This window comes from Palaemon carinicauda, chromosome 41 (assembly GCF_036898095.1).
Source record: "Palaemon carinicauda isolate YSFRI2023 chromosome 41, ASM3689809v2, whole genome shotgun sequence".
NCBI classification, from domain to species: Eukaryota; Metazoa; Arthropoda; class Malacostraca; order Decapoda; family Palaemonidae; genus Palaemon; species Palaemon carinicauda.
In genome coordinates, this window is record NC_090765.1 from 48,750,731 (window position 1) to 48,822,819 (window position 72,089).

Sequence of the window (72,089 nt, forward strand, 5' to 3'; positions counted from 1 at the left end):
TCAAAATAATTCCATAAAAGGTGAAGATTATCAATGAAATAATATTGTCATAGCGCGAAATATACTATCCCGTCGGTACTGGGGAAGTATAGAATAACATAAAGATACATAAGTATCCCATAGCAGGTCAGTAACCTAAAGAGATCCGGATGCTCCGAATTCTTGAATTAGACCAATATGAAATCGGGACAAAAGACTATGAACAAAATTCAGATCGGTACAGTAACCAGGGAAAAACTTATCATAAATTAACTGACTTTGTTAAAACAATTCCATAATAAGTTAAGGTTATCAATGAAAAAATATTGTCATAGCGAGAAATATACTATCCCGTTGATACTTGGGAAGTATAAAATAAAATAAAGATACGTGAGTGTCCCATAATAGGTTAGTAACCTAAAAGGATCCGGGTGTTCCGGGTTCTTAAAGTAGACCGATTTGAAACCGGGACAAAAGGCTATGAACAACTCTAGGACCGGTTTAGTAACCGGGGAAAAACTTATAAATAAACTGACATTGTTAAAACAATCCCGTAATAAGTTAAGGTTATCAATGAAATAATATTGTCATAGCTTGAAATACACTATCCCGTCGCTACTTGGGAAGTATAGAATAAAATACAGATACGTGAGTATCCCATAATAGGTTAATAACCTAAAAAGATCCGGGTGTTCCGGATTCTTAAAATAGACCGATATGAAATCGGGACAAAAGGCTATGAACAAAATTTCGAACCGGTATAGTAACCGGGGAAAAAATTATAAAAATTAACAGACATTGTTGAAACAATTCCGTAATAAGTTAAGATTATCAATGAAATAATATTGTCATAGCGAGGAATATACCATCCCGTCATTACCAGGGAGGTATAAAATAAAAAGGGATGAAAAAGGATGCAAAAAACAGTGATGAATAAATACAATCAAAACTAGTTCCGGGGCCCCCGGGGCCGGGGAACAGGGTTGGTAAAGTAAACTTAAAGTAAACTTAAAGTAACTTAAAGTAAACTTAAAGTAACCTAAGATACATCCTTAAAATACATAAATAGAAAACTCCAGTTATGATCTAAAACTAATGTCTGTAATTGAATAGGGCTCCCGGAGGGAGGATATTAATCAAAACTGTGTCAGTGTCAACAGATCTTGTATTTAAGAGCCCGGAGGCTCCGATGTCTGATGACGGGAGGAGAGCGCGGGGGGAGCCAATGGAACCCCCACTACCCAACCGGAGGTACCGGGACGAAGGTAATGATTCATGTAGAATATAATATAATGATATGGGATATTAATAAGTCCTATGCGGACGATAATAGCAGGAGGTACCGTAGGTGGGGACACTCCTAATATAAGTGCTCATTCTTACAACCATAGCTAAAAGCAAAAGTTACACCAAGGTGCAGTCATACCGACTAATCACGTGTGATAGTCCCCGGTGGTCCCGGCCCTCCCCCTCCCCCGACCGATGGCCAATCGGGGCGACGGGAGGGGAGGAGACGAAACCGCCCGGTATGAATGAATGAGACTAAGTCACACCCCGTGGGTACACTCAGTCCTCAATATGTCGGAACGTTGAGGGAAGACTGAGGAACAAGCATACTTGACCCGTATGTCATAACCAACAACCATCGAGTGAGAGGAAGGGTGTACACTGGAGGAGGGGGGGATGGAATAGCTTCCCCAACCTGTGGGGGGGGGGGGGGTATGGTACCGGGGAATCACCAGTGCGTAGTGGTAGACAGGGCTACCAACTGGAGATCCCCTCAACATGACATGAAAATCCCAAAAATATGATCATAACGGAGTAAAGCAATAAACATAATATCAATGCACAAATACATAAAAATAATTAATGAATTAAAAGCGAAATCACGTAAGTAAGGTTAGGCATGCAGAAATAATATGGCGAGAGAGGGACTCGGGCGAGTGGTAAGGGAGGAGCATGACGCCATCAGCAGATGGAAAGCATGTGTACCAACCTAGTTACTGAAGCGGTAGATCGAACAGTAAAAACAACAAAATACGCGAGAGTCCCACTCGAACCAAATGTAAAACTAGGTGGAGCGTACGAAATAAAACTAAAAGGTTTAATAATAATAAGTGAGATGGTCGACTTCCTAGAACTAGCGAAACAATCTCAAAGGTGACGCAATCCACCAACATGCACGAATGCAGGCATACCAACATAACCTACTCCTTGATGAAACGCTAACACTGATATCATAGGATAACATAAAGTTAATGCTAGATGAAAGCATAAAGACGGTGTACTATATAAATGTAAGGAAAAAACTCCTAAAAGTTCGAACAAATATTAATGACGGACGAACTAACGAGAAAAAGGGCAGAGCCGAACCATGAACGGTAAGAACGGGGACGCCGTTCATATATAAACACTTCTCAAATAATAAAAACAGAGGTTACACTGCCCAATCTCGCTAAAACTCATGGATAAAGTACTTAACTTCGATGGGGTATCATGGGAATCGGCCATCGATTATAAAATAATGATAAATCCAAGGGTAAACACAAGAAAAAAACATGTTGGACTTAATAACAACAGTGCTATAAAGGAGTGACGTCACTGGCGTGGGTTGGGTTAGTGGTAGTAGTGTTGAACGGCACCTCGCTGTGGCGGGGATTTTGAAGAGGAGATATCTAAATAGTGCGAGACCTCTGGTTGTGAATTATCACGCCCCAGTATTTTATACCGACACCTTATATAGGTGAGCGAGCTGGGTTCAACCTGGCATTCCTATGCTTTTTTTCTCTGGTAATATATAGCAGTTATATTCCTTAGAAATAGTGCTCTAGGAGTATTTCACTGCGCGGCACAGGTCGGAGCCCAGAAAACCACTTTGATTTCAACTGCCTTAGCCCAAATTTTGCCGAATTCCTTTTATTTGCTTTTTCTTTTCAGTCTTGTGGAGTGTATGAGTGATGGAGAGACTGAAAGTAGACGTGGACTTGCTCCGAGTTACCAATTATAGTTGCGGTACCTTCAAGAGTAGGTCATTGGTTACTATTATTATTATTATTACTAGCTGTGCTACAACTCTAGTTGGAAAAGCAAGATGATACAACCCCAAGGGCTTCCACAGGGAAAAATAACCTAGTGAGGAAAGGAAATAAGGCAATAAATGAACAATACAAGAAGTAATGAACAGTTAAAATAAGATATTTTAAAAACATTAACAACTTTAAAACACATATTTCATATATAAACTATAAAAAGACTTACCTGTATGTCTGCCTGTTCAAGATAAAAACATTTGCTGCAACTTTGAACGTTTGTAGTTCTACAGATTTATCTACCCAATTAGGAAGATCATTCCACAACTTGGTCACAGCTGGAATGAAACTTCTAGAATACTGAGTAGTAAAGAGCCTCATGAAGGAGAAGGCCTGACTATTAGAATTAACTGCGTGCTTAGTATTATCAATAGGATGGAACTGACCGGGAAGGTCGGAATGTAAAGGGTAGTCAGAATTATGAAAAATCTCATGTAACATGCATAATGAACTAATTGAACAATGGTGCCAGAGATTAATGTCTAGATCAGGAATGAGAAATTTAATAGACCATAAGTTCCTGTCCAACAAATTAAGATGAGAATCGGCACCTGAAGACCAGACAGAAGAACAATACTTGAAACAAGGTAGAATGAATGAAGTAAAACTTCTTCAGAATAGATTGATCACCAAATATCTTAAAAGACTTTCTCAATAAACCAAGTTTTTGTGCAATTGAAGAAGACACAGACCCAATGTGTTTCTCAAAAGTAAATTTGCTGTAGAGAATCCCACCGTAAAGTTTAGAATAGACCTACCGAGGTAAAGAAACATTATTATTGCTAAGATCCAGATGCTGAGGAGCCACTATCTTTGACCTACTTACAATCATACTTTGAGTTTTGGTAGGATTCAATTTCATGCCCCATAATTTGCATCATACACTAGTTTTAGCTAGATCTCAATTAAGGGATTCAGCAACCCTAGATGATGGAATTGATGCAAAGAGAGTAGCATCATCTACATATGCAACAAGCTTGTTTTTAGGCCAAACCACATGTTATGTGTATATAGAATGAAAAGTGATGGGCCAAGATCACTACCCTGAGGAACACCAGATATCACATTCCTGTACTCACTATGGTGCCCATCAACAACAACTCTTTGAGATCTATTACTTAAAAAATCAATAATAATGCTAAGAAATGACCCACCCACTCCCAACTGTTTCAGTTTGAAAACAAGGGCCTCATGATTAACATGGTCAAAGGCAGCACTAAATTCAAGGCTAATCATACGAACTTCCTGACCACGATCAAGGGATTTCTGTACAGCATTGGAGATTGTAAGAAGGGCATCACATGCTCCAAGGCCTTTACGAAAACCAAATTGCAAACTAGGAAATGGATGATTACCTTCAGCAGTTCTTCTAGGAGAAGGACACTCCAAAATCAAACCATTGTTCTCCAATCTTGGGTAGTGCCATAGCCTCTGTAACATGGTTCTTCCACTGTAATGGGTTAGACTTGTTGCAGTTTATTTATTTTTTTTTTTGGATGAGGAATGTCAAGAAAACACAGATAGCCCCCTGTAAAAAGGGACATTTTGGGCTTAGTGTTTTGAAACCGACTACTTCTGATGACTTGGATTTCTGGAGATATGATTGCAAGGTAGACACTGGACGAAAGTTAACACAATTAGGCTGTAAAGCGTCCACCACACAAACGTTAAACTAACAATCTTCTGCCAATATGAAGGTGTGCAAAAATTATAATAAAAAATCAGATGCATAAAAAATTTGAATTGTGGCTAACTTTTAAATTATGCAGTAACCAGTAGTTTAGTTTACCACACTGGTGCTTGATGGCTCGGCTCGCTGAACATCATCTGAAAACAATCATCGATTAAAGACATCACTAGAAAGTGAGAGAGAGAAATAATCTGGAATTATTTTAGATTATACAATCATGAAATGTTTTATATTTCTAACTATCTAAATTTGTTCCTACACGTCCTAAAAACCTTGATCTTTTTATTAGGGATATCGTTGCAGCTCAAGCTGGATTTAGTCGTTAGAATTGGATAACAAGCGATTATCAAACTGGGTAGGGTGAGGAGCTCTTCCTCCTTTCCAGTCACAGAAACCTCAATTTTGATTCGGCCGTTGTCATGTACGGATATGTAGACAGCTCCTGGAAAATAACCTGTCAAATTTCTGTCTTTATTACAGGAAGTGAATGATTGCTTGTGATGTATTGGAAGCAAGAAATCCGTGTTTGCCATGGGAAGGGATGACACTGCAACTGGTTTATGGTTATACCGGCTGTTGATCTTCACTCACTTTGTGCCTCGTGACGGGGTCTTAACTGTTCGTAGTCATCCTGCCGTGTCTTGAATGTGGTCTATGGGGCAGTAGCAGGTGTAAGCCCTGAAGGGCAAGAAATGTTTGCTTGGGGTCAGACTGGTCAGTGCCCAAGAAGACTTCAGGGAAGTCTTTTTTTTCGCTTCTGTCTCCACAGAGGGTGCTGCTGCTGCTTTTGCGCTTGTGCTTATGCCCTTGGATTGGTCCCTGGGGAGTACACTGCGGGTGTCAGGAGGACTCAAATCTACATTGGTAGAATTTTTAGGTTTCGCTGGTGCGTGGGGTACTCCTGGTGTTCATCATTCCATTTGGATCCTGGAGACTCCTTGACTTAGACTGTTAAGGTTGCTGATGACAAGTTTGACCAAAGGAAGGCTTGGTCTTCCTTTGGTCTTTCAGGTATGCCCTCAATGACTTTTTTGAGGGATTTTATAGTGAAGCATACCTCTCCCTCAGGTCCCGTAATGCATTTTTTGTCTCGAGTATCCCCAGGGATGAAAGTGGTGAAAGGCATGCTGGTTCCTCCTTTGTCAAGGAGCACAGTTGTTTCTGTTGTGGTGAAGGGTAAGTCTGGTAAGGTAGCCCCAGACCACACTGATGAGGTGTCTGGTTAGGGAGCTGTGGCCCCCGTCACCTTGAAAAATAAGTGCAAAGGGAAAGGTAAAAGTAAAAAGCATTCTGATGTCCCTCTCTTTGGTATTACCCCAATCCCTGACCTAGTGCCTGTGATCCCCAACCATTCCCTGGTACCTGTTGCCCCCAATCCTTGTGCTAGAGGGTCCAGGTCATGTTCCACCATCAGTGTCAGTAATTGTGCCCCCTGGCACCATCCTCTCTCCCCATGTGACAGTGCCCCAGTGTTGTGGCCCCTGTTGGAGCACCATATGTAGTTTCTCCATACGGGGGAGCGTCGTCGTCGATGGTCACTCAGACTTCAACCGCTTGGCTTACAGCACCAGAAGTAAGAGGTAGGAAGAGGAAGAAGTGTGTGCATTATCCTTCCTCTTTGTCGTCCTCCTCTTCGACCTCTGACTTTGATTCTGACTACAGTATTCTCCTCAATTGAAGAAGAGATAGAAGAAGAGGAAGAGAACGAAGAAGTCCAGGAAGACCAATTGTAGTCACAGGGATATGGCTCCTTTGCGACATCTCTGCTAGAGAGGCTTTTGTCTACCAAGGGGACTTGCCTACTCAAGGAGCTGACGAATTGAATGCACATGGGGACGGCCTTCCACACCATGTAGTTGTCAACCAAGTACATTTCAGGCAAGAGGAAGGGGCCACCAGACACACTCAATTGCCAGAGGAAAGTTGTAAGGTCAGAGTGGTCCTTACATCCCTGCATAACAGAGAGGCTTCTGGTTCATTGGTTTTTCCAGGGATCAACCTGTTCGCCACACGGCTGAATAGGAAGCTCTCTGTGTTTTCCCCGTGTCGATACCCATGGGATGTGTTTGAAGTCGCCTTTCTAACACCCGTGGGATCACATGGTTAGGCTATTCCTCCCATCAACTCTCATTGGTTTGCTAATCTACCGTTTGGGGATTATGCCGGGACACAGATTTACCTTGGTGGCTCTCAGATGGCCTCATATCAAACGGTATGCCATTCTGCCCTGTCGAGATGTCGAGAGAATACCCTTTTGCCCTCACTCTTCCAGGGAAAGTATGCTATCTTCTGCAATTGATGCCATATAAGGATTTTTCTTTGATCATATAATCTATGTAGCAGCTCTTGAATTTTCTTGTCTTCCTTTGCTTACAGAAGTTCCTCTCAGTCACTGCTGTCAAGGCTGCCACTTAGACTTGAGCTTGGTCTTTCAACAAAAGGGAATAGAGCTCTCTCTCATCCTCATATAAATTGTCTATGCACGTGAGGGACTTTAAATAGTCTCGCTTATCTCGGTACCTCAAGGCCTGGAGGGTGACATGTCCCCTGTTCTCAAAACTCTCACTCACCCATCTGAGCCTTTGAAAAGACCGTCAGTGTAGGTTTGGACTCTCAAGACAGTCTTTGCTCCCTTAGTATTGATGAAGATTTTAGGCAGATTAAGTCTTCCATGCTTTGAGGGGGAGGAACTCCCTAAATTTGGTGCCAGGTCACGTGGCGTAACTCGGAACCTACCAGGGCACAACCTCTCTTCATCCCCTCGGTAACTAAAACATTGGGTGGCAAGGAGAGGAGATGCTTTTGTGTCCTGTGAGGACTCTACAGTTCTATCTGAAGAATACTTGACTCCTCAGATCTGAACATCAATGACTCTTCCATACCACTGGTAGAACCAAGAAAGAGGTTTCTAGAACATGATCTGTTTTGAACCTTGTGAGTTGATCTGTAATGCATACGCCTAGACTGCTGAGAGGGTTAAGGTACCAGCTATGATAGGAACTAGCAAAGTCAAGGGCTTGGCTCCACCCATCTCTTCAAGAGTAATCTTGCAATCGGGCAAGTGTTGAAGGTTAGGTTACTTATACACCAGACTACCTTCACAGCCTTTAATCTACTGTACAAGAGTAACCACAAGTCCCTCGATGCCTTTGCTCTTGGTCGTGTGGTGGCGGCGCAAGTAGTTGTATAGCAAGCCCAGCTCCTTTATGGAACTGTAAGCGTCTTTTCTATGGTAACGTGTAGATGTAAGTCTGAAATGCAGGCAGAATGACTGACTCTTCTCCATTCTTTCTACCCCTCTCTTGGGGATGAAGCGGTCAAACCGCTACTTACTGGATGGGACTTAATGCTGGTAAACTACACTTCTGAGCTCCATCCTTTAGAATCTAGAGAAGCTCTCCCCCATCCTCCCTTGATGAAGGAAAGTATGGTGAATTATATGCAAACCTGTTGATCATTATTCCGGACTACTATCCCTCTTTGGGGGAAGAGCTCTCTCCTTTGACCTCTTACTAATCTTCTTGAACAAGGCAGTCCCCATCAGTCTATTTATCCAATGATATACAGTTAAAGATTACAAGAGTCATCTCCTCCACTACAGTAGATTGGCATTTCCAACAAAGAAAGAGAACCAACCCATTGTAATTTGTATTTTGCTATGTATACAAACCTGAGTTCTGTAAGCTTTTAGGACTCAGATTTTTATAGCTAGGAAAAATACACATTACTTAGAAAATTGTGATTTTAGTAATTCTTTCTATTACTGTATTATTTAGAAACTGTTGGCTAGCTTGCTTAAATTTCCGGTTTATTCATAATCTTACTATGACCGCCTTGAAATTATTTGAAATCAGTCCATAGCTTTCACTTCTTTAAAAAGATTTATTTGTTTAACCTTTCTTAAATCAAACCTCAAGCTATTCCTTTGTACAAAAATGTAAAATTATACCAAGTTTATGGTTTTACATTAATTCTCAAGAGACATTATGATAGAGCAATATACAGTGAGTCAATCAGTATAATAAATATTTATCCGACAGGAAGGTTCACTTTACAACCTTTATTGTACATAAAGATAAATTTTTTTATTGATATATTATCAATATCATCTCCTACGCCTAGTGACGCAAAGGGCCTTGGTTAAATTTTGCCAGTCGTCTCTATCTTGATACATTGATATATACAATAATGTAATGTATTTTGTCGAATTTTCATATGTGAAAATAATGAAGGAAAGTGACTGAAATTTGTAATAACTAGACACAAAAGACATCGAGTAGCACAGAAGGAAGTAGAAATCTCAAATGCTAAATTCTTCCATTGGCACGGGAAGAATTGAAAGAAACACCTTAATGTATTTAGAAGACCTTAGACATTTTTTACACCGTTTGGATTATTATTTGGAAAATTTTAGGAATCCAGTAGTCCCTCTTCATTACAATGTAGGCAACTTTTTCCTATGGGTTTACTTCTGAGTTAAGGTGTCAATATTTTAGTGAAGAGGAATAACATGTACATCTTTATCGTGGTAGAGTTGCATATGTGATGGAAATGGTCACAGTTGATAAAAATCAACCACAAACTTTTATCACATTTTGATTTCGTTGTAATAGCAATTGAGAGAAATAGAAAATTCTTACTTACCATGAATTAATTCAGTATATTGATTAGGAATGCAGCAGTGCTTTAGAATTAAAACTTTTATGACATAAACTGTTTATAGCCTCACCATGTTATTCAAAAATATGCATAATCAATTACCGGTAGAAAAGATGTCTAAGAATAATGAGATATCTACATTCATTTGGCACTGGAAATCTCTTTAGAAAAAATTTGATTTTTATACTGTATTGGTTAAGATGCTTTGAAAAATTAATGTTTTCCTTCCTTTCAATGAAGACTGGTTATTGGTTTAATGCAAAATTTATCAGTTTATAAAAGTGAATAGTTACGAGTTTTAATATAAAAAATGGAAAATTAATACTGTATATAGTTATTTATTAAAAAAAACTGGAAAGTTAATCTATAATTATAGAAGTGTGTATGGAAGTTACATTGAATTTCACTTCTGGGGAAAGTTACTCAATTAAATTTTTAATGTTTACACGTGGGAAATTCAAATTTACTTTTACCCAGTTGCATTGTGTCCGGTGCTTTCTTGAGAATGTGAAGAGTATAAAAATTGCTTTCAATTTTTTATAAGCTATTCAAAACAGTGTAGGGCAAGTCGTCTACTATCCATTGATTCACTTATGGTAATGTTTATTTTCTTTACAATTAATTTCTTTAAAAACAAAATACTGTTTTGTCAAGGTTATGGATCAAACTTTTATTCGTAGTTTATTGAAGTCTTTTCTTTTAGGTCAAAGAATGTTGTTTTCTTACATCCAAGGTTTAGCAGCCGGTTTTATGACATTTTATTGAGTCTTTTGATCTCGGTAAGCTATTTAGTATGGATTTATTCATAAGATGATAGTCTCTGCCTGGCTTGAACAGCAAACATTTTAAGGTTTCACCACTAAGGTGCATATTTAAAATTTGACTCTTAAGAAGGCTTTTAAAGATTATATTTTGTTGTATAGGAGCATGTGGTTGAGCATTACATTCATGCCAATATATTTCTCAATATATTGGGATGTTTATAGTTGTGCAGATGAATATGAATGTTTGCAGACTATGAGAAATCTTTTTATTCTGTCAAAACCTCAGCAGTAATGAAAGCCCTTCAAATACAAGGAATAGATGAATCTTATGGTAGAATACTTGAAGATATCTATACTGCCAGTATGGCAATCCTAAAACTACCTAAAGTTAGTAAGAACATTCCTATCATGAAAGGAGTTAGACAGGGGGACCCCATATCTCCTAAATTATTCAAAGCGTGCCTAGTAGTTTTAAGAATCTAGATTGGAAAAATTTTGGAATCAATCTTAATGGGGAATACCTAAAACATTTAAGATTGGATGACATAGTTGAGTTTAGTGAATCATGGGAGAAATTTCAAAAGATGGTAGATTTGAGTAGAGAAAGCAGACATGTAGGATGGAAAATTAATATGAGTAAAACTTGAGATAATGCTCAATGAAAATGTAGAGACAATAAATAAAGGTCATGGATGAACCACTAGAGATTGTTAATGAACATGCGTACATTTGACGGACAGTAAGTGTTTCCCCAGAATTTGAAACTGAAATTAAGAGGAGAATAAGTATGAAATGTAGAGATTTTAGTAAGCATAGTGAGATTATGAAATGTAAAATGCCACTTTCTCTAGAAACAAAAGTATTTAATCAGATGGTCCTAACAGAATTAACTTGTGCTTCAGAAACTTGGAGTCATATTAAAGCCTTAAAAAAGGCTAGTCAAAACTCAAAGAGCAAAGGAAAGAATAATGATGGGATTAACACTAAAAGACAGAAAAAGTGCAACATGGATACAAGAGTAAACTAAAGTAGAGGATATTCTAACAACATATAGGAAACAGAAATTGACGTGGGCAGGTCATATAATGAGAGTAACGGAAAACAGATGTGCATTAAGAATAATAGAATGGGTCCCTAGAGATTGTAAAAGAAGCACTGGAAGGAATAAAAGTCGATGGATTGACGAACAAAAATTTTGAGGCTTGGACTGTTGTAGAACGAGCATAAACAGACGCAAGTTGAAACACATGTCTGCGACCTTTGTTCTGCAGTTGACTAATAATGGCTGATATATATATATATATATATATATATATATATATATATATATATATATATATATATATATATATATATATATATATATATATATATATATATAAATCAGACTATATATCAGTCTAGTGAGATCAGTGTTACTCTATAGATATGAGTCCTGGTATGACAATGGAACAATCTCCAATAGATTCAGTAGATATGAGAATAAAGCACTTAAAAGGATATTGGGAGTTAAATGGCAGGACAGGAATATAAATTAAATCATGAGAGATTTCCCGAGTGCCATATGTAGATGAGATCATGATGAGAGGTAAATGGAGATGGTTCAGGCATGCTCTTCGCACTCCCCAAGAGAGATTAGTTCACCAACGTTCAGCTGGGGTCCACAAGGCACTAGAAGAGTTGGAAGACCCAGGCCTACGTGGCTGAGGACTATGAAGTGCGAAGTAGATGATGAATGGAGAAGCATTGAATTTAAAGCTCAAGATAGAGAAGACGCAAAATCTAACCGAGGTCCTTTGCATCAATGAGCGTAAGAGGAGAGGATGATGATGTTACACACATGCACCCACAATCTACCCAAGGTAAGACTACTCCCTCTCCCACTCACTCGAGGATAATAAGAGCTGAGCATGGCTGTTAAGATATATATATATATATATATATATATATATATATATATATATATATATATATATATATATATACAGTATATATATATACAGTATATATATATATCTTAACAATCATGCTCAGCTCTTATTATCCCTCAAGTGGGTGGGAGAGGGAGTAGTCTTACCTTGGGTAGATTGTGGGTGCATGTGTGTCACATCATCATCATCTCCTCTTACGCTCATTGATGCAAAGGATCTCGGTTAGATTTTTCCAGTCTTCTCTATCTTGAGCTTTTAATTCAATGCTTCTCCATTCATCATCTACTTTGCACTTCATAGTCCTCAGCCATGTAGGCCTGGGTCTTCCAACTCTTCTAGTGCCTTGTGGAGACCCAGCTGAACGTTGGTGAACTAATCTCTCATGGGGAGTGTGAAGAGTATGCCCAAACCATCTCCATATATCTCTCATCATGATCTCATCTACATATGGCACTCGGGAAATCTCTCATGATTTCATTTCTAATCCTGTCCTGCCATTCAACTCCCAATATCCTTCTTAGTGCTTTGTTCTCATATCTACTGAATCTATTGGAGATTGTTCCATTGTCATACCATAACTCATATCGATAGAGTAACACCAATCTCACTAAACTGATATATAGTCTGATTTTTATATGTAATTTCAGGTGATTTGATTTTCAAATTTTACTTAACTAACCTGGCCATTGTCTGATTTGCTTTTTTCAATCTTTTAATAACTCTAATTCTAAAGACCCTGTATTGGAGATAATAGTTCCTAAATACTTAAATGATTCTAGCTCATTAATCCTTTCTCCTTCCAATGATATTTCATCCATTGCATACCTAGCTCTCATCATCTCTGTCTGTCTTCTGTTTATCTCCAGAAGGTGTGTAACATATGTCTAGATATTTAGCTATTATTTTCACGATTCACATACTTTGTATATATATATATATATATATATATATATATATATATATATATATATATATATATATATATATATATATATGTGTGTGTGTGTGTGTGTGTGTGTGTGTGTGCGTGTGTATATATATGTATATATAATATAAACATATATACATATATACATATATATATATATATATATATATATATATATATATATATATATATATATATATATATATATATGAAAAAGGTAAATGCGTATAAGACTGCGGTTATGGTGTGTAATAAGGAGGTAGACACTGAATAGCTATGCATGCAATTAGTGGCTCGATTATATAACAAGTGGAACAATTTAGAGTTATAGGATCTACAGTACTACAAGTTAGGAGGCAGGATGTGAGGCTAAAGGTGAGAATAGGGTGAAAACAGCCTGTGCAGTGGAGGAAGATACCTTGAGTGGCATGTTATAAGAATATGCTTTATCTTTTTAAAAGCCTTGATTTATAGCACAGTGATATCACTGTAAATATATGGATTGGAAGCATATGCTCCAAGACGAAAAGAAGAAGCATAGCTTAGAAATGAGAATGTGAAGGTGGATATAGGAATATCACTGGTTGAAAGATTGGGAAATAAGGAGACTGACGGGAATACTATAGGTTACATGGGTGATAAGAATGTCATGACTGAGATGGTGTCAGAATGTGTTGAGGGTGGATGGTGGGGCTTTGGAGATCGTAAGAGAAGCAAGGAATTAGATGGTAAGAAAAGGTGAAGGATGGTGGGAGAAGAGGTTTGGATGCCATTAATAGAAGGCATTGGAGAGGACGCATCGGGTAACCATCTCCTTAATTTAGGGATATGGGTGGGAATATATACTGTATATATATATATATATATATATATATATATATATATATATATATATATATATATATATATATATATATATATATATATGGTAAGAGAGTAGTTGACCCTTTACACCTTTGTTTTATTCCCGTAGTTACATTTTTTTTACCAATTTTTTTCCTTATTCGGTTAACTTTTTATTTGTTAATCCGGCCTGTGTCTTTTCTTTCATATTCCTATAACCTAGGGTAGAAGATAGACTGTACCTATAGTAAGCAGCTCTTCTGGGAGGACACTCAAAAATCAAACCATTGTTCTCCAGTCTTTGGTAAGTCATAGCCTGTGTACCATGGCCTTCCACTGTCTTATATTAGAATTAGAGTGCTCTAGCTCTAGGGTACAGTACACGCAGATAGTGTTCTATCCTTTTTCTCTACCACTTGTTTTTTGTTTTGTTTAAGTTTTTATAGTTTACATATAAAATATATAATTCAATGTTCTATTCTTAGAATGTTTTATTTTGATTGTATTTACTTCGCTTGTTGTTTACTTATTTCCTTGTTTCCTAAACTTCGCTGGGCTGTTTTTCCCAGTTGGAGCCCTTGGGCTTATAGCATACTTATGATAATAATAATAATAATAATAATTAATAATGATTAATAATTATTGATAATAATTAATAATAATGTATACTAAGACGTTCTTCTAAATAAACAGTTGAAAATCGTATTTTGTTCGGTACAAATAAGAAAATTGTATCTATATGTATTACCTTTGATTTGGATTTAACATTTTATTTAGATTTTACTTGGAAGTTTTATTACACTTCAAAAATACAGAAACATTTAAATCCTCATGTTTTGTTTAAAAGTCGTCGTGCAAAATTATGACGAATTGACTACAGAAAACGATACCAATAAGTGATTGGTAACTTTGTTTTGTTTACAAGTCTTTACCGTTGCTAGGGCGTTGCTAGGGACGGTTGAACTTTCTTCGTCATGTTTGTATGACCATTTAGCTATCATGGGATGAAGTAAGTCCAATTATCATTTCTGTTGTGTGAATATAAAGCTCGTACAAATAAAAATGCTTTCCTACTATGTATGAGAAAACCGTATGTGATTGTCTAGCTGAGTTAAGGTCAATTTTTCATAACTCTGACCATCCTTTACATTCAGATCTCCCTGGACAATTCTATCCTCTTCGTAATACTAGGCAGGCAGTTAATTCTAATAGCCAGGACTTCTCCATCATGAGGCTCAATACTACACAGTATTCTAGAAGTTTTATTCCAGCTGTTACCAAGTTGTGGAATGATCTTCCTAATCGGGTAGTTGAATCAGTAGAACTTCAAAAGTTCAAAGTTGCAGCAAATGTTTTGTACAACTTTACCAATGGTTTTATGTTGACCAGGCTGACATGACTTTTTATAGTTTATATATGACATATCGGTTTTTGACGTTTAATAGTTTATATATGACATCTATTTTGACGTTATTACTGTTTTTAGAATGATTTACTGTTAATTTGATCTCGTCATTTATTTATTTCCTTATTTCCTTTCCTCACTGGGCTATTTTTCCCTGTTGGAGCCCTTGGGCTTATAGCATCTTGCTTTTCCAACTAGGGTTGTAGCTTGGCTAGTAATAATAATAATAGTAACAATGATAATTGGCCAGACGTTTGAATATAGGTTAGCCTAGATATGATCCAAAGGTTCTATCTTCATTGAAAATACTTTAACCTCATTTAAGTTATAACATTTATTGTGAATATAATGATAATTTCAGGATATTCCATGGGTTTTGTATGGTAAGTTTATTTAGCTCCAACACTGGATTAAAAGATACCAATTATTATTATTATTATTATTTTTATTTTTATTACTTGCTAAGCTACAGCCCTAATTGGAAAAGTGTGATGCTATAAGCCCAGGGGCTCTAACAGGGAAAATAGCCCTTTGAGGAAAGGAAACAAAAATTCTAAGAACAGCAGCAACAACAAAATAAATATTGGTAAAATTTTATTTACGATCGGGGTAACATTTCGAAAATAAAACATATGTTTTCCTGCAGTAAATAACGTGATTTAACCGAATTTGACCTTCATTTCTATTTAATGGTAATAAATTGAAATGCTGTAATAAGGGAGAAAACGGTCGAGAGAGGCATGTAAACAAGGAGAAATATACAAGTGGGTATCGCATCAACGAGTGGGTAACAACGTTATTAGAGGGGTCAAGACTCGTAGTATACTTGAATAACTAGGGTAAAAAATATTTCCATGTGGGTATTGCATAAAATATACGGTATTAGAAGAATGGTTAGGATAAAACAAGATATCCATGTGTGTATTGTATAAAAGAATGGGTACATACGATATTAGAAGGGTCGGATCAAGAAGAATACTTGAATGACGTGGGTATAAGTGAGGAGGGTTTATAAGAAAACGAGTAATTCTTGCATAAAACGTATTATATTCATGTGGGTATTACATAAAAAGAAGGGTACAGTTGTATTAGGTCAAGTAGAATACTGTACTTGAATGACGTGGGGAAAAATGGGGAGGGGTTATAAGAAACAAGTAATCTAATTGGTAAAAATAAATGAGGGCTGGGTTTATGTGCAGGAGGGCGGGGTTTATGTGCAGAAGATCTAAAACTGGTATGTACATACGGACAAACTGGAGCGAATAAAACCGACCCGTAGAATGTCAACAAATAAATGAAAAATATACTGTTAGTATAGGATATACATAATTTGTGCAGTTTTCTATGGATTTATTATACCTCCAAGAACGTAATGACATAATGAATAGAGAAGAAAAGGTTTGTTTTACCATTATTTACCGTTTCCCCAGTATGTTTTCCCCACCCAAAACCCCGAGTTCCCACGGGGTGTCCTCCATTATATATACAGTTCTGCATATATATATATATATATATATATATATATATATATATATATATACATATATATGTTATATATTATATATTATATATATATATATATATATATATATATATATATATATATATACTGTATATATATATATATATATATATATATATATATATATATATATATATATATATAAATATATTACATTAAGTATTTATTTGCGACAAAAATAAGTGTCATTTTCTAAGGAAACGGGCATTTTTCTATAGGGAAAAGGTGGTTTTTACTCGGAAAGGATTTCCCGAGTGTAAGTACAGTAATACCTAAATATTTCCTATATAAACAATAAAAACTTCAACAAAACAAGAGGAAGAGAAATTACATAGAATAGTGTGCCCGAGTGTACCCTCAAGCAAGAGAACTCTAAGCCAAGACAGTGTAAGACTATAGTACAGAGGCTATGGCACTATCCAAGACTAGAGAACAATGTGTTGATTTTGGAGTGTCCTCTGCGAAGAGCTGCTTACCATAGCCAAAGAGTCTCTTCTACCCTTGCCAAAAGGAAATTTGCCACTGAACAATTTAATGCAATAGTTAACCCCATGAGAGAAGAAGAATTTTCAATATTAAACTTACCCGATAATCATGTAGCTGTCAACTCCGTTGCCCGACAGAATTCTATGGAGGGATACGCCAGCTATCACAATACTAGAAGGGGGTGTACTTACCAGCGCCACCTGTGGCCAGGTACTCAAGTACTTCTTGTTGACACCTCCTCAATTATTCCTCTGTCGTGCTTCCGGCAAGACGTTCTGGGATACGCTTATGATCTTCGAGTATTTTCACGGCTAATTGGTGAAGTATTCTCTCAGATTTCGGCTGTCGCTTTACTGGAAACCTTCTTATATTAGCTAGATAGCTTTTATATAGTCCTGAGTAACGGTTAACGATCTTTTGCTTGATTTTGGAACCCCCTTTGGCTAACTCTTTGGATTCAAGATGTCTGACATTTCGCAAGCCCCCTCCCATAGACGATGTAGGTCTTGCAATAGGCGTATTCCGAAGGCCTCGGTAGATCCTCACACCGCTTGTTCTGACTGTAGGGACAGGCCCTGTCAGTTAGAAAATCGATGTGAGGAATGCGCCGGACTTTCGGAACTGGAATTTGTCCGTCTTTTGAAATATTCAACTAAGTTAGAGAGAGGTAGAGTTAGGAGGAGTTCTTCTCACTCTTCACTTTTTTCCTCACCTCATGATCCCCTACCTTTTCCTACCCCTGTAGTGGCTACCCCCGAACCTACTGTTTGCCCTCCGCCTGATATGTCTGTTGTTTTGCGTGCTATTCAGGCCTTAGGCGATAAAGTAGAGTCAGTGGTAAGTGATCATAAGTCTCTGATGGCCGAAGTCAAGGAACTTAAGGTCAAGAGTGCAGTGGGTGGAATTAGTGCCAGTGCTGTGACGAGTGCTAGTGTCAGTGCAGTGCCAAGTGCTAGTGTCAGTGCCAGTGTGGTGCGTGAGGATACTTCTGTGCGAGCCAGTCGTCCTCCCAGTCCGGGACCTCTTGCAAGCTCCCAAGCCCAGGGGAGAAGCAATGTCGAAGGGCATAAGGGTTCGGCAGGCCTTGTTAGGCGCACAGAAGTATCCTCGGTGGTTGCGGGCGTGTCTTCCAAAGACCGTCACTCCCACCTGCAGACGATTGAGCCCGTCTTTTTCTCGTCCGCTGATCAACTGTCAGGGAAGAAACGTTGGTCTCAGGTCTCGAGACCACTTAAACGCAGAGTCCAGTCCGCGAGTGCTCAGCCAGGTTGCAAGAGGACAAGAGGCTAGCATTGCACCAGGAGGTGTCGCTACTTGTGCAGAAGAAGGCAGTGGTTATAGTCCGGGACCATCAATCCCCGGGCTTCTACAACCGTCTCTTTCTTGTGGCCAAGAAGACAGGAGGTTGGAGACCGGTGCTGGACGTCAGCGCGCTCAACGCGTATGTCACCAAGCAGACGTTCACGATGGAGACGACGAAGTCGGTCCTAGCAGCGGTCAGACAGGAGGACTGGATGGTCTCGTTGGACTTGAAAGATGCCTACTTTCACGTTCCTATTCATCCAGACTCCCAACCTTTCCTGAGATTCGTTTTTGGAAAGGTTGTCTACCAATTCCAAGCCCTGTGTTTTGGCCTAAGCACAGCTCCTATGGTGTTCACTCATCTGATGAGGAATATAGCAAAATTCCTACACTTATCGGACATCAGAGCCTCCCTCTACTTAGACGACTGGCTGTTGAGAGCCTCCACGAGTCGTCGCTGTCTGGAGAATCTCAACTGGACTTTGGACTTAATCAGACAACTGGGTCTGTTAGTCAACATAGAAAAGTCTCAGCTCATTCCCTCCCAATCCATTGTGTACCTGGGAATGGAGATTCGGAGTCAGGATTTTCGGGCTTTTCCATCGGCCCCCAGGATAAGCCAAGCCCTAGAGTGCATCATGAGCATGCTGAAGAGGAGCAGTTGCTCGGTGAGACAGTGGATGAGTCTCACAGGGACCCTTTCATCACTGGCCCTGTTCGTCGAGCTAGGGAGACTCCACCTCCGCCCTCTTCAATTCCATCTTGCAGCTCATTGGGACAAGGGTTCGACTCTCGAAGCAGTCTCTATCCCAATCACCCAAGAGATGAAGACCACTCTCCTGTGGTGGAAGAACAATCTCCTTCTCAGGGAGGGCCTATCGTTGGCTATTCAGACCCCCAATCTTCATCTCTTCTCAGATGCATCGGACTCGGGCTGGGGTGCGACCTTGAACGGACGGGAATGCTCGGGAACGTGGAACGAGGAACAGGGATTGCTCCACATCAACTGCAAGGAGCTACTAGCAGTTCATTTAGCCCTGCTGAACTTCAAGTCCCTCCTGCTAGGCAAAGTGGTGGAGGTGAACTCAGACAACACCACAGCCTTGGCTTACATCTCCAAGCAAGGAGGGACCCATTCGAGGAGCCTATTCGAGATCGCAAGGGACCTCCTCATTTGGTCAAGAGGTCTAAACCTCACTCTGGTCACGAGGTTCATTCAGGGCAATATGAACGTCTCAGCAGATCGCCTAAGCAGAAGGAATCAGGTCATTCCCACGGAATGGACCCTCCACAAGAGTGTGTGCAACAGACTTTGGACCTTGTGGGGTCAACCTACCATAGATCTGTTTGCCACCTCCATAACCAAGAGACTTCCGCTGTACTGTTCCCCTGTTCCAGACCCTGCAGCAGTTCATGTGGATGCTTTTCTACTGAACTGGTCCCATCTCGACCTTTACGCATTCCCACCGTTCAAGATAATAAACAAAGTTCTGCAGAAATTCATCTCGCACGAAGGGACACGGCTGACGCTGGTTGCTCCCCTTTGGCCTGCAAGAGAATGGTTCACAGAGGTACTTCAATGGCTAGTCGACATCCCCAGGACTCTACCTCTAAGAGTGGACCTTCTACGTCAACCTCACGTAGACAGGTTGCACCCAAACCTCCACGCTCTTCGGCTGACTGCCTTCAGACTGTCGAAAGATTCGCTAGAGCTAGAGGCTTTTCGAAGGAGGCAGCCAGTGCGATTGCCAGAGCAAGAAGGGTTTCCACTCGTAGAGTCTACCAATCTAAGTGGGAAGTCTTCCGAAGCTGGTGTAGAGCCAATTCAATCTCCTCTACCAATACCTCTGTGACCCAAATAGCTGACTTCCTTCTACATCTTAGGAATGAGAGATCCCTTTCAGCCCCTACGATTAAAGGGTATAGGAGTATGTTGGCTTCAGTTCTCCGCCACAGAGGTTTGGACCTTTCTTCCAACAAGGACCTTCAAGACATTCTTAAGTCTTTTGAGACGTCTAAAGAGCGTCGTCTATCCACTCCAGGCTGGAACCTAGACGTAGTCTTAAGGTTCCTTATGTCATCTAGGTTCGAACCTCTCCAGTCAGCTTCCTTCAAGGACCTTACCCTCAAGACTCTTTTTCTCGTCTGCCTTGCAACAGCTAAGAGAGTCAGTGAGGTTCATGCCTTCAGCAAGAACATTGGTTTCACGACCGAATCTGCAACATGTTCTTTTCAGCTCGGATTCCTAGCAAAGAACGAACTTCCTTCACGTCCTTGGCCTAGATCGTTTGAAATACCTAGCCTCTCCAACATGGTAGGTAACGAACTAGAGAGAGTTCTTTGCCCTGTTAGAGCTCTCAAATATTATCTTAAGAGGTCTAAACCTATTCGAGGACAGTCAGAAGCCTTATGGTGTGCCATCAAGAAACCTTCGAGGCCCATGTCCAAGAACGGGGTTTCGTATTATATAAGGCTTCTGATTAGAGAAGCCCATTCTCACTTAAAGGAGGAAGACCTTGCATTGCTGAAGGTAAGGACCCACGAAGTAAGAGCCGTAGCTACTTCGATGGCCTTTAATAAAAACCGTTCTCTGCAGAGCATAATGGATGCAACCTATTGGAGGAGCAAGTCAGTGTTTGCATCATTTTATCTTAAAGATGTCCAGTCTCTTTACGAGAACTGCTACACCCTGGGACCATTCGTAGCAGCGAGTGCAGTAGTAGGTGAGGGCTCAGCCACTACATTCCCTTAATCCCATAACCTTTTCGAAGGAGGCAGCCAGTGCGATTGCCAGAGCAAGAAGGGTTTCCACTCGTAGAGTCTACCAATCTAAGTGGGAAGTCTTCCGAAGCTGGTGTAGAGCCAATTCAATCTCCTCTACCAATACCTCTGTGACCCAAATAGCTGACTTCCTTCTACATCTTAGGAATGAGAGATCCCTTTCAGCCCCTACGATTAAAGGGTATAGGAGTATGTTGGCTTCAGTTCTCCGCCACAGAGGTTTGGACCTTTCTTCCAACAAGGACCTTCAAGACATTCTTAAGTCTTTTGAGACGTCTAAAGAGCGTCGTCTATCCACTCCAGGCTGGAACCTAGACGTAGTCTTAAGGTTCCTTATGTCATCTAGGTTCGAACCTCTCCAGTCAGCTTCCTTCAAGGACCTTACCCTCAAGACTCTTTTTCTCGTCTGCCTTGCAACAGCTAAGAGAGTCAGTGAGGTTCATGCCTTCAGCAAGAACATTGGTTTCACGACCGAATCTGCAACATGTTCTTTTCAGCTCGGATTCCTAGCAAAGAACGAACTTCCTTCACGTCCTTGGCCTAGATCGTTTGAAATACCTAGCCTCTCCAACATGGTAGGTAACGAACTAGAGAGAGTTCTTTGCCCTGTTAGAGCTCTCAAATATTATCTTAAGAGGTCTAAACCTATTCGAGGACAGTCAGAAGCCTTATGGTGTGCCATCAAGAAACCTTCGAGGCCCATGTCCAAGAACGGGGTTTCGTATTATATAAGGCTTCTGATTAGAGAAGCCCATTCTCACTTAAAGGAGGAAGACCTTGCATTGCTGAAGGTAAGGACCCACGAAGTAAGAGCCGTAGCTACTTCGATGGCCTTTAATAAAAACCGTTCTCTGCAGAGCATAATGGATGCAACCTATTGGAGGAGCAAGTCAGTGTTTGCATCATTTTATCTTAAAGATGTCCAGTCTCTTTACGAGAACTGCTACACCCTGGGACCATTCGTAGCAGCGAGTGCAGTAGTAGGTGAGGGCTCAGCCACTACATTCCCTTAATCCCATAACCTTTTTTAACCTTTCTCTTGAATGCTTTTATTGTTGTTTTTATGGTTGTTACGGTAGGCTAAGAAGCCTTCCGCATCCTTTTGATTTGGCGGGTGGTCTATTCATTCTTGAGAAGCGCCTGGGTTAGAGGTTTTGTAGAGGTCCTTTAGTAGGGGTTGCAACCCTTTATACTTTAGCACCTTTGGGTTGATTCAGCCTCCAAGAGGAACGCTGCGCTCAGTAAGGAAGACGAACTTAAAAAAGAGGCAGAGTAACGGTTCAATTCGACTTCCTTACCAGGTACTTATTATTTCATTGTTATTTGAGATAACTGTTATATGAAATATGGGATACTTAGCTATCCTTTAATCTTGTACACTGGTTTTCACCCACCCCCCTGGGTGTGAATCAGCTACATGATTATCGGGTAAGTTTAATATTGAAAAATGTTATTTTTATTAGTAAAATAAATTTTTGAATATACTTACCCGATAATCATGATTTAATCGACCCTCCCTTCCTCCCCATAGAGAACCAGTGGACCGAGGAATAATTGAGGAGGTGTCAACAAGAAGTACTTGAGTACCTGGCCACAGGTGGCGCTGGTAAGTACACCCCCTTCTAGTATTGTGATAGCTGGCGTATCCCTCCATAGAATTCTGTCGGGCAACGGAGTTGACAGCTACATGATTATCGGGTAAGTATATTCAAAAATTTATTTTACTAATAAAAATAACATTTTTTTGTTACTCTCAGTGTTGTTCAAGTGTATGAGTACAGAGAAGTATATGTAAAGAATAGGCCAGACTATTCGGTGTATGTGTAGGGAAAAGGAGTGAACAGTAACCAGAGAGGATCCAATGTAGTACTATCTGGCCAGTCAAATGACCCCATAACTCTCTAGCAGTAGTATCTCAATGGGTGGCTGGTGCCCTGGCCAACCTCCTACCTACAAATTGTCGAATGATGATGTTTTTGATATTTTTCCTAGTCATAATGTGAAGGAAAACTTCTGGTATTTTTATGTTATTTAGCCGACTTCTTTCATTGCTAAATGTACAGTAGATAAACTGGAATTTCATAATACTGTGATACTTAGTCATTGCGAATATGAAATTTATCCATAGGGAATGTTTCGGAAGTGAATAGCAAGTCTACTTTTTACTGATGAAAATATGAAAATCTGCATCTTATTTTAAACCCATTTTTGATGTATTACAAGATTGTTCCATCACTACTTAGAAAATGGTAATTGTTTAGGAAGCGATTGCATATAGTGCAAAGAGCAAATGTGATATTTTTTTCCATAACTTCCACCTGATTTATTCAGTTTAGCAATGCCTATCTTGTCCACAAAAAGTGCCAATAGCAAACATCATAATTTTAAAGTACTGTATTCATTTCATATATGTAAACCCATGATGTAAAACATCCTTATCCGTCTGGAAGTAATCACTTTCACTCGGAAATGGCCATTTAGATGTGTAGGCTATGTCCCAACCTTGAGGGTTATCATATGTGAAGTCATAAGCGGGTGACCGAAACTGTCCAACTTGTTTGTTAGGACTTGACATCAGAAAGGTGGATTGAGATGGAAATCTGCATCTCATTTGTAAGAGTTCAGCACTCTCAAGGAAGGGAGATCTAGGGTCATGTTCAGTAGTGTTGCCTTAACCTGCTGTTAGGACCCTGCACCTTTGTTTAAGTTAGGTATTGAAGCATTGTAGGTCAAGAAAGGTGCATGTGTTGCAAAGGGGTCAGAATCGTTCACCAGTCATGTAAATTTCTGTGTCTTATGTTGTTCTTGATGTTTTGTAAGTGATAGTTATTATGAACTTTATATTTTTCCAAACACATACTGTATTGTCTATATTGTATTCTTTGCTTATTAAACCATTTTTGTTATCATTCATTTTTTCCCCACCCTGTAAACCCTGTTTCTCCTCTGGGACCCCCACCCCTACCATGATTATGATATATAAGGGGCTGGGGAATCACAGAAACCAATAAAAAATAAAGGCACAAAATAAGTTTTATGAAAAATAATTATAGGCTTACAAAGGGACCTAAACTACACTTCTTAACAAAGTAACCAGCCTTTTACTATCTAGGTTGCCTTGGAAGGCCACCTAACCTGCACTTTTAAGGCTCAGATGAACCCTTGTGTGAAATTGCACCGTAGATTTAGTAATTTTTTTCAAAATTTACCTTTTCACAAAAATTGTCCTGTGACCTTAAGGTCAAGGTCATTCATATTGGACAAATTATGTTGTCACATTAACCTCAACATTTTCTCCAAATTTGGTTCAAATCATCCAAGTAGTTTCTGGTTTAACATTTGTGACCATGTGGCAGCCATTTCTTATTTCATGATATCTCAAAAACTACTCAACAGACTTGCGTCTGCATTAGACCTTAGCCCAAGGTATCTCAAGCAAAAAATTGAAAGCAATTGATGGAACGGTTCTTAAGATCTCGAAGAGCAATCGTTTTAAGTGATTTTTGCTTTTTACCTAGAGAGCGCTGCATGCACCTGCACAATTTTCTTGATTTATACTTCCCTCATATGGGTCATGCCGCTGCTCAAATTTGAAAGCAAACACTTTAAAATTGGCTAAGTTATTAGTGATCAAAGCCTGGAAAAGAATGAGAAGAGTAATAGTAATAATAATAGAACTAATTTTGAATTCTAGAGGGGCACTCAGTAGAGCGCAGTCTTCCGCCGCAGCAGCTTATTTCTTGACCTTTTACCTTAACATGTATTAATTGGCGTGGATTTTTATGCTCTCAAATATGAACAAAGTTTGAGGTCTTTGTGACAACAATGTCCAAACTTAGGGCCGATTACGTGAATTTGACATTTTTGTTGACCTTGACCTTTGACGTTGGCCTTCCAAAATTTGATCATTTCCAGCTTTTTACATAACAGTTAATCCCTGCAAGTTTCATTACTCTACGATTAAAATTGTGGCCAGGAAGCTATTCATAAACAAACACACAAACAGGGGGTAAAACATAACCTCTTTCCAACTTCATTGGCAGAGGTAATAACAGTTTAAAATTCCTGTAAGTTTCATTACTTTACAATTGAAATTGTGGTTATATGGTTGATGACTGGAATTTGACCTTTTGCTTGACCTTAACAGCTCTTTACACAGTTTAAAATCCCTGCAAGTTTCATTACTTTACGATTGAAATTGTGGCCTTATGGTTGATGACGGGAATTTCACCTTTTGCTTAACCTTGATCTTCGACCTTGACATGTATTAATTGGTGTGGATTTTCATACACTCAAATATAAACCAAGTTTGAAGTCTCTGTGACAACAATGTCCAAAATTGGACATTTTGCTTGACGTTTCCTTGCCCTTCAAAAATTTAATAATTTCCAGCGTTTTACATAACAGTTAATCCCTGCAAGTTTCATTACTCTACGATTAAAATTGTGGACAAAAAGCTGTTCACTTAGAAACACACACAAACGGGGGTTAAAACAACCTCCTTCTAACTTTGTTGGCAGAGGTAATAATTGGTGGCTGGTAGGTTGGGTATTTCTCATTAACCTATCGGTAACTTATCATATTTTCTTTTCCCTTGGTTAAGTGAAGACCTCACTGCTTTTGGAAAAGTGAAACTTTACAAAACATTATTCAAATGAATCTTGGTTGGACTTAGGATTTTTATGCGATACCAATAGAAATGTATGTATTAAGTAATTTATACCTGATATATCTTTCTATGGTAGGTATACAGTTTTTGCTCATATTTTTTGTGATAGTAAACTGAGTTTTGAAGCATATCATTGATAGTACTGTACAGTGAACCATTACTGTATAGTTTATTAGAAATTAAAATAAGTTACCAGTAGATGAAATATTGACTATTGTTAATTTGTTAGTGTAGCCATAAATGAACAATTAGCTAGTGGGAATATGACCATGATTTTATAGCTAATTGATTTGTACTGAATTTATGTTAACTGAATAATTTTCCATTACAAAAAATTTGAAAGGTTACGTTCATTTTTGGTGGTGTGGTGTAATAATTTGAGCATATTAAACTTTCAGGTGATAAATGCTGTGGGATGAGTGATTCAGATCCAGACTTCTGGGATCTGGGCCAAGATGAGCCCAAAGCCAACCAGAGAAGGAAAACTAGGGGAAAAAAGAGGTATGGAAATTATGTATTTAAAGACTTTTCTCATTTGTAGATAATTTTTTAAAATTGTTGAGTTGTATTTGATTTTATTTCCTACCAATATTATCCCTTTTATTTTCTTGTATATAAGGATATGTTCATAAAAGCCTATTAATTTTAAAAGGCCTTATCTGCCATGAAACAGCTGTCCAGTTGTGCAAAGTAGATGTAAAAAAAATGCAAGAATGGCCCCACTCTACTCAGCAAATTCTATGACACCTATCCTACACTTGTTGCATTGTGCAACTGAGTAACATCAGTGTATTAGCTTCTCTCTCCAGAACTGTATAGTGTCAACATCATATTGGGCTAATCACTAACTAGGTTTTTTTTTTTTAATCTTAACTATTTAAAGATTTTAAGTGCAATGAATTTTTAAAAGATACCTAATCGAGTCTAATTTGGGGTTGATTGATTCCTGTAATAATTGGAATTATTGTTTCCTAATTCTTAACCACCATTATTTTTTCCTTTTCCACTCTGCTTCATTTAATCTAATCTTAATGTTTTCTTGTTGGATATTTTGATTGTCTTTCTATCTAGTGTGAATAGGTAGTGTCCGTGGAGTGATCCTCTTCTGTGTTATTACCCAAGGTTATAGAATGGCTAATTTTTACCATGACTTGGCTTTCTTGTCAATGACTGCCGTTCAGTAATAGTGATTATGATAATGATAAAAGTCACTTATTCTTTAAAATATAAACTGGATTTACAATATTTACATCACAGTTACTGGGACCATTATTTAATTAGATACATAACAGATATGTATTCTACTGGATAGTACAGTGGTAACGGGTTTGCCTAGCATTCGCTTGGCGGAAGATCGATCCCCGCCCGGGACCGTGAGTTTAAGCTGTTTACTGGGGAGGACACTGCTGTGGCTGGGCACCGCAGTGGGGTGTTGGGCTTGCCCGGCTAACGTTCTGGTGAGCATCTCTTCTGATGAAAATGGAACTGAAACCAGACACCTTTACCTTTTACTTTTAATATCATTACCAGGATTCTTTAAGTTGTGCAGCACATGAAGAATACTACACATATAATTTTCTTCATTTTAAAAAGACAGAGCATAAGGTGTTAGGAATAATTAATGTCCTTCCAAGGCAAAAATCCCTTCTCATGTGATTTTTGGGGGGCAAGAAGTGTGAACAAGGAATGCAGAATAATATATATATATATATATATATATATATATATATATATATATATATATATATATATATATATATATATATATATATATATATATATATATATATATATATATATATATATATATATATATGTAAGTATGTATGTATGTACATACATACATACATATATATATATATATATATATATATATATATATATATATATATATATATATATATATATATATATATATACACAGTATATATATATATATATATATATATATATATATATATAATACATATATATATGTCAGAATTTTTAAAACTAATTACACATACAAAACCTAATACTGTACAGTACTCTATACAATGTAATATTAATATTCACTACATATCTCAACTCATATCAAACATCTAAAGCATATTCTTTTAGGATTTGCTGATAGTATTTCATTAGGGTTGTGATAGGCTGTTGGAAACATCCCTGCCTGACAATGTGTTGGATGAGAGTTCGAGGCCCGCTCAAACTCGATAGCTTCTAGTAGTGTTAGCAACCTCACCATCCTTGTGAGCAAGATGTAGGGTTTGGGGGAGCTTATAGGTCTACCTGCTGAGTCATCAATAGACATTGCCCATGGGTTTGAGTGTTGATCATATGTATATATGGGTAGTCTTTTAGACATTGTTCTGTCCCTTGCCCCTGCCATTCATGAGCAACCTTTGAAATATATGAATGTATGTGAATGATATACTGTACTTTGTTTGTGTGCATCATTGTATAAGGTTTCAACTATCATCATTTATCTCATTTGCTATGATGGCTCTGAATTGCTTTCCTGTCATCAGCATTGATCATATGGCCTGAAATCTATACATTTGTTCCTTTGGCTCTCTGTCCTACCAAACAGTAGCTTTCTCACTTAGACAGTTATCTGTCTCTATGGGAATTGCCTCTTCCCACCCCCCTCTCTCCCTTGCAGCTGATCCAGACAAAACCAACCATATCCAAGTACATGGCAACTTGAGGATTTCTTCCTCTGAAAGTTTGCTCAGGTTCACATAGGCTAATGTTAGTCATGTGTTTGTATTGAACAAATTATCTTTTTTAATAAATTGTATATTTGGTCATTATTTTTATTCAAACACCATTTTAAAATTATGCTCTTTATTTTACAGCAAAGGCTTTCCTGATTTCCCCATAAATGTGCCTGATAATGTAGAGAAGGGTTTTAGCTCAAGTCCACAAAATCGCAATGAAAACAATGTGAATACCATCCCAGGTTATGTAAAAACTGATGGAAATGAAAAGGAAAGTGATGACCAGTTTATTGAAAATGCTGATCACAGTAGGAATGATGATGATGAAACAGAGAGTCAAGAGGAGGAAGAAGAGGGAACAGAGGTGGAATCAGTTGACGAGGAATCTGACAGTAACTCAGATGACGATGAGGAACTTGAGGACGATGACAATGGGAGCAACCGCCATGATATGAAAGATGAAGTGGGAAGTAGAAGCGGTAGTGAGTCGAGTAGTAATCGCACTAGCCTTTTGACTGGATCAGACCTACCTCAAGATTCACCTAAAGAAGCCATCTCAACTGATGAATCTGCCAAGAGTTCCAAAGGTTCTCTGAGTGGTGAGTAACAACTAATTTTTTTTTACATTGCAATATATGTAGATTTTTTAAGAACAAAATTTATTATTTTAATGTATCTTGCCGGAAAATTCATATTGTTATCATCTGGAAAACCAGAGCTTCTCGATCTCAAAAAATGGTAAATAACCAGTTTGCTCTAACTGTCACATCAGTGGATCTCTATGACGGTTCTCCATATAGAAGTACAGCTTAGAGCTTGAGCTCGTTTCTTGAGATTGAAGAGTTTAAGAATATGTGCTCTTGACTGCTCCAACCATTGTGGACTTAAATTAAATCTCCATTGTTAGGAGTGTGGAATGTTTTACTGTATGTACATTAGTGTAGAATAGCACGGGTGTCTCCAAATTTCCTTGAGTTTGCTGAAAAAGCTTGCAGGGTTTATTTTGAACTTCCAGTAAATATGCATTTTAAATATTTAACTTAGCCGGTGAATATATAGCTGCAACTCTGTTGCTCGACAGACAAACTGTACAGAAAAAACTCGCCAGCGATCGCTATACAAGTTGCGGGTGTGCCCAACAGCGCCATCTATCGACCAGATACCAAGCTCAATGTAAACAAAGACTCAATTTTCTCTCTGTCGACGTGTCGACAAGACGTACTTTACTCGCTGTTGCTAAACTGGAGTTTTTCACATCATATTGGTGAAGTACTATATTCTGGTTTTGAGCTTTCGCAATGCAGGTGTTTTATCTTCATCTTAAATCTTGAACTCGTTTTGGATAGATTTAATTATGGTGACAAAGAGAGTATGGACTTTCTTTCACTTTTAAATGGCCGACCCTTCCCTTAGACGGAAGTGTGTTTAGGCTTTTAGTAATTATCTTATCACGTTATAAATTAATTATAGATTTTCCTCTATATATTTTATATCTCTCCGCCTTTAGGCCTCTTCGATTAACTTTCCATTTATTATAAACATATAAAAATAAATTTTAATGTTTTGTTTATATGCGACCTTTCCTGAGAGTAGGCGGTCCTAACTTGGAAACCGAAGTTAAACAACGTTGAGCCCTTTGCAATCGTAAATAGCTTTTAAAGAGCTAATGATTTAAAACCTTTTAAATGAATATTTTTAATAAATATTTTATGAAAGAATTTCTTTGAATAGTCTTCGTACTGTTTTCAAAGATGAACTAACGTTTAGTTTATTTATACTACGCAGTTTGCGCTCTATCGTTACGATAGAGAGAGAGAGTATCACGGTTTCACTTTGCAGAAAGAGTAAATCGATTCTGACGTTTTGTTCATTATTCTTTCAAAGCTTAAAGGAACTTTTTAATTGAAATCCTTTCAGTTTTTTCCTTTGGTCAAATAACATGTTTTTTTGACGAAATGTAATTGGGCTCTTCTCTTAGGTGCGATTTCAAGAGAGAAAGAGAGAGAGAGATAGAGACGGAGGGAGAGAGAGGAGAGAAAACGTTCCGTTCAAGCGGGTAACGTTGTTCTCGAGTTACTCTCGTCCCTAGTCTCTGTACGGGGAGGAAGGATAAAACGTTTTTAGTTTTTTATTCTCGTCCCCAGGCTATGTGCGGTGAGAGATTGAAAACGTAGTTTATATGAACTAGTGTTTAGTCTCTTTCCCAGCCACTGAATTTTTTTTTTTTTTTTTTATCTTAAAATATGTTTTCTGTTTTTTGCTGGTATTAATGAGCTTGCATTATACGACTGATTTCGCAATTACTACCTTTTAATGAAGGGTAGAATTGCGTGTTTCAGGTAGAAATCAGTAAAAGTTTCGATTTCAGTGAAATAAGTGCAAAACAGAAAATCGAAGTGATAAAGTGATATGCGCAAAGTGTTACAGTGTTGCGTCCGAGGGTTCGTCTGTTCGTGCCTGTCGTTCACCTAGTCCGGGACCTCTTGCAAGCTCCCAAACAGGGGAGAAGTAATGTCGAACGACTTATGGGTTCGAGAGGCCTTGATCAACGAACAGACGTTTCCCTCTATTTGTATCGGGTGTATCTTACCAAGATCTCCCCTACCATAAGACGAGAGAGACGTTTTTTCTCCTCGTCATCCGAAGGCTTTTCGCATAAGAAACCTGTCACAAGGTTTCGAAGCCCTTAAGCGAAAGTCAGTCCTTTCAGGACAGGTCCAGCGTCCTGGCTACAGCCATTAGGACAGCTCTGACCCTATGCAGTCATCGGATAACTGCTCGCCGCCTAACAAAAGCGTAACACAGACTCCGAGAGTCTTTTTTGGTTGGCAAAGTGTTGCGGTCACAGACATTACCCTCGTCTCTTACCACAACCATTTCCGTTGATCCTTAATGGGTTGTACGGCAAGACATGCAGAATATGCTTGCCTCCTTTATGGAAGACTATTCTGCCGATTAGTCCGTTGAGTCTAGCCGTTTATCTCATCGATATCCTGGCTTTCAGCCAACCTAACGTTCCTTTGTGCTTCCTGTTGACGTTGGCGTAGCTAAGTCACGTCAGTCAGGTTGTTTAAAACCACACTCGATGCGGTCTCGTGTGGATTTTCAGCCGCATTTGGACGTTAGGCCACTTGCTGATGCTCCTGTTGACGTTCAAGACGTTCGCTAACAATCGGAGTTGACTTGTTTTGACGCTGTGCGTCAACCTCCGCATTCTAGAGTTGTTTTGACTGCTCAGTCTAGGCAGTCAAAGCAGTCTCGAGTGGACGCTGTGCGTCCTCACGCACCTGTTGTGGTTGACAGTTCAGTTGTTGACAGTTCACAGACTGTCAAGCAGTTACATGACGTTGCGTCCTGGTCCGCTACTAATGCACCAGTGAGTGTGGACTCTGCTTGTAAAGCATTGCCACCACAGTAGGTCTCTCCCTTGCTTGAGACTCAGCTTTTATCGGACAAGGTTCCTGTAGATGAGGAAGTTGCTGTTCCCCCTCCTACTGATATTACCTTGAGGACTCTGTCAGATGGAGAGGAGCCTAAAGCTGCTTAGCCCTCTATGGACTTTAATTAAATCATGATGATTTTTTTTAAGGATCTTTGTCCGGATCTTTTTGTAACTGCTGCTCCTCGTTCGCCTAAACGTCAGAGCTTACACTAGGCCTAGCTACTTCGAAGCCGTTGTTTTTAAGCTAGTGCTCTCTCGCTCTCCTAGAGAGCTTTACGTTTGCTAGGCGACTGGTTTATCACCAGGAGGAGTTTGGGGGATACAGCCTTTGCTTTCCCTTCTTTTAAACTGGCTTATAGAGCGAGAGTCTGATACGACACGAGAGAAGTTCTCGGCTTGGGAGTTCATGCCTCTGCCCAGATAGACTTTTCAAATCTCGTACACTCTCCCTGGCGCCTGGCCAGGAGACGCTCCAAGTTTTTTACAGGTCAACTTCACAGCTGTTTTCGAGCCTTTGAAGTTTTGCTGTACAATTATATCATGCATAAACAAGGCTTTCAGGGATGGAAAGCGGTACCGCCTCAGTCGCTAACCCCGTCTGTTGCCGCACCTGCTCCCGTAGACCCTAAATGGGCTTTGCTGCAAGACATGCAGTCCAAGCTTGCGTCCTTGATAGAGGACTTTAATGCGGAGAAGGTTGCTGCCGAACCTTCTGGCCAACAACCTTCCAACCGGTCGGTTGTGCGTCCTGTTGACGCTGAGGTAACCTTCTCGCGTCTGCCAGTTGAGGTGGTTCCTCCCCCGATGCGACCCAGTGTGGGTTGCCAGCCGCACGTTGACGTTAAGCGACGCTCGGAGGTGGTTGTTGACGTTCAGGACGTTCAACAACCAGCAGAGGTGACTTGTTTTGACGCAGTGCGTCAACCTCAGCAACCCAGTATGGTGTTGACTGCACAACCCAGACGGTCTAGACAGTCTCGGGTGGACGCTGTGCTTCCTCGCGCACCCATGGTTGTTGACAGTTCACAGACTGTGCAGCAGTTCCATGATGTTGCGTCCGGCTCCGTCACGCATGCACCAGTGCGACCGGACTCAGCGAGCCAGACGTTGCCCACTCCGTTGCCGTTTCCTCATCAGTTTTCGGATGAGGAACTATCTGATGAGGACGTTGCTGAACAACAAGACGATCAGCCCCCAGAATAGATCAAGCCCTGCTATCCATCCAGAAGATGCTGAAGAAGGAACACTGCTCAGTCAGGCTGTGGATGAGTCTGGTAGGGACGCTGTCATCCGTGGAACATTTTGTGTCACTAGGAAGACTACACCTCCGTCCTCTTCAATACCATCTAGCTTTTCACTGGAAAAAGGACAAGACGCTAGAAGCGGTCTCGATCCCGATTTCCGAAAAGATAAAGTCTTGTCTGACTTGGTGGAAGGACAATATCAACCTAAGAGAGGGTCTTCCCCTGGCTGTTCAGACTCCCAACCACGTTCTCTTCTCGGACGCATCGGACGTGGGCTGGGGCGCGACACTAGACGGTCGGGAATGCTCAGGACTGTGGAACTCGAGTCAGAGGAGCATGCATATCAACTGCAAGGAGCTGTTGGCAGTACATCTGGCCTTGAAAAGCTTCAAGTCTCTCCTTCGAGGCAAAGTGGTGGAAGTAAACTCAGACAACACCGCGGCCTTGGTGTACATCTCCAAACAAGGAGGTACCCACTCACTGACGTTGTACGAGATCGCAAGGGACCTGCTCATCTGGTCAAAAGGTCAAGACATCTCCCTAGTAACGAGGTTCATCCTAGGCAACTTGAATGTAATAGCAGATTGTCTCAGTCGGAAAGGGCAAGTAATTCCAACAGAATGGACCCTCCACAAGGATGTGTGCAAGAGACTTTGGGCCACTTGGGGCCAACCAACCATAGATCTCTTTGCAACCTCGCTGACCAAGAGGCTTCCAATCTATTGCTCCCCAGTCCCGGACCCAGCAGCAATACATATAGATGCCTTCCTCCTAGATTGGTCACATCTGGATCTCTACGCATTCCCACCGTTCAAGATTGTCAACAAGGTACTGCAGAAGTTCGCCTCTCACGAAGGGACAAGGTTGACGTTAGTTGCTCCCCTCTGGCCCGCGAGAGAATGGTTCACCGAGGTACTTCGATGGCTAGTAGACGTTCCCAGAAGTCTTACTCTAAGGGTGGACCTTCTACGTCAGCCTCACGTAAAGAAGGTACACCAAAGCCTCCTCGCTCTTCGTCTGACTGCCTTCAGACTATCGAAAGACTCTCGAAAGCTAGAGGCTTTTCGAAGGAGGCAGCCAGTGCGATTGCTAGAGCAAGGAGAGCATCCACCATTAGAGTCTACCAATCGAAGTGGGAAGTCTTCCGAGACTGGTGCAAGTCAGTTTCTGTATCCTCGACCAGTACCTCTGTAGCTCAAATAGCTGATTTTCTCTTATACCAGAGAAAAGGACGATCCCTTTCAGCTCCCACTATCAAGGGCTACAGAAGCATGTTGGCATCAGTCTTCCGGCATAGAGGCTTAGATCTTTCCAACAGTAAAGATCTTCAAGACCTCCTTAAGTCTTTTGAGACCACCAAGGAGCGTCGTTTGGCTACCCCTGTTGGAATTTAGACGTGGTACTAAGATTCCTCATGTCAGACAGGTTTGAGCCGCTACAATCAGCCTCCCTGAAAGATCTCACTCTAAAAACTCTTTTCCTGGTATGCTTAGCCTCAGCTAAAAGAGTCAGTGAGATTCATGCCTTCAGCAAGAACATCGGATTTTCGTCAGAAAAAGCCACCTGTTCGCTACAACTTGGTTTTCTAGCCAAAAATGTGCTGCCTTCTCGGCCTTGGCCTAAATCTTTCGATATTCCCAGCTTATCGGAGATTGTAGGCAATGAACTAGAAAGAGTCTTATGCCCTGTGAGAGCTCTTAAGTTCTATTTAAAGCGTACCAAACCTTTACGAGGCCAATCTGAAGCTTTATGGTGTTCAGTTAAGAAACCATCTTTGCCTATGTCAAAGAATGCTTTATCATACTTTATCAGACTGTTAATACGAGAAGCTCATTCACATCTGAGTGAGGAAGACCGAGCTTTGCTTAAGGTGAAGACGCACGAAGTTAGAGCTGTCGCAACTTCCGTGGCCTTTAAGCAAAATAGATCTCTGCGAAGTATAATGGACGCAACCTATTGGAGAAGCAAGTCAGTGTTCGCGTCTTTTTATCTAAAGGATGTCCAGTCTCTTTACGAGGACTGCTACACACTGGGACCATTCGTAGCAGCGAGTGCAGTAGTGGGTGAGGGCTCAACCACTACAATTCCCTAATTCCAGATCCTTTTAATCTTTCTCTTGAAATGTTTTAATGTTGTTTTTATGGGTTGTCCGGAAGGCTAAGAAGCCTTTCGCATCCTGGTTGATTTGGCGGGTGGTCAAAGTCATTTCTTGAGAGCGCCTAGATTAGGGGTTTGATGAGGTCCTGTTGTATGGGTTGCAACCCTTGATACTCCAGCTCCTAGGGGTCGATCAGCATCCTAAGAGGATCGCGAGGCTCCGTAAGGAAGACGTACTTATAAGGCAGAGTAATCGTTCAAGTCGACTTCCTTACCAGGTACCTATTTATTTTGTTTTTGTTGTTTTGATAACTTCTAAAATGAAATAAAAAACTCTTAGCTCATAAAATGTAAACATATATTACTGGTCTCTACCCACCATCCTGGGTGTGAATCAGCTATATATTCACCGGCTAAGTTAAATATTTAAAAATGATATTTTAATTATAAAATAAATTTTTGAATATACTTACCCGGTGAATATATAAATTAAATGACCCTCCCTTCCTCCCCAATAGAGACGCAGTGGGACGAGGAGAAAATTGAGTCTTTGTTTACATTGAGCTTGGTATCTGGTCGATAGATGGCGCTGTTGGGCACACCCGCAACTTGTATAGCGATCGCTGGCGAGTTTTTTCTGTACAGTTTGTCTGTCGAGCAACAGAGTTGCAGCTATATATTCACCAGGTAAGTATATTCAAAAATTTATTTTATAATTAAAATATCATTTTGCATGCCTTAAACCTTGGGCAATTTTCAATAAAACTGGTAGACAATCTTTGAGAGACAGATCTATAATTTATTTTTGTATTTCAGTACTACATTCTGTTTCCAATTTATTGTGATAGTCTTCCTCTCAACTCATTTTACATGCTTTTCTCAGAATTATATAATTAAGTCACATGGCTTACCGAAATTTCAAAGGGTTTTTGTCTTAATAGTGTAACATTATTGGGTAGTTTATTGAAGTTTTATTTCTGTAATTTTGTTATCCCAAAGGAGAAGTTTTTTTATTACTCATAGTTAGCAGTGATATCTATTATTGAATTGGGTATTATCTGCTCATTCTGAACCCTTAGTTTACTTTATGAATTAAATTAAGAGCATTTTTTCACTTAGTATCCGAGGGATTACTGTATTGATTATTTCTATACTTACCTGAGGCTCATATGCCACTCCTCCTCACCAAAGACTAGTAATGTCAAGAAGATGATGAACCTGTTTCAATATCAAGACTGAAATAACCGTTATTGTTTGCTGTACCCAAGCACTCCTGTAGCTATTTACCACCATATAAACTAAATTCTTATCTATAAACGCAAAACTATTACAGTGAAAGGAAATGGGATTTTTAAACAAATTTTTGGATTTACATTGAGATTTAACCAGAATTGAGAAGGAAGCAATGAGAACCTCAGGTAAGTGTAGAAATAATTAATTGTATTATTAATTTGTTTTATAGATTTCTAATGTACATTTGGGTGAGAGTTGTAAAGTTTGTAGTACATATTTCAGTGAACGTGATCCCAAAGGAAGTACTTACCTTATACCAAGACGTATACTGTTTCACTGTGAATTTTACACATTTACTTTTTAAGCTATTTATCTGATAGAGTTTTAGAAATGATAGTTAAGTTCTTTTATACATTAATATTGTTTCCTTGTACAACAATTGAGGCCAGTTGAGATATCTAATACATAATAAAAATTCTAAAGTTTTCTGTTAGTTATATTAAGAAATGATGATTCTTTAAAACTATGTGGAAATTACATTTATCATTTTCCCACTATTTGACCAAGCCTATAAAAATGGAATATAACACAAAATCTATTTAATGATAGTTTTAAAGTCATGCTAGGATTTTTTCCAGGACTGTAATGTGAGATTTGGTATCTTAGATTAATTTTTAATGATAAGTTTTAGTGGTCTCATATATACTGTATGTCTACTTTTATGTTCATGGTATTATTGTTGCTAATTATAAATGTGCCTATATTACTCAGGAATTTTTATTTTAGTGTCAAGAAATTTTGTTGCTATATAAATCATTCCCTTTTTCAAATAGAATCTCGTTGGGTAGTAGAAGAGTACCTGTTACCTCCACAGCAGAAGTTGAAGCTTGCTTTGTATCGTGGTAGAAAACTGCTTGCAGCTAAGGAGGCTGATAGTGCTGTCCGAGAATTTGTCCGTGCGCAAGCCCTTGCCAGAATTGTCCATGGAGATCAGCATTGGCGATACTGTCGTTGTAAAATCTTTCTTGCCCAAGCATATTTATATCTCAAGGTATGGAAAGTAGCTTCTATTAAAATCATTTATTTTATATTTATTTCTCACCCTACACAATCCTCTACATCTTTAGAAATTTTATTGGCTGAAATTCTGTTATTATATAGACAGTATTTAAGATTTCATTTTTTTTAAAGAGAAGTAAAGCTAATTCCCTTGCTTTTATTGATACTTTTTACTCATCTTTTTTTTTTAAGCCAGTTGTCTTGATATATGTGCCTTACTACTGTATATTAATTCCTAAAGATGTTCAGAGCAACTGAGGTAATTCCCCTGGTAATACTGTAATGCACTTTTTTTTGTGTATGAAAAGTTATATTTGATATTAATGTAAATACATGTACAGTTCACATAGTATTGAAAGCAAATGCAAATGTATGTTTATATACAGTACATGTACATATTACAGTACAGTGGTACCTCGGTTTAAGAGTTTAATTAATTCTGGGAGTGAGCTTGCAAACCAAAATGCTCATCAACGATAACGAAAGTTTCATCCTCTTGTTCAGTCTTTACTGCTGAGCTGTATGCAATGATTCTCACAGTCCGACATATTTTTAAGAATGGTAATCAAAATAGCTTTTATACAAATTTTACGGATTCCAATAATGTTTTACTCTCAATTAAACAAATTATGCCATCCCATCATCTAGCACAAGCGATGCAGGACTGCATCCATCAGACATGTCATCAATCATTTACCGCAGAGATCATCACCAAAAATGCTACTGTCTCCTTTATTTTGGTCTTATGTTATATGACTGTTAGGAAGGAAATATTCAGTATAGAGACTTTTGTATGTCTGCGAATATATGAGATTACAGTATATAGCTTTTGATAGGTTTTTAACTTGTGTTTGCTGAAGTAGATTTTTATTGTTAACAGCTTTTGTTTTGATAGCACAAGTTTGTTCCATCTAGTCATTGAACCAATATCAATAGATATGAAAGTTAATGAAGTTGTGTCTACTAAGCTAAATACAATTAAAAATTTCCTGCTATTATATCAAATGTTAATATGAAAAATTTGTACATTTTCAAGACTTAGTTTATGTTTAATACCTTTTTATGAATTCAAATTTGATAGCAATGTTAGGATTAGTGTCATACAGTGTATTTAGGTAATGAAAGCATATTTTCATATTTTCCCTGAAAGTTTTGAATTATCAGTGAATTCAAAGAATAATACCCTTTCTGTTTCATACAGGAATTTGCACCTCAAGGAGAAACACAGTCAAGAGAAGCTCTGGAAACTATCAATCTACATTTTTCTACACCATTGGCTCCTTCTAGGAAACCACAGGTTTGAAATTGATTGATTATTGTATCTGTTTATATGTTTATATATATACAGTATATATATCTATATATATTTCCTAGCTATACAAACCGGAAACTTATAAATGGGTTTATTCTGTTGCTGCTTGTCTACAACCAGAATTAAGGAAATTATGGTATTCCGGTAATATTGTATGGTTGCCAGCATCCCACCCATGCAGAATTCAGCAGGGCTTGCATCACTTGCTCATGGCCAAGACTTGAGGGGTGAATGAGGCAGGACGTTTGATTAAATGACTCACAAAATATTTTTTAAAATATGTAGTTTGTTTTACATGGAATACAAACCCTCGTTATATATAGAATAAGACAATGTCAATTGGCTCAAATGATTATACTGTTTGTTTATATATATATATATATATATATATATATATATATATATATATATATATATATATATATATATATATATAGATAGATAGATAGATAGATAGTTAGAGTGTATTTGATATTTCTGTATTTATTTTTTTAGGTTCACCACACTTTATTATGGGGCTATCTTATTTGCGGGGAAGCCCGAACAATATTGGGACAGCTTGTTGGAGCCCAGGAATCCTTAACCCTCGCATTGCATCATACTCAAATATATTCTAAAATGGTCAGTATATGTTAAAGCTTCCTTTGTTTTTTCTATTTTTTCAGTAAATGAAGTTAAGATAAATTTATACTAATAAGTAATATACATTTTTATTTTGGTGCATTAGAATTAGGATAATCTTGGTTTAATGTTTGGCATTGAATTATTTGCTGTCTGTCAAATCTTTTGTTTTATTTTACTTCATTGAAACTTTTGTACAGCAGATTAGCCAAAATGAGTGTATTTAGTAGGAACTGAATCATTGCCATATGTTTTACCTCATCAGATTCTTTTTTTTTTTTTTTTAGTAGCAAGTCAAAATGTTACTGTGTAGTCTATTGCAAATTATTTTTTTCTGTTTTCTCTAGCTTTTATTATTCCTTCATAAAAAAGCGGCAGTATTGTATTCTATCAAAGATAGGGCTTTTAGATTAGCTAGGAGCTCAAGGTGATTGATGAGTAGGATCCTGTTCCACTTTCCAGATAACAGGGGGTTTGGGACTGGAGACTTAAGCCTAACACCTGAGTGGAGTGCTTGGTTGCTCCACCACTCTAGTATGTATTTGATCTAGGTTCACAAACAGAAGAATAAAAACTTTCTTTAGAGCCTAACATGGCTTTAGGTGGAACTGCAGTGTCCCCATCTTTGTTAGGCATGTGACACAAACTTTTCTAGGGTGACAGAAATTCTAGGGGACTCAACCCTGTGTAGCTATTCATGGTTGATTTACTGAAATCCTTTATGATCTTGGAGAAAGAGTCCACTTTCATCTTTGATGGAAAACTGGGGAAAGGAACTAGTACAATCATTTTCCCCAAATAAAAAAAGACAATTTTTTTCAGTAGTGAAGTGAGCATAGCCTTCATTTAAGTACTGGAAAATCCAGTTTTAATGCCTGTAGCTATTTAGAATGTATCTGAAAGATATATTAAGAATATTTAGTCCACATCTTGAACATCCTCCCCAGATAAAGTTGCCATCACAACCTCTTGTTGCTGCTCCTATACCACTCCATTAGCTCCTTAATCATCAGCTGCTCACTATATTCATCAATAATATCATTGATGTCATTCTTGTCCACTTCTAACTCCATTGTTTTATTATTGCTCTTGTTACTAGCCAAGCTGGTAGGAAAAACAGCAAAATGCCACAAGCCCACGATTCAAGATGGAAAGTAGCCTAGTGAGAAAAGTAAATAAGGTAATAGCAAATAAACTATATAGAAGTAATGAATAAAGAATATAAAATATTTGAAGATCAGTAAAAACATAAAAATAGGGCACCCATATATAAACTGATAAACAAGACTTGAGTCAACCTGTTCAACAAAAAAGAATTTACTAAAAGTTTGCACTTCTGATATTTCACCATATCAACTGCCCGGTTAGAAAGATCCTTCCATAATCTGATCATGGATGGAATAAAATTCTAGAATACTGTAGTATTGAGCCTTATGATGGAGAAGGCATGAATATTTACATTTTATCCAGGACAAACCTTTAAGAGATATACTGGGGGAGAAATGTAATGCCCTGAACTTGAAAATATTTATACAGAATATTGGCTTATATCATGAGCTTTAAATAATTTTATTAATTTATTTCTTTAATACTTTTAATCCCTCCTTATTTTGTATTTAGATATTATTATATGAAAGTTGTGTGATTGGTTTTAGAAGTTAAAATGATACCAAATGTAAATGTGAGAGTATGGGTATGGTTGATTTATTTGCATTATACAGCGCTGAATGGCCTTTGATGTCTCAGTGCTTGGTTTAAGGCCTAAATTTTATATTCAATTCAATTCAATTCAGACAATGTTACAGCTGTATTGCACCTAGTATTAGAGGCTCATATGACATGTCACTAAACATTTCACAAAAAGGTTGCTCATTTGTGCTTGGTCCAGAAACGGAAGGAAGGATATATTACTGTCTCCTACGACCGTTCTTCTATCGGAATCCAGTTGCTTAGGTATGAATCAGTTTTGCGGAATGGCGAAGATTTTAGGATTAACAACTTCTTTTTATTTGTTAACACCATAATTGGTAGAATTGCCTTGAATAATCTCGGTTATAAATATGACGGGAAGACCCACATAATAGACAACATATACCTGTATTATTAGTTTTGTCTTGGCTTGAATTAATCATGTAATAATGGTACCAAGACTTAGAGAGTGAGAGTGTAGTATACTACCTAGAATTTGGCCATAGCATGTTTGGTGTATATTATGGATGTACTATAGGAGTGTATGATATACTGTACATAATAGTGTTTTGAGACTGCTTTGTGGAACACTGTGAGCTAATATCTTCTTGCTAGGCACTTGACAGTTGATCATTGTTCATATATTTAAAAAAAATATTGATAACAATTTTAGAAATCCTCAAATTGTTTTATGGTTACAGAATCATAGAAATATGTCTTGAGTACCTGATATTATTATTGACTATTGTTCCTTAATGTGTTGATATCTTGATTATAAAATAAAAATTTGCATGTTTTCTGTGTTATTAAAAAAAACATTACTTTGGTCATCAACTTATACAACTTATTCATATCTTTATTAGGTATCAAAAAGAAAGAAGAGGTTAACACCATCACTGACAATGGATCGGGCTTTGGACTTGCAAGTGAAAGTTCTCTGTGCTCAAGCTATTCTTTACAAGAAGAGGAGAAAATTCACTAAAGCAAAAGTAATGTCTTGGTAATCTTTCCATAACTTGTGACCAAAGTAACAATTAATAAGAAAATTTTTATCATGAAAGAATTATTTTATACAGTCTAGCAGTACCTTAGTTTATGAGTTCAATTAATTCCAGGCACGAGCTAAAAAGGTTTGTATTCTGAAACAATTTTTCCCATAGAAAATCAAAGATTTACTCAATGCATTCCACATACATGAATACACATATATTGTATACTCAAGTGTAAAGGTTTGTAATGGAATTTAAACAAATTATAACCCTAACATCGAATGTGAATGTAAGTTAATAATTCACAATTAAAAAAATGTTCACAAATTAACACACTTTACCATGATGGAGAATCTCCTTTTAGTACCATTTCTGTTAAAATATTTGGAGGTCTCTTTTGAACGATGTTCACTATCACTGCTGTAACCAAATCACTTCATTTATGCTTTATGGACATTTTGACATTTCTTTTTTCATACTTACATTCAATTTTGGTAAGGAACTTATCTAGAGATGACTGCATTTGCCTTTTCTTTAAAATGGCATGAAAATGGAGTAATAATCACATGAACTCTGCGTGTGTGGTATATGGGCACCGTTGGACTGATTTCATGCTGGTCTCATCAGTACTTTTCCATAAAAAATATGCATACGGAGGGAAATTTTTGGTCGCAGGTGAACACAATGCTTGTAAACTGATTTGAATTTTCATGCTCATGTACCAATTTCCTTGCATTCAGTTATTTGTTAACCAAGTACCAAGATGCTACTTGTATTATTTGAATATGTCACTAAGCCAAATATTCTATGCTTAATAGTTTGTTCATAGGGTTTTACTCCTTTGAAGCTCATGATACTTATCATTACGATAAAATATCTAAGGGTTAATTTTTGGTTGCTACTTGTCTCAGAATCATGAGAATCTTGCACATTTGGGTCACTATGGGTTTTAAGATTATTTAGACTTTATCATGACCTACCTAAAAGCCTGCAGACATTGGTAATAACAACTTTTTTCTTTAGTCCACTTAATAAAGGTAGAGCCAAGACTTATGTTAGGAAAATGGTTCTCACAATGTCCTTTTTTCATCTCTAATTTTTATTCATTGAATTGAAGGCAATTCATCTGTCTCTTCTCTCTGTTAACTTAGAGAAAATGTCCCTTCTTACTTGCTTGATTGTTTGCCTAGCCTTATGCTAGGCATGGGCTCCTGCATTGACATCCTCAGTAATGTTGTAACACTTATCAGACTATGCTTTCCAACTTTTATTTTGTAGAAGTTATTAGGCCTTGGATTGCTTGGTTTTATAGCTATTACTCTTAGTTGTCAAGCTTTGTAATCTTTATCTTCTTACATTTACCTTTACACCTATAATGTCCCACTTCACTCTTCCAATGTATAATGATTTCCTCCTTTATATCTTGTTATTACGGTAGTTGTAACATTTTCCTCTTGCATTTTATCCCTTTCAATGTTTTATTTTAGATGTATTTTTTGGATTAAGCTGCAGTATGGTCCCCAAGGATTTTCCTGTTAAGGTTAGAACGTGGAATCTAATACGGCATAATATACCAAAGAAATATTGTCTTCCCTTCCCTAGTGCTTGTGTTATCAACAGGCAAAGCACTGACTCATTGTGTATGAGGGAGATCTGTAGGTTCAACCTGTCAAAGCACCTACAATGCCGGATTCATCTGCCTTTTGGATCATACAAAGCCTGATATCTAGTGTAGAATTTAATCTTGGCAAAGTTCTGAAATGCCTCAAGGAAATGCTTGCTCAGTAGCTTTGAAAGGGCTCTGCCTGTATTTGACAACCCAACAGGGGTAACTCGGGCTATCAGAGAGGACAAGGTAAACTGTGAAAAAAGGTCTGATCTTTAAATTCTTCTGTATTAGTTTTTGGAAATGGGGTAAATCCATCAACTAGATGATACCTTCCCACCGGGAATCAAGCCTCATGAGCGGAAAAACCTTGTGGAACTCTTACAATTTCCTGTAGCCTTCAAGTCTCGTGTGGTAAACTCCCATAAAGGCATTGTATTTTATTCAGTGGTTGGAATCTGTATTCAGCCAGTGTTTCTGAAGAGATTGGACACTCATCTTGACAGTTTTGGCCAGAAAGGATGAAGGATGTTTTCTGACATCAAGAAGGCTGTGGTTGAAAGAAAACCGATCCCCACTGCCACTTGAACTATCTCTAGTTACACTGCCTGCCTCAACCACCTTGTAAGTCTTAAGTTAAAAGTCAAAGTGAGGGTTGCTTCACCTGTCAGGTGTAGGGGGGTTACTCACCACCCAACAATGTTTACCCCATTAAAATTTGAATCAGTCTTTCCAGCTTTGCTCAAGTCATACTCCTATTAAAGGACTCAGGTTTGTATAGTTATGAAAAATACAAAGTACTTTTAGCAAATTTTATACTTTTCTGTCCTGGTTTCCTTGTTAAATGCTGGCATGGCATTATAATTGTCTTAATTTTGTTGAACCAATGTTACAGGAGAGACTGGAGTTAACAGTTAGCACCATAGAAAAAGAAGGGACAGGTCCTGAAGACCCTGGATTGGTGGGTCCCTTACAACAACTTGGCCAGCTTCTTTTAGATGGTGGAGGGCCGACAAGTGAGGATGATACTGAAAAAGGTCTTCATTGTTTGGCCAGAGCAGTTAACATCACTCAAGTCAGGTAAACCTCTAGCTTCTTCATTATATTAGGAGTTGTTTTTGTTTTTTAACATAAATGTTATTCCTTAGCTTGTAATCAGTCATTTTCTCTAAAAGATCTTACTAAATACCTAAAAATTATTAAACTTAACTTAAAATAGGTAATGGGTCCAGTTTTTCAAAATTTCATCCTTGTGTCAATGGCTGATGGACTAGGTTGTGTCTTCCTAACGAATTTCTCATTATAACTCGTCCCTAAAGGCATATTCTTCCCTTATTTTTTATGCTTTGTTTCATACTTTTATACTGAAGCAGGTTACTGCTTGCTATCTTTATGTTTGTAACCCTCACTACAGTTTTTTAGCTCTGGCATGAGCTATTTTTGTGTACCATACCTTCTGTAATTCTTCATAACACTAACTGAACCTTAAGCCTTAATAATATATAAACCAAAAGAATAGAGTGGCATCGATGTGAAACATTAGAAAATATTTTGATGAATCATATCTGTGAGTCTCATTGCTAATATATTCAAAGCAAGAGCTTCTCAACTTGAAAAACAGAAGCTTTCTCTCTCCCCTGTATCCTACATTGCGCCAGGCAGCTGGCTGAATCCTGATCTCTCTCTATCCAGGGGGGTGGGTGATGGGAAACCATCACATTCAATGCTTCATCCTATATTTGTCACGGCCTTGGAATCGGCAACGTGCCGGATAATCCCCATCTCATTTTGATTATTTAGTTGATATTTTTTGTTAGTAACATTTAGAGCAAGAATACCAAGGTATGTCTTCTTCTGGCTCTATAATACATTTACATACCAAATGCTGTTTGTCAGAAGACAAGAACCCAAAATCCCTTTTTACCACGTAGTGGTAGGATTCAATAGAGGAAGGTTCCGATTATTCTGAGTAACTTATGGCAGAGTACAGTATGTCAATTTAGTGACTAAAATAATTGGTGATAGATGTTAGGCAAAGTAAAAGAACTCGTAGTGGGGTTTTAAGCTCAAGAAATAGATTGAGTGTACGACAGGTGAAAATTCAGAGCAGAATTCTATCCCTTTGACTACTCTTGTGGCTGGCAGAAAAAAGATAAAGGTTAATGTTGAAATTGTGAGTTATAAGTCTGTCAGAATTTGATTGCTTAAATCATAATTTGGTACATCTTTATGCAATCTACTGTTTCTGAATCTGCTAGTAATATCTCGTTAACTAGTACTATTTTTTTCTAATCCAGTACCAAGTATGAGACAAACGTATTTTACATCAAACCCAAGCCTACCATATTCAGGTAAAGTTTCTGTAGATGATAACGATTATTTAGGTTTAATTCTTTAGTTGCTCAAAATAAGCTCAATAGAACATTGAATCCTTCCCCACAAGGTTAGAGTCCAACTGTTTTCCTCCCTTTGTCTGCTGACAAAGAGATGGGTCACACAGTGACAATTAGCATAGGAAATGTTGTACCTCGTGGGGCAAACCATGGGACCCTGAGAATTACCCTGTCTGTTTACAATGGATACAGACAGCAAGCTTAAGATGTTCTCTTTCTCCATTCCATGTCGGTTAAAAGATTTGCAAAGATCTTGTGCTCCTTCTAAGGAACTCTGAGATCTCATCTTCCCAAAAGCTCAAGATTCTTTACTTATGGACTAGATCCCTAACGAAGTATAAAAGATTTTGGGTCATATGAGGACCTAGACCCCAATGAGGAAGGTTTACTCCAGGGGCCCTTGGAGGGAAATTCAGTCTCCTCTTTGATGCACCATTTGAGGGCTCTCTTGGGTGTTTGGCTCACTTCCTAGTAATGCTTTAACTCCTCTTACCTTTGGGCATGCTACCATTCCTCCTGGGTTTGTTCAGCTTGCATCTCCTGTGGATGTCTCAAATATCACCAAGATAATTGATGCCCCACTCTCCTCCCTCGATGGCAGTTCTTTCAAAGAAAGAGGGTACACTCGTCCACACTATTCTGTCTTATTTCTCTTACTCTTGTTTTGTTAAAGTTTTCATAGTTTATATAGGAAATATTTATTTTGGTGGTGTTGATTTTCTTAAAATATTTTATTTTTCCTCGTTTCCTTTCCTCACTGACCTACTTTTTCCTGTTGGAGCCCTTGGGCTTACTGCATCTTGCTTTTCCAACTAGGGTTGTAGCTTAGCTAGCAATAATAATAATAATAATAATAATAATTTGCCAGGTCAAAGAGTTCCCTCGTGTCCGAGCCTTCAAGTCTTCAGGCCCAATGGGAAACTCATGTGGATTACCTCCTCAGGCTTTTACCCTTTATGTTCGGTGGTGTAGGAGTCAGTAGGAGCAAGTTCTCCTTAAGTTTATTGGAGAAGGACCAAGTGGCTTCCCACTACCGTGTTTCATTGCAGAGGTTCTAATTCTTTCAGGAAGTAATCATTTGCACTTTAGCATTTCCTTGCTTATTGGGTTTATTCAAGTGTTCTTCGGTATTTAATTTAAAGGTTTCAGCAGTTCAATATTTTTACCCTAGTTTTTCTTGAATGAGTACCACTTTCCTCCAACCAGGGCAACGTGTTATTCAGCACGTGAATTTCATAATATTTCATTGAAATAATCTTAATTTCTAAACTACAGTAATCATTTGCCATCTCATGGTTCCCCTTTTGCTCTCTCAGTTGACTGTGGATTTATAGATATATGTAAATCTATACAATGGACTTCTCTTTACATTTAGAGTTTCTGAGGGCAGATAAGTTAATTTTCTTTTTTTTTTTTTAGCTTTCATATCCAAAGGAATAAGGGATTTTGACGAAGGAAAAATCTATTTCTGGGGAGAGACCTGTGGCGCCCGGTGAACTTAAAGCAATCTGCCGACCTGCGAGGGTCGGGGAAGCAGTGACATGCCCTTAAAATAAATATAAACACCAGCCTTAGCTAAAGGCAAGGCAAATATAAGTGTTAAGTGTATGGGCGACCTCCGGTGAAGCCGGAGCGTAATGAGATGTCCTGAATAATGCCGTCTTAGCCAAAGGCAAGGCAAATATAAGTGTGAAGTGTATGGGCGACCTCCGGTGACGCCGGAGGATAATGAGATACCCTGAATAATTCAATTGTGGCTAATAATTCAATTGTGAAGATATAAAAGCCAAGCCGCAGCTAAAGGCTAAGGCTTAGATCATAGCAAAGCGTATTTACAAACTCCGGTGAGGCCGGAGGGAGAAGAAAGGTCCTGAATAATTATTGTGAATAAAAACACAATTGTAATAACAATGGCTATTGTGGATATGGCCGTGGCCTGAGACCGCAGTAAGGGCCACCGGAGGGTCGTATCTAAACAATATGAAGCCCGTCCCATGTAGTAAACAATATATAAATATAACAATACAGTGAACCCTCGCTACTTCGCGGTTCGACCATCGCGGATTCACCACTTCGCGGATTTTTTCCATAACCCATATATATACAGTAATATATATATATATATATGTATGCATGTATTTATGTATATATGTAGGTATGTATATGTGTATACATATAAATATATATATATATCTATATATCTAAAGTATGGGAAATATGTCTGGGTAATAAGCAAAGCTCTACCTCCAGTTTGTTTCTACATTATGATCAGAGATAAATGTAAACAAAACATTGGTTGCCATTTTTTATCGTGTTTTTTAGCATGTTTAGGAAATGCATGATATAAAATCACCTTTAATATTTGTGCCTGTTTTAGTTTAGGGTACTGTAGTACATGCATTAAGTGTTCTGTACATTAAAGGGTAGTTTGTTAACAGTACTACGTACAAGGGAAGGTTTTAAAAGTCTGAATATACATGTTGAATAAATAGGTAAATATGGTGTCACTACTTCGCGGATTTTCACCTATCGCGGCCGCGACTGGAACCTATCTACCGCGATAAACGAGGGTTCACTGTAGAACGAAAGTCATTGAGAATCCCTCAAGCCGGAGTAGAACTCAAGGCGGAGTGGAAAACGTTCATAAACTACTCCCGAGCCGTAACGGGGAGAGGACGAACACGGACCAAAATAACGCTAACAATTGAAAAGTCACGAAAAATAAATAACTCGTAAGTTATCATCCACCCCGAGGGGGAGAGGTGAGGGAGGGAGAACCCGTTGAACGCACAAAACGGAAAACGGGAAATCCGCTCAACCACCAGAGCAAAGAAAGAAAACGAGAGAAAGGGGTAACTCGTGACTGCGAACAGAAAACGGGGACCCCAATCTCTCGCTCTCTTGGACACAAAAACAGGACTAAAAATCACACAACACTATTATAAACGTATAAAATAAAAATGTACATCCATATAACACTACGATCGAAGAATAGCATCTGCTAAAACTTTAAATAAATAGCACAGTCGAGTGACGAACGCCTCGGAGGGGCGGGCACTAAACAAATACAAAGCTAAATCGCTATCTCGTTCGTAGGCTGGACTTACTAGCAAAAAGTACCATGAGCATAAATACACAAAAAAATAAAAATAAAAATAATAACGGTTCTAAAGGCATAAGGCCAGGGACTTAACCAAGAACCTAAGTGACAGAGTACTAAACGGGCAGACAAAGATGAATTCCCAACAAGTGAACAAACAATGGCCGCCATGAAAGGCCAGACGGGAATAATAAAACAGACTATACTGGATATAAAACAAAAGCCCGGTACAATAAAATACTGTCAAAACAAACTATGGTACTTAACATTGGAATGTGTGAAGATGAAGCTTCGGACATGACAAAATAAATCCACGATAGATAAAAAAGACCGAGAGCACAACAAAACAAATCAACACTTAGTATTCCAAAAAGAAGGATGTTGTTCAGATGGCGCTCGCGTCGTGGCGTGGGTGGTGCGGCGATGGGGGTGTGTCTAGGGCCGTTGTATCGGCCCATCCCTTTGACGAAGGAATTAACTAAATGGAAGACAACCTGTGAATAGTGGATTTCACGCGCCTTTGCTTTATACACGACACCCAAAAGGTGCTCGCGCGAGGGTTGTAACCTCAGCATTCCATGCTTTTATCTTTCTCTGGTATAATTGGAAGGTTTTATCAGAAAAGACATACAAGAAGGACTTGTCACCCGGCGCCACAGATCGACCCAGAAATACAGTATTTAAAAAAAATTATTGAAAATAATTTTTTGTTAGATATATTTTTTGGGTATGGAAGCCTAAATATATAAAGAAAAAAAGAAAAAATAATGAAAAAATATCAAAATAATGAAAATATATATATCTTAGATATATTTTTCAGCTACGAGAGGATTTTCTTGGAAATTAACACCCGCCATAGCCAATATTTTCCTAAATTGATGTAAATTCCCACCTGCCTTCCAACTCAGTGGTTCTGATTTTTCTATACAAAAATCAGAGCTAGGCAGCTGGGGAAAGCATTGTTTACAAAAGCACTGTTTACTCTACTGTCTTTCTCTTGGAAACAAAGGATTTTCAACCTTTTTTATAAAGTTTGTACTTTATAGTTATTACAGCCAAACCATTAATTTAGAAAATGAATACGGTAGTATATGAAGTTAAGGTGAATATTAGAATAATTTATTTTAGATTAGAAATAAGGTTAGTGTTGAATGTAAGATTCAGTCTCCCCACATGCAATAAATTATTGTTTAATTTTAAATACTTTACGTGTAGGCAGACTATTATGGCTATCATTTCTGTACTGTATATATTTATTATAGTAACCGGCCTGGAAGCACTGCAGAATGTGAAGCCAGAGGACTTCTGGTTGAACATCGCTTACGCTTACGCAGGATAGAGACACCAGAAGCTCTGCGAGAACTGCATAAACTTGGCCTTCTTTATGCTAGAATTCATGGTGAACAGAGCCCTAAGACTTTAGCCATGTATAACCTCACTATTCAGGTAGGAATTTTTCCTGTTATTTTTTGCATAACAATCATTTACTCATATCTATTACTGTATATGGTACTTTGTTTCATATTGAAATATTTCCTCTGTTGATTTTTGTATTTATTTAAAGACTTGTACAAGGGAGATCGTATCCCCTTGCTATCTAACTGATAGCTGTAAGTTTGAAATAAGGTTAGCATTAAAGAGCTTAGTAATACATATAAGATGGCATTTTTTTTTTTTCAAATAGGCACACTTTTCTATCTAGTTCCTCTTCCTCTTGTTCTCTTAAAGTTTTTATTGTTTAAATAGGAAATATTTATTTGAATATTGTTACTATTCCTAAAATATTTTATTTTTCCTTATTTCCTTTCCTCACTGGGCTATTTTCCCTGTTGGGGCCCCTGGGCTTATAGCATCCTGCTTTTCCAACTAGTGTTGTAGCTTAGCATTTAATAATAATAATAATAATAATAATAATAGATACTGTATGCAGTTCTGCCATTTATTGGAACCATTGCTACTGGAGAGAATGTGCATTCCAGAGATTGATAAATTGTAAACATTACTGCTATTAAGTATGAATGGTTACCTGTAGAAAGAGCATACTGTAATTGTACTAAGTTGATCTCTTCTCTTAAGAACAGATTTAGAAAAGGTATTAGTTAACTTATGAGATATCTGACAGGGTAATATCTAACATAGTAAAAGGGAAAATTATTCTAAACATTCTCTAACATACCTAAAAGGTCCAGAACACCTTATATAATATTCCAAATAAGAAATTAGCAAGGAAAGAAATCGCCAACATTCCATGAAATATTACAAATCTCTTTAGTAGGTCAGATAACTTCACCACCAGAAATGAAATGCCTTTCGCAGTTATCAGTTAAAGGAGCCATAGCCATTTCCTGTTTAGTGGAAATCGAAAGTAAGAGAACTTTTTGTATTTTTTAAATTGGTAGCCTACTAAATTTCAGAGAAAAAAGCAAAGTAGAGTGGTAGCTTTTAACAAAAAAAGCTCTTAGCATTGCTTTCCATAACCAAATAAAACTTCTTTTAATAATGTGCTGGTAATCAGGCTTTAAGCAAGTCTTGGAATTAGTAAGCACTTGTGACAAAATCAAAGACTTACTTTAATGAATCATATTCTCCGGGAATAAAATAAAAATCTTATCAAGTAAGAAACTAAAGGGATACTATCACTTTGAGAATTCTCTCCTTTATTCACCCCATCTTTAGTTTAACCTGAGGGGGGGGGGGGGGCAGAATGTCTGGATACGTTCCTTGATCTTGAACTCAAGTGACAAGATCCAAGTCAACACTTATTGTCATACATTTTAAGACATGTGGTACAGCAATGTATAGAATATAGAAATCCACTTTTGATGGCATTTGTGGACTGTGAGAAAGCCTTTGATAGTGTGCACCAGCCAATTTTGTGGAGAGTCCAAAGTTTTTATGGAGTTCCTTTTAAATATGTAAATTTGACCAAGTCTGTTCATGAGCATAGCAAATGCAAAGTTAATGTGAGTGGAGTCCTATCAAATGAATTTCAAGTGAACTGTGGAGTACTCCAAAGGAATGTGTTGTCACCTATGTTGTTTATCCTTCTCATGGATTTTGTAATGCATAAAACAGTTGGGGATGGTAGAAAAGGATTGGACAGGATTGATAACAGGAAATAAGCTAACCTAGAGTATGCTGATGATGCTGTCCTTATTAGCAGAACACCACAGGACTTATAAAATTTGCTTACCAAAATGCATGAAATATCTCATGAGGTTGGACTCAAGATAAATAGAAAAAAAGACAGATGATGAGAATGGAACATGCAATGAAAGATGAAATATCATTGGAAGGAGAAAGGATTAATAAGGTGGAATCATTTAAATATTTAGGAACTATATCATCTAATACAGGAGCTTTAGAATTTGAGTTTAATGAAAGATTAAAAAAAGCAAATCAGACAATGGCTAGGTTAAGTAAAATGTGGAAATAAAACCACCTAAAATTACATATAAAAATCAGGCTGTGTATCAGTTTAATGAGATCGGTGTTAAAGTATGGACATGAGTCGTGGTATAACAATGAAACAATATCCAACAGATTTTATAGATTTGAGAACAAAGACCTTAGAAGAATATTGGGAGTTAAATGGCAAGACAGGATTAGAAATTAAACTATGAAAGATTACTCAAGTTCCATATGTGGATTAAATCACAGTGAGGGGCAGATGGATATGGTTTGGGCCTGCTCTTTGCACTCCCCAAGAGATTAGTTCACCAAACTTTCAACAAGGCTCCACAAGGCACTAGAAGAGTTGGAAGACCCAGGCATACATGGCTGAGGACTATGAATCGTGAAGTAGATGATGAATGGAGAAGTATTGATTTAAAAGCTCAAGATAGAGAAGACTGGCGAAATCTAACCGAGGCCCTTTGCGTCAATAGGTGTAGGAGGAGATGATGAGACAATTTCCTATATGCATGCTTTTGAATGTGTGAATAATGGTAATGTTCATGTTTTATATTAACATTTGAAAGTGTGTTTGGTGTACTTCTACATAGTATATGGAATTATATGAAAATATGAACATTTCTATATAAAAATCTTCATAGTACATTTTCTAAGGCCAAAAAAATACTTGTCCATAATCCAACGAAAGGGGCTCAATTTTTATTCTAACAATACATATATATATATATATATTTTATTTGTGTTATAGTGTATAGGAAATCTATTCAACTTTCTAATTCAGTTTCTTTCTATCGATTTCGGTTCAAAATGTAAACGTAAGTATGTTGAAAAATATTGAAATTCCACTCTGTAAAAATTTTGCATTTTGTAATTAGTCACAGCTTCTCACCAATGACATTTATATCAAAATCATTGCATCAGCAAGAAAGATCAACATTCTCTACACAATTTTCTTATCAAATAAATTCCTCAAACATCCTTCTTATGTTTTTAGCAAAAAAGTTCACTTTCATCACGCATTTTTTAATATTTCTATGCATCGCAAAGATAGTCTGCTTGCATCATGAGAAATTCCAATCATTGCTCGACATACCGCACCAAACCAGAAACTCATATCCTGTTAAAGTTTTAACATCCTGAATCATGTAAAGAAAACTTCTCCGTAAGAGCGCCACTTTCTCCTCCAGGAAAAACCCTTTTACCTTCGTTAATGAACTCTCCAAAAGCGCTAGATGGGTAAAACCTTTAAGAGTGAATGGAAGAAGAGAAGACTGACACTTGAGAATGAAGTAAATAAAGTACAGTATGCTGAAAAGCAACTATTAAGATACACTTGTGAGGATTATCGGTTAAAGTACAGTAGTACAGTACTTTACTATGTATTGGAGGCATTTCGTCAAATTTTTCATCTCTAGATATAAAAATTTTAGGTTTTGTGGGTCTATGGTAAGGTTATATAGAACATTCATATAAGTTGAAGAAATGCAAGTGGCAGGATCATGATCAGTGTAAAAGCCCAGAAAATCTTGAAGAATGTAAACAAGGACTTGCCTAGATGAAAATTTAAGCGAGAATTTACAAAGTGGAAATGAAAAAGAAATACAAGAAATCATCTGAGCTCCAACCTCTGAAAAAAATTTAAAATCATTGATGTCAAACTAAGAATCAATTTTCTGACTCAGGAGTCATGAATTTTTTTTCTATTGTTTGCTTCACTAATTGAATTTGCAAATGCAAATTTTATTTTGATTCTCTCCAATTTATTCTTTTCATAGGTTCTCCTTCAAGAAGAAGACTATGAACAAGCTATTCAGCATCTGAGAACTCGTCTCAAGCTGTGCCGGGAGACTCACGGTGACTATAGTTCACAAGTAAGTTCCACATTTCTGAACACAATTTCATTAGCTAAATGCCCTCATACCCATGATATAAGTAATTGCTACTTTACTCTATTTCTATGAAATTTGATTGTTAACATTGTTAGATGGAGAGTGGTTTCTAGGCGAAATGATGAAAGAACAATATGTTTACAGAATAGTCTAACCAGAAACTAGTTTGAAGTAAATAAAAAGAATTATCAAAGATAATTATATAATGTCCATTCACTATAGAGTAGGTTTACTAATTTATTCAGGCTTTATTTTATGCATAAATGTCTCTTATACTCCTTCATACTATTTATTGAATATGATTATATGAAATATCATTTCCTTCTATTATTATTGTAGAATTAATCTTTCTTGGCTACTTCCTAATAGTTTTAATAACACCTGCATATTATATTCTCAAACTATAAGACACAACTTATTTTTGACGAGAGTACAGGCAGTAACTGGAAATATGGGTATTATTGTACTGTATTACAGGGTAATGTAACCTAGGGAAAAAACTACTTTTCTCTTTAGAAAAAGGTCCGTTCTCTTAAAAAATGACACTCGTTCCTGTCGCAAATGATAATTTATAATACAGTAAAACTTTACCGAAATATGTTACAGAAGGAAGGAATTCCTTTTCAAATTGTTAATGTTATTTGTTGCAAACCTTTGCAAATTTACTACTTCATATTTAAAACGTAATGCCAAAGCTATGTAAGAAAAAAAAATTTAATTTAGTCTGCTGTACTAATTTGCATTCTTGAAAGTTAATTGATCTCCAGTTGCCTACTTTAAATTTCTTCCCTGACAATAATTTAGGTTAGACATAAGCAAACAATGATTTGAGTTAGATACTCAAATAAAAAGATTAGGCTTTGCATGCTAATCAGTGGCACTTTTTCAGGTTTGTGGTGTACTAAAACAACTTTCTCGTGTCCACTCTCTCAATAATGACCTGAATGCTGCTGCCTCTGCTCTTGATCAGTGCCTTCATGCAGAAATACTAATTTATGGCTCTTCATCTCGAAGAGCTCAAGCATCTCGTCTAAGACTTCGGGAAATAATCCAGTAAGTTTTTCTTTTTAATTTGACCTGGCATGGAATATTATGTGGATTTTACAAGTAAAGAGAACCTTCTTGACCAAGAAACATATACACATAAATTTTAAGTTTATAGTAAAATAGATTATGGTGTAGAATTTGAGATATATTCTACTGTTTCCTTGAAGCACGCTGAATCATATCATATACAACGCATTTGTATAGTACAGGCATGTTCCATTCAACATTTCTGTAAAAATAAAATTCATAGTACAATTGGAGGTTTACATTTATGGAACATGAGAGAATAATTTAGAAATTTATAATTGTCTATGGAACAAATAATCCCTTTCTTGTACTTTTATCAAGACTTGGTAGAGATATTTCACCATTATTGTAAACTTATTGGTGATGTTCAGTGAAATTGAAATCATACCTCAAAGTTTACAGGGGTTAGGTAACAGAGATCACCACAAAAATCCCCAAAATTTGGTCTCCTAGGGTACGAGTACTTATCACTACCCTCAGCAACTGACTCGCTACATTTTTTCACATATGCAGATCAATCACTGTAATTGTATAGTATATTCCTGTAATTGTACAGTATAATACCATCATTCAGTTAGTTCTTTGTGTATGTTGCATAAGATTTTTCATAATGCTAATCAATCTTTGCATTCAGATCATCCCAAACTGTACCATCATGCATGTACAAAGGCATGCAGTTAATTCTAGCAGTTTTCCCATCTCCATCATGAGGCTCAATACTTCTCAGTATTCTAGAAGTTTTATTCCAGGTGTGGCCAGATTGTGAAATGATCTTCCTAATCTGGTGGTTGAATCAGTGGAACTCCAGAAGTTCAAAGTTGTTGCAAATACTTTTATGTTGAACAGGTTGACATTAATCTCTTCATAGTTCATATATGATATATATTTTAATATTGTTACAGATCTTAAATATTTTATATTCATTGTTTTTCATATGCTTAATTTCCTTTCCTCACTGGGCTACTTTCCCTCTTGGGGCCCTAGGTCTTGTAGATTCCTATAATTCCAACTAGGGATGTGGATTAGGTAGTAATAATAATATATGAATAAATCCCAATGTGATTAAGAATTATATCGGCTTTTTTAAATGCACCAGCAATAGGATTGTATTGTTTTTATTTATGTAGGAAGGTTGTTCACTTACATTCCTCCTGAAAGGAGTTATGTCAACTGAAAGCCGACTGCTTTGATTGGTCAAACGTAAAGCGAATTAACGTTTAGTATACGCCTTTACTATTTTGCTTTGTTTGCATTTAGTTTACGGAAAATCCAGAGAAGATTGAAAACCCCAGGCTAACTTCTAAAATCTTGCCTAGCAGTTCTAGTACACCCTTCAATATGGGTTTTGATGATTTACAATGCTGACGGAGCCGTACAATTAGGTGTACTTTATTTTCTTCTTGCGTAACATACGCTAAATTCTGCAACCTGGGTCTACTCTTCAGACCACTAAGTGCTGAGATTGTATGGAATTTTTGACGAATATATCTTCCAGTTTTCACGCCGTGTTAATGCGATTTTTACCCCCATTTTCATTCATGTATAATAAAGGCAAAAGTGTTCATGCCTATAGGTTCTGTTAAAATTAGATACTAGCGTGTAGAATAAAGAAGACCAACTGTCCATAAAGCATAAATCCAAACAGTAAACCCCCTCCTCCTCCTCTCATACCTGGCAGTCATGACTCTCCTCAAAGGTAAAGGGCATGTTAGTTATAATTTGTTCACAAAACTCCATTAAAAACCTTTAAAAATTTGTGAACAAGTATATTTATGCATTTTTGTAATGGTTTTGAGTGAATTGGCTTTATAGAAAAAAGTTTTAGAATATCATTTATATTTTTTTTTGGGTAGTGAGCTCAGTCTAATGTAGGCTCAGCCACTAGCACATTTTGAGTTTTACTGTACTTAGATGCATTAACGTATATGAAAAAAATTTCTTCCGAGTGAATCCCTTGCTTGGAGAGGTAAAGGTGTCCATAAGTAGTAAACAAACCGGAAACCCTATTTCTCTTTCCAAACATCTAAAGAACAATCAGTTTTTATAACCTTGTTCTTGAATACAATAGTTGATTCCCTGGAACTCATTGTAGCTAACGCAAGCAGTGAAGCATGTATTGCTTGCCAGAACAGAGGATCGAGATAATTTTAATTTACTACTAAGGAAGCCACGGATGAGCAGACCGTTTTAATTAAGGTGAGGGATTAGATAATTGAAATGACGTCACAATACTCGCTCGCAAAGCTAACGCTTGTAATTTAGCAACTTATTTATTGCTTGGCAAAACATTGAAGCAAGATGTTAAATTAAGAGTGAGGTAAACCATGTTGGAGCAAAGAACAAGAAATGCGTGAATACATAATATTTAATTAAGTGTAGGTGACAATGGAAATGACTTGGAAGGCCTCCCTAGAAATGGAATTCCCATTTTCTATTTGAGAGGTGGCTTCTGCTAATCTACAAACATTCCAATATTTGTTTGTTATATGTAGGAGGCTGGCCAGGGCATCAACTACCCGTGAGATACTACTGTGGGAGAGTTATTGGATCTTTTGTCGGACCAGACAGTACTACATTGGATTTCTATTTCTGGTTATGGCTTTTTTCCTTTTTACACCAAATAATCTGCCATATTCTTTCCATATTCCTCACACCTGGCAACACTCAGATTACCAAACAATTCCTCTTCACTTAAGGAGTTAACTGCTGCACTGTAATTGTTCAGTGTCTACTTTCTTCTTGGTAAGGGTAGGAGAGAGACTAGTTATGCTAAGCAGCTCTTCTAGGAGGAAACTCCCAAATCAAACCATTGTTCTCGAGTCTTGGGTAGTGCCATAGCCAATGTACCATGGTCTTCCACTGTCTTGGAGTAGAGTTCTCTTGCTTGATGGTGCACTTGGGCACTATTCTATCTTGATTTTCTTCTTGTTATTTTTTTTTCTTCAAGTTTTTAGTTTACATATGAAAAATTTATATTAATGTTACTGTTATAAAAATATTTTATTTTAATTGCGCATTACTTCTTTTAGTTTATTTCCCTTCCTCTCTTGGCCATTTTTCTCTGTTGGAGCCCTTGAGCTTATAGTATCCTGCTTTTCCAAAATGGGTTGTAGCTTAGCTAGTAGTAATAATAATGCACGCAATAGTTTTATTCTAAATTCTGTAATATATTCAATGTTTTTACAATTACAGTATCAGAATTATTCTATACTTGTCTTTCATAATATTTTTATCTCACGCCTTATGTATTTTCCATTTATTTATATTTTCAGACATTTGCCTCTTGCCCAAAGGATGAAGATGTGGAGAAAACATCCTGAATTACAAAACAAGCCTCGGTTTAGAAATCTTTGAGTGGCCAACAAAGCTCTACAGCATTGTTTTTCCTTATGATAATGTAGTACATTTTCCACTTTAAATATCTCATAATTTGTCTTGTTACCTAACTATATCAATGATAAAATCTAGTCATTGTGAAAGTGTGCTTTTTAGTGTAATGAAAAATTAATCTAGTCATTTTACGAAATAGTTATGCATTAATGTTGAAATTGTTGGGTTATATATAAATTTATTTGAAATATTCAGAATTAGCACATTCACAGGACATTCAGTACTGATAGAATTATTTGATAGAGGTTTAAATGTATTGCTAACAATTAAGCAAGGTGAAGTCATAGACGTCAAAGAGTTATTTTATAAATTTAATAATTTTCCTTATCTTTCCAACAACCTGCCTGTTAGAGTATTCATTTTGTACATATTATCCTTTATTTTATTTTTCTTAAGATAAAATGTCCTTACTTTCTTTGGTCATAATACTTGGTTTTATAAAGTACATCATGTTCAACCTCTGTGATATCTTATATTAACAACCGCTCTAAATACGTAATAAAATACTGAGCTGGTCATGCAATACTAAAAAAGATTTTGAAGAAAGTTCTGTGAATTCTACTGTGGTGTGATTTAATTACCTTGTGACAGTTATTTATGTATAAGTATATAAAAAAAATTTGTTCAACCCAATTGCCACCTTGGGTGGGAATAGACATAATTCAGTTTTGGAAGAATTTAAAGATAAATTATCAGGTGCTAATATATCAATAACCTCAAGCCCTCACTCTTCAAGTAGGAATGAAAGGTTCTCTCGATGACAAGAACTTTCATCTTAGGTATACCTTATACAGTATAGAGTTAATGCCATCAGGCCACCTCATGAGGTGATGAGGTGTACTGTCAGGTGTATGCAGCAACCCTATGAATCCTTGCCCTTACTACATTTTAATTCTCAAATTCTCACTTCCTTTTTTTTCAGGTTTAATGGTAGAAATATGTTGGAGAGAGACAACCTGCATTAGATGCTGGAGATACTGTGAAAGGCTAGTCTGCAGAAACTCCAGGTTCTGAAGTACTGGGGCTGGCAAGTTAGAAAATGCTGCTGTAGATACTATTGTGCCAGTTGATTCAGAAATGACTTGAGTTGAAGTAGGTAGAGGGGAGATTACCTTCTTGAATTAGCCATCTAGATTTATCAGGAAATTTATAAATACTCTTCTCCAATATTTCCTTCCAACACCAGAAAGTCCATGACCTTTTGGTAGATCTTGCGTTCGGGTACTAGGCATCAAAATTTGCCAACCCTTGCTGTACCAGAGCAAAACGTTCCAATATGTTATCGGTAGTAAAACTCTTGGACTGGTATATCTTCCTCCTTCAATTATATGTACTTCAAGTTGAATAATATCCTTAGCAGATAACTTTCCATGAGATGCCAGTAGCTCTATGACATAATCAGCAGCCACCTTAAACTTGAGCTGCTTACTCATTTCAACTGTTGGAGCGGGGAAATGACTGGACCGATGGAGAAGGAGTCCAGACTTCCTTGTACAGTCCTTCAGGTAGTGGGCCGTAAACGTGGACTGCCTGGACCATGTACCCGCCTTCAGGATCTGGCCCACCATGTTCTTATCGAAGGCTAGTGATGTGCTCATATCCCTAATATCATGGGGGCGTGGTCTGCCCGGCACCGAGGATCCGTCACTGTCATAGGCTCTCTTTATGACTTGACGCAACCAGAAGGAGATGGTGTTCCTGGACACTGCCTTCTTTACCGGGCCCGAGGAGACAAACAGGCTCTTAATCCCGGGGCGAAGTCTGGCTGTCCTTTCTAGATATTTCCTAACTGCCCTGACTGGGCATAGCAATAAATCCCCTGGATTGTCTGAACGCGGAATCGCTGGAACCGAAAAGCCCTCAAACCTAGGGTCCCAGGACGTGGGGTTCTGCGTTTTGGCTACGAAGTCAGGGAAGAACTTGAAACTCAAATCTTTCCACCCTTTCGAGTGCAAAACCTTGTACGACAACCCGTGGAGCTCACTAACTTGTTTAGCAGAGGCCAGGGCGAGGAGGAAGACTGTCTTGAGGGTGAGGTCTTTGTCAAGTATGTTCCTGGGGGGTTCAAAGGGTGGTCTATTAAGGGCCTTAAGGACTCTGGCAACGTCCCACTGCGGCACTCTAGAAGAACGCGGAGAGCACGATTGTTCGAAGCTCTTAATGAGCATCGAGATCTGCCGGGAAGCTCCTAGATCGAGTCCCTTGAGGAGAAAGACCTGACCCAATGCGGCTCAGACACCCTTGAAGGCCGGGATAGAAACTCCTAGGTCATCTCTCAGGTAAACTAGGAATTCCGCTACCGTATGAATGGAGGCATCCAATGGCCTGAGGTTCTGGGAGGCGCACCATTTCGCGAATGTGGCCCACTTAGCTTGATAAACCTAGACTGAGGATCTTCTCAGATATCCCGACATCCTCGCGGCGGTCTTAGACGAGTATCCCTCCTTCCTCAGGAGACGCTCGATAACCTCCACGCGTGTAGGCGGAGGGACCGAGGGTTTTCGTGAAACTTCTCGAAGTGGGGCTGACGGAGGAGGTGTTCTCTGTCCGGAAGCGGCCAGGGTGGAAGGACCGCCAGTTCCTTTAGGTCTGCGAACCACTCTCTCTCCGGCCACCAGGGCGCTACCAAAGTCATCCGCAGGTTCTTCGCACGTCTGACTCTGTTGAGGACCTGTCTGAGGGTCCCGAAGGGAGGGAAGGCATAAACGTCGAGACCGTCCCAAGTGTGCTGGAAGGCGTACTCGAATGCCGCTGCTGGGTCTGGCACTGGAGAACAGAATACGGGGAGCTGGGCGTTGAGCTTTGTGGCGAAGAGGTCCATCACCGGCGACCCCCACCTCAGGATGATTGTCTGGGCCACTTCCGGGTGTAAGGACCACTCCGACCATACAACTTGACCCACCCTGCTGAGGCCGTCAGCTAGGACGTTCCTCTTCCTTGGAATGAACCCGGCCGTGAGCTCGATGTGTTCCTTTTCGGCCCATTCCAGGATCTTTGCCGTGAGATCGCATAGCTCCCTCAACTTTATCCTTCCTTGCTTTTTCATGTAGGCTACCACAGTGGCGTTGTCGCACATTAGCGCCACCGTGTTCCCCCGAAGAAGGTGGAAAAACTCTACACACGCTCTCTGAATCGCCAACAATTCCAGGACGTTTATATGAAAGTTCTTTTCCTCGGGGACCACTTTCCCTTTGCTGATTCGTCGAGAAGATGAGCTCCCCACCCCTCTTTCGATGCGTCCGTGAAGAGCAACATCTCCGGAGGGGCGGTCGCGAACGGAATTCCTTTGAGGGTGTTCGCCCTGTCGGACCACCACTTCAGGGTTTCCTTCGTCTCCGGGGACACTGTGACTACCTTGTGTGGGGATTCCCCCGGGGACCAGAGTTCTTTCAGGTTCCACTGAACCGCCCTTAGCTTGAGTCTCCCCCCGAGGGACTAGCTTCTCTAACGATACCAGGTGGCCCACCAGCCTCTGCCAGTCCTTGGCTCTCCTTGGGAAGCCCGATAGGAAGGGGAAAATTATTCGGTCCAGGTTTTCGAGCCCCTCTGAGGAGGGGAAGGCCCTCCCCAACTTAAGAGTCCAGGACCATCCCCAGGTAAGTCATCCTGGTTGAGGGGATCAACTGCGACTTATCCATGTTGATAGTGATCCCCAAGTCCTTGCAGAACCGTAGAAGCTTCGCCCCTTGCTCCTTCAGTACTTCCTCTTGAGGCTGAAAGCAACAACCAGTCGTCTAGGTACCGGATCAGGCGGATCCCCAGCTCATGAGCCCAGACCGACACTGTTGTGAAGACCTGTGGAGTTGTCGACAGCCCGAAGCATAGGGTTCTGAACTGCAACAACTGGGAACCCCACTTCACTCTTAGGAACTTCCTGCTGGAGGGGTGGACAGGGATCTGAAAATAAGCATCCTTGAGGTCCGGCGACATCATGAAGTCTCCTTCCCTCAAGGCTGCCATCACCGACTTCGGGGTGTCCATCTTGAAGTCGGTCTTGCATATGAACTTGTTGAGGGCCAAGAGGTCTATGACCGGCCTCCAACCCCCTGTCGCCTTCTCCACCAGGAAGAGCCTGCTGTAGAACTCCGGGGAGGGGTCCTTGACTAGTTCTAATGCCCCTTTGCTGAGCATGGCCGACACTTCTTGTAACGCCGCCTTCTTCAAGGGGTCCTTGGGAGCCGACCACTCTGCACGTTGGTCCATCAGGATTGCCACGGACCATGGGTCTGCTCCGTTGTCCCACCATGCTTGCCAAGAACGTTTGAGGCATCCCCCTACCCGAGGCTTCGGCAGGAGTAGGGGGCCTCTCTCCCTACCTTCTCCTGGAGGCGCGGCTAGATCGTCCTCTCCTGGAGTTGGAGTAGTTAGGCCTAAAGGAGGCCTGCAGAGTCGTGCTTCCCCTACGGGGGGGCTGTGAGGCTTGATGCCAGGAAGACGAAGGGGAGCCTCGTCTAGGTTGTGCTGTGAGTTGGACGTCTTGTTGCGGGCCTGGAATCTCCTGCCTCCTTGATTTTCCTTACCCTCTCCATAGCTTCCTCCACTGCCTTCAGGGGGAAGACGGAGTCACCCCACACCGAGGAGTTCCTCAGGCACTTCGCTTCCCTCTCGGGTAGCCTACAGATCAACTTATTGAGCACGGGGTGTCTCTTCCGTAAGACCCAGTTGGCCGTCTGTGTGAGGGACTGGAAGGTGAGGAATTTCATTGCCTTCCCCCCTGAGCGGATTAGTTCTTGGAGTAAGGTTTGGTTTTCAGGCACTGCCAGATCATGGGACGATTGAAAACCTACTAAGGTGCAAGCCCACCAGTCCAGCCATGACGTGACGTTCACTATGTCCTGGGCCGTGTCTTCCATCATCGCGGCCTCTGCTGGGGAAAAGCACACTGGGGCGGAGTCCTCCGCCCCAGTCCTAGTTAAGTGTGGCTATCGCCGCTTCGACCGCGGGGTTCCACGCGCCGCCCGTCCGGGACGTAAAACCGCTTCTGGGTCAACCCCGGCTGCAGCTTGAAGGACCCTTGGGCCCTGAAAGAATCTGCTTGACCCACGACGTACCTATCCACGTGGTCCATCCCGAACTTGACGTCTGGGGCCAACGTTAGGTTTAGGGACGGCTTCTGTTAGACGGGGTTGTCGACTAACCTGCCCAGACCCCGAGAGCCAGGCCTGCTCTGTCGAGTGTTTCAGGTCGTCCAGCCTGTGGTGCCGTCTGATCAGAGTCAGCACTTTCCTATAGGAGGAGACTTCATCTGCCGAGCACGCCCTACCGTCCATCAGTCCTTCCACCACTTGATCCTCCGCGTCAGGTGCATCGTCGATCACGGATGGAGCCATGTAGGAGTCTAGGTCTTCTCTCTCGCTGATCCAATGGCGCGGGTATTTCCAGCACGGGTGGCTCCGCTAAGACGGAGGTAGCCGTCATGGGTCTACCCCCGTGGGGCCAGGGGCCTACGGTGATCTGCCGGTTGGTCAGGGCTCTTGGATAGAGCTGACGTGGAACTGGGGATAGGGGCCATGTTACCGGGCCGAAGGAGCGGCTCTCTGCCGGTGCCTTCGCGGGTTTAGGCATGGCGAAGTCGACATGTGTCGGTGGCTTCGGACGACAGGCGGACAGAGCGCATGCCACGTGTGTTAAGGCCGAAGGCGCGGCTCTAGCGGGCCACCCGGATGAACCTGGAGCGGAGGCTGCCCTGATTAGCTCGCTACGGGGAATCGTCACACGGACCCACTTATCCCTGGACGAACTCCCTTTCTTGCTCTTCTTTTTGGAGGTCCTTGAGCGTTTCCTGGAAGGGGCTGAGCGGGAGCGAAACCTCTTCCTACGGGACCTCTTGCGCTTTTTTCTCGCCTCACGGGGATCGGAGTCTCCCGAAGAGGATGAGTCTGACGAGGAGGACGAAGAAGAGGCGGAAGAAGAGCTCGCCGAGTCCTCCGATGCCGATGTAGGGTCCTCGTACTGCTTCACCGGCGTGAACGGCCGCATAAAGTCAGGCGCGAGCGTCGACGACGGCGCCCGGGGAGTCCGTAGCGCCTTCCTGGACGCGAACCAGCCGCCGAACTCTTCCTCTTGGCGCATCGGCGACCTGAAGGGCGTCCTAGGCGCCTTCCAAACAATGGAGTCGGGGTCCGACAAACCTGTTGGCGGTCTCTCCTTGTCTACTTCTCCCCCGGGCACTTAAGTACCTGAAATACACTGCCATGATGCGGGGGAAGGAGCCGGACCAGTCTTCCCCCACACCGGGTCTTAGGCACCAGAACCTCGTCTCCCGAGCACACTCCCGCCTCGCCAGCAGGCCCCCCACACGCCTGCGAAGAAACATCCCCCACATCAGGAACATCGGACTCGTGGGAAGCGGCAATGGGCTGCTTCCCCTCATCGGACTTACCTCGTCCCCTACTCTGGGTAGGGGAAAGTGATGGGGAACCTCTCTCCGATGGAGCTGTGGGCGAAGCCAAGGGCGAGGCGGTGCCCATCTTCCTAGGAGATCTCTTAGACGCCGCCGCCTTCTTCGTCGCGTACAAAGCCCACTGGATTTCCGGCCAGGACGCGCATTCTGGACACGTGGCGGACGGGGAACACACGCTACCCCTTCACGATGAACACAGGGTATGCGGGTCAACCTCCGGTTTAAACAGGAACGCACCACACGATTTACCGGTCTTAGGCCCTGGGCAACGACGTTGGGGATCCATACTAGAACACAAAAGCACCAAGCAACACAAGAACACAAGGAAAGAGGTGGATGAAAGGATACAAGGGAATCGGTAAACACACGGTAACCACGTGGAGACACAAAGGGTCGCATGGGATGCGAGAGCAGCGAGATGTGAACTACGCTGCAACCAGAAGCTTACTGGTGACCGAGACTTAGTTCCATGCTCTCGCACGCTGACCCGGGTCGCCTCAGGGGGAGTATCCATCTGCCACTATAGAAAACGGAGATAGGGGAAACTACACAAAATTCTGGTCGGTTGGAAGGAGAATCCCAGATACTCCTAAGAAAGTAGTTCGAGGTAAGTACTCCGTGTTGGAACAAAACTATTTTATGAAGTAAAAGTTTGAAATCAACACAGTACAGCTTTTATCTGCCTAAAACAATAATATTACTGATGTTAAATTTTTCAAATTTTCTTGGCTAAGCTACACGATATGGTACCTGCAACTTACTAAATTCATATATATGACTGAAAAATGGATGAGTATGGTGAATAATCAAATAATTTCAACTTGAAGGTTTATTTAGACAAGAATAATAAAATTTTCCTTCACATTCAGAACAGTTAAAACAAAAAACGAACATAAGGTGGCCAATATACGCATCACAAGTACACAATATACAGTACCTCATTATCAAAATATCTACCGTTGAACACTAACCCAGAGTAATTGGACACTAACGCATGTTATTCATTTAATGGACCACAGAAAAAATAGCCACTACCATAATATGAAAATGTAGGATAATTACAGTTAGTTAATTTGATGTCGTCTTCAGAGAATTAATTATCTAAAATGTGTTTTTTCTTTGCGTATCAGATCAGGACAACATCAACCATGTACTTTATGTTAACAGATGTATGAAACAGGAAATAAGAACTGGTAGTCCAAATATCAAATTAAAAACCAGAGATCTGAATAAGTACACAATTGTGAGCTGTTGATTACACCAAACTGCATTTTGGCAGCAAGATTCTCAATTGTGAACTAAAATGAAAAATCCCACTTGACTTCACACACTATTATCCAAGAAATGGCAGCTGCAGATTTCCAGTTTTGTGATATCACACCCATAAAATGATAAAAAAGTTCCAAAAAGTGAATTAGAAGATAGTAAATACTTACATTATTAAGACGTGGGTAAACATCCCGAGTAGAAATACCTTATGATTTGATAATTCAAAATTTAATAGCTGCTGCTTCTGCCATTGCTGTGTATTAGAGTGTTTAAAAACAGCCACTGAGCTTCTACATAAATATCAAGCATCTCCTGTGTTACCACTATTTTGAGAGCTCAGTAGCCTAGTCAAGTAATTGATTCTTCAAACATTTCTGATAACTTAAATAGTATTGGATCTCAACTTCTTACTTCTCTTCACACCATTCATTCTCTTTGCGTACTTGTTCCTCTTCTGATGGAGTGAAATCATTCTTGATGTTAAAGGTTTTGCGAATTTCATCTGGGGTTTTGCCTTTGATCATGTTGGCCACAGTCTTACACGTAACATCCAATAGACCTTTGATGTCCAAGTAATTGGCTGCTAGGATCAACTCAAACAAAGTTCCCTGGTCAACCTTATGAAAAAAAAAAATATAGAATTATTGCTCAAATAGTTCTACCATTTATATTTAAAGTTACTATGAGTATATTGCTTAAAAAAAAAAACATGTAAGACAATCTAATCAGTGTCCTTGCTTCAATCTAATAATGGCAACCAGTAAATATTAATTTCTAGGATAATGTTAACCCTCTGGTGATCCAATGACGTAAATCACCACGTCATACATAACTCTTTGGGGAAATTAGGCGTAAATATGAGCGTTACTTAAGTTAAATGAAAATCACACCACAAGTGGGCAGATGGTCGAGGGATATGTGAAGCCTGAAAGGAAAGGGGTAGTAGCAACGCATGTGTGGCAGGCCGAAGCTAATCTCCAATTTGACCTATTTTTTTTCAATTTATGCTCAGAAAAATTTTCTAAGCAGGTTAGTGCATATGTAAATAGCTACAATATAAATGTCTCATGCATGATTACAAAGCCCATTCTATTTACTTTTATTTGGTATATAAAACAACATGAAAGTATAAATGCTTCTAAACAACAAATTTTATTGTGAAAACACCTGCAACAATATTGCCATACTTAAATCCATCTTCTAACGATAAATTGCTTGTTATTTTTTCCTACAATAAATAAATTATTCTATTTATCAATTTTATTGGAAACTGAATTGGCTAAACAACGTCATATTTAATTTTTCCTTTTCCTTATTTGTAAAATCGTAACAATGGAAAACATCAACGCAAGTACAGTAGGTCGGAAAATCTGAAAATTTTGCTCCAAAATAAAAGCTATTTTTATTCATTTACACTTCAGTTACTAATACATTTATTGGAAAGAGGTTGCATCCATTGGAATGATTTGCAATTCTACACAATTTGCATATTAAAAAAAAAATACTCGAACAAAATTTTTGTATTTTTCATGAATTTCTAAAAAATAAAAAAAATTTCATGTACAACACATTCTTTTATTTTTTAACATTCCAGTTGTTTTTTTTTTGGTTTTTTTTTTTTTACATTAGTACAAAGTTCAATCTTTTGCCAATAAAATGTAACAAACCAGAAGCCTTAATCTGTTAATAGTTTAGACGTACTGAATTATTTATATATATAAAAAAAAAAACAAGAAACACACACCTTTGTTCAAGAACGTCATTTTTCGGATAAGGCAACATACGATGTAGGCAACATACGATGTACCTCGCCCCAACTTTCGTATGGGCATAAGCGCCAAAGGGTTAATAAAAAAGCTTCTTATTTTTCATTCATTAAGGGGTGCACGCATCTTACGTCGTCGTCTTGAAAGGCTGCGGGAGACTGGTTGTACAAGCAATCCTTTCAGGAGAAACTGGGAAGGACTTTGGGCTATCTGGCCAGCCAGCACTGCCAAAGGAATGTCTGTTGACCCAATTGAGAGAAACACGGAACATTTGACTATCAAGCCAAAGAACTCTCATCAGAGTTCCCGACAGGCCAAGAGATTGCTTAGTAAGAAATATCTCAAGTCAATTCCTGTAGATTCATGCAATTGGTTGCAAGCAAGCAACTGCTTCTGTAAAGGGGTGGTGAACTCTTGCCCTCCAACTGCCTTCATTCCAATGTGAGTTAGTCAAGTATGTAACCCCAACGTAACCGCAAGTGCTCTCTAGTAGATAACGGCATTACAGTACAGTGAACCTCCCAAGTTGATCGCTGTCAAGCAAATGATTGTTATGTTACCGGACCACTTTCGAAAAATGATATTTTAATTATAAAATAAATTTTTGAATATACTTACCCGGTGAATATATAATAGCTGAGCCTCCGGGGGCTCGACGGAAAAAAAAAAACACAAAAACTCGCGAGCGATCGCTATGAAGGTTGCAGGTGTGCCCACTAGCGCCAACTATCGGCCAGATACCGCATATACACGTAAACAGACCCAATTTTTCTCATCCCGCTGGGTCTCTATCGGGGAGGATGGGGGGGCCTTTAATTTATATATTCACCGGGTAAGTATATTCAAAAATTTATTTAATAAATAAAATATCATTTTTAAATATTTAACTTAGCCGGTGAATATATAATAGCTGATTCACACCCATGGTGGTGGGTAGAGACCAGAGTTAATTAAGTTTACAGTGTATATGCTTAGAGTTTTTGACAGTTATATCATAACAAAACCCAAATATATAAAGGTACCTGGTAAGGAAGTTGACTTAGACGATTACTCTGCCTTATTAGTCTGTCTTCCTCACGAAGCCCAGCGATCCTCTTAGGATGCTGAAAGACTCCCAGGAGCTGAAGTATTAAGGGCTGCAACCCATACAACAGGACCTCATCAAACCCCTAATCTGGGCGCACTCAAGAAATGACATTTGACCACCCGCCAAATCAAAAAAGGCTGCGAAAGGCTTCTTAGCCTTCCTTACAACCCAATTAAAAAACATTTCAAGAGCAGATTAAAAGGATATTGGAATTAAGGGAATGTAGTGGTAGAACCCTTACCCACTACTGCATTCGCTGTAACGAATGGACCCAGTGTGTAGCAGTCCTCATAAAGAGTCTGGACATCTTTTAAGTAAAATGACGCGAATACCGATTTGCTTCTCCAAACGGTCGCGTCCATAATACTTTGCAGAGATTTATTTTGCTTAAAGGCCACGGAAGTTGCTATAGCTCTTATTTCGTGCGTCTTAACCTTAAGCAAGCATCGATCTTTTTCATTCAAGTGAGAATGAGCCTCTCGTATTAAAAGTCTGATAAAATATGACAAAGCATTCTTTGACATAGGCAATGATGGTTTCTTAACTGAGCACCATAATGCCTCAGATCCACCTCGTAAGGACTTAGTACGAGCTAAGTAGAACTTAAGAGCTCTAACTGGACACAGCACTCTTTCAAGTTCGTTGCCTACGATCTCTGACAGGCAAGGTATATCAAAAGACTTAGGCCAAGGACGAGAAGGCAGTTCATTTTTTTTGGCCAGGAAACCAAGTTGAAGTGAACATGTGGCTTTTTCTGTAGAAAAGCCGATGTTCTTACTGAAGGCATGAATTTCACTGACCCTTTTAGCCGAAGCCAAGCACACTATGAAAAGCGTCTTGAGGGTGAGATCCTTCAGGGAGGCTGAATGTAATGGCTCAAACCTGTCTGACATGAGGAACCTTAGGACCACGTCTAAGTTCCATCCAGGAGTTGCCAAACAACGTTCCTTAGAGGTCTCGAAAGACTTAAGGAGATCTTGGAGATCTTAATTGTTGGAAAGATCCAAGCCTCTATGACGAAAGACCGAAGCCAACATGCTCCTGTAGCCCTAAATCGTGGGAGCTGAGAGGGAGCGAACATTTCTCAGATGTAAAAGAAAATCTCCGATTGGGCTACAGAGGTACTGGAAGAGGACATAGATGCTGGCTTGCACCAATCTCGAAAGACTTCCCACTTCGACTGGTATACTCTGAAGGTAGAAGCTCTCCTAGCTCTCGCAATCGCACTGGCTGCCTCCTTCGAAAAGCCTCGAGCTCTTGAGTCTCTCTCGATAGTCTGAAGGCAGTCAGACGAAGCGCGGGGAGGCTTTGATGAACATTCTTTACGTGGGGCTGACGTAAGAGATCTACCCTTAGAGGAAGACTTCTTGGAATGTCTACCAGCCATTGAAGTACCTCGGTGAACCACTCTCTCGCGGGCCAGAGGGTAGCAACCAACGTCAACCCTGTCCCTTCGTGAGAGGCGAACTTCTGCAGTACCTTGTTGACTATCTTGAATGGTGGGAATGCATATAAGTCCAGATGAGACCAATCCAGTAGAAACGCGTCTATGTGGATTGCTTCTGTATCTAGGACTGGAGAGCAATAGATTGGTAACCTTTTGGTCAACGAGGAGGCAAAGAGGTCTATGGTGGGTTGACCCCAAGTAGCCCAAAGACTCTTGCCCACGTCCTTGTGGAGGGTCCATTCCGTGGGTATCACCTGACCCCTCCGACTGAGACAGTCTGCCAAGACGTTCAAGTCCCCCTGGATGAATCTCGTCAACAGGGAGATGCCTCGATTTCTTGACCATATGAGAAGGTCCCTTGCGATCTCGAGCAGCGTGAGGGAGTGTGTGCCTCCTTGCTTGGAGATGTACGCCAAAGCTGTGGTGTTGTCTGAGTTGACCTCTACCACTTAGTTTCGAAGAAAGCTTTCGAATTTCATCAAGGCCAAGTGGACTGCTAATAGCTCCTTGCCGTTGATGTGCATGCTCTTCTGACTTGAGGTCCACAGACCCGAGCATTCCCGACCGTCCAGGGTCGCACCCCAACCCAAATCCGACGCGTCTGAGAACAACACGTGGTTTGGGTTCTTGACTGCTAGGGATAGTCCCTCTCTCAGACTGATATTGCTGTCCCACCATTTCAGGCATGCCTTTACTGGTTCGGAGACTGGGAATGATACCGTCTCTAACGTCTTGTCCTTGTTCCAGTGAGAGGCTAGATGGAACTGGAGAGGCCGAAGGTGTAGTCTCCCTAGCGAGACAAACTGCTCCAG

At 39.2% G+C, this 72,089-nt stretch overlaps 2 protein-coding genes across 3 annotated transcripts in view; one reads left to right on the plus strand and one right to left on the minus strand.

Annotated features, from left to right (window-relative positions):
* Nucleotides 1-14,790: 14,790 nt before the first annotated feature.
* On the plus strand, nt 14,791-59,864 carry LOC137632612 (uncharacterized). Its single transcript, XM_068364661.1, has 12 exons — nt 14,791-14,892; nt 26,447-26,549; nt 28,892-29,352; nt 37,603-37,820; nt 39,030-39,125; nt 39,636-39,761; nt 42,314-42,439; nt 44,941-45,125; nt 50,801-50,984; nt 54,728-54,823; nt 55,731-55,894; nt 59,188-59,864. The coding sequence occupies exons 2-12, from the start codon at nt 26,464-26,466 to the stop codon at nt 59,267-59,269; spliced, it is 1,824 nt and encodes a 607-aa protein (XP_068220762.1). The 5' UTR covers nt 14,791-14,892; nt 26,447-26,463; the 3' UTR covers nt 59,270-59,864.
* Nucleotides 59,865-66,522: 6,658 nt separating this feature from the next.
* The window catches only part of LOC137632614 (S-phase kinase-associated protein 1), a 36,697-nt gene continuing 31,130 nt past the window's right edge, over nt 66,523-72,089 (minus strand). For both annotated transcript variants that reach the window (XM_068364665.1, XM_068364664.1), the window contains exon 4: nt 66,523-67,594. In XM_068364665.1, the coding sequence (XP_068220766.1) occupies nt 67,385-67,594 (210 nt within the window). In that variant the 3' untranslated portion in view covers nt 66,523-67,384. The remainder of the gene's footprint in view (nt 67,595-72,089) is intronic.

What these genes read in the sequence shown, in the direction of transcription:
- LOC137632612 (XM_068364661.1), top strand. Translation starts at nt 26,464, where the DNA reads ATGAGTGATTCAGATCCAGACTTCTGGGATCTGGGCCAAGATGAGCCC. An exon ending in CTCAAATATATTCTAAAATG is followed by an intron (nt 39,762 to 42,313) that starts GTCAGTATATGT and finishes TATCTTTATTAG; the next exon opens with GTATCAAAAAGAAAGAAGAG. An exon ending in GAAAATTCACTAAAGCAAAA is followed by an intron (nt 42,440 to 44,940) that starts GTAATGTCTTGG and finishes CCAATGTTACAG; the next exon opens with GAGAGACTGGAGTTAACAGT.